At 44.1% G+C, this 72,089-nt stretch overlaps 2 protein-coding genes across 6 annotated transcripts in view; both read left to right on the forward strand.

Annotated features, from left to right (window-relative positions):
• The first annotated feature begins 2,582 nt into the window (after nucleotides 1–2,582).
• Nucleotides 2,583–31,022, forward strand: LOC119436570 (hydroxyacyl-coenzyme A dehydrogenase, mitochondrial-like). Its single transcript, XM_037703452.2, has 8 exons — nucleotides 2,583–2,797; nucleotides 2,938–3,066; nucleotides 13,067–13,224; nucleotides 14,044–14,170; nucleotides 18,771–18,860; nucleotides 20,880–20,952; nucleotides 27,527–27,643; nucleotides 30,704–31,022. Exons 1-8 carry the CDS (start codon nucleotides 2,684–2,686, stop codon nucleotides 30,826–30,828), a joined length of 933 nt encoding a protein of 310 aa, XP_037559380.1. The 5' UTR covers nucleotides 2,583–2,683; the 3' UTR covers nucleotides 30,829–31,022.
• A 2,761-nt stretch (nucleotides 31,023–33,783) lies between these two features.
• LOC119436572 (casein kinase II subunit beta) overlaps nucleotides 33,784–72,089 on the forward strand; it is a 76,845-nt gene continuing 38,539 nt past the window's right edge. The window contains exons 1-7 of one of the 5 annotated variants that reach the window (XR_007464302.1): nucleotides 33,784–33,921; nucleotides 34,268–34,356; nucleotides 44,403–44,505; nucleotides 45,714–45,829; nucleotides 56,014–56,089; nucleotides 60,946–61,135; nucleotides 68,703–70,441. Coding sequence is in view for 2 of the 5 variants with exons in the window: in XM_037703453.2 (XP_037559381.1) it covers nucleotides 34,285–34,356; nucleotides 44,403–44,505; nucleotides 45,714–45,829; nucleotides 56,014–56,089; nucleotides 60,946–61,135; nucleotides 68,703–68,811 (666 nt within the window). In the remaining 3 variants the exon portion in view is untranslated. Of the gene's footprint in view, nucleotides 33,922–34,267; nucleotides 34,357–44,402; nucleotides 44,506–45,713; nucleotides 45,830–56,013; nucleotides 56,090–60,945; nucleotides 61,136–68,702; nucleotides 71,082–72,089 lie in introns of those variants that run through there. The other 4 variants (XR_007464303.1, XR_007464304.1, XM_037703453.2 and 1 more) reach the window with 4 other exon arrangements.

The raw sequence follows: 72,089 nt of genomic DNA on the forward strand, positions 1-72,089 counted from the left end.
TGAGAATGCTGCAGTAAGGTAACATTCGTGAAACGAATTTTCAGAAATACATAACTGATATCCGAGGCTGATTGTAAGCTCAAACAAACGCACGCACCTCGCGCTGGGTGCTACGCGTCCGCCCTAACACCAGCAGTTACTTCAACTGCTCAATTACTTCACACTTAAATTCCTTCACTACGCCTCACAGGACCGTTCCCCACGTAGAAGACGCCATTTCATGCTAAATAGACCGCACGAGTGCGAAAAAATCCACGAGAAACTGCCGCCGAGCCTATACCACAGCATATAACACGGGCGTTCGCCCAAGCCAGCATGCCAACTGCCCATAGATGGCGCTACTGCCTAGGCAATGGGTTCAGCCTCATCCATCCATCCATCCATCCATGGCGGCGCCCATGAAAAAACGGTCTATAGACCAAGCGCGTGAAGCATGGGCATGAAGTGGCGGCGGCACAGACGGCGTCGTGGTCTCGAACCGGAAGTTGTAGCAGAATACGCCGTACACCACAATCCCTTGCGAGAGGTATTGGTGAGGCGTAAACTCGTAAAGGCTCATGGGAAACGTTGTCTGCTCTGCGCTTTCGGTTCAACCGCTGACGGTTCCGGCGCGCAATTTCCCGTTCGCGGGGCCGGTCGCGCTTGTTCTCTGTGCACTTTCATCACAAGGTATCGCCCACGCTGCAAATATCTAGAGCCCGTGACGGTCGCATCGATGACTGACCATTATATCTGAGCATATATAGGCAGTCATTTAAAATTTTTTTCTAGCCGAATCGACCAACACGTGAATTAGGTATGCGTGCTGTCACAGTCGCGGGCTTACTTGAATGACGAGTCGCACTTTCTTGTTCTCAAGTGAATTCTGTTCGGATCAACGATGTGAGCGATCTTGTAACATTTACATCGTGAATATCAGATTTGTGCTAGAGCCCGTCGTATACACTAACGTGTTTGCCTTTCGTAGTCCTTGATAAATCGCGTTGAGCAAGCGCCGCACAGCTACGAACCTTGACTTTCCTTTAAAAAAAAATACATTCCACACGTTTAGCTTTTCGAACTTTTATACCACTGATAACGTAGATGCTCGGACAAGTTTGTATGACATACTAGGAATTTTATATAATTTTACAGTGAACCTTTATAGGTTTTGCGACGTTTATCATGCTTGTGTTGTTTTCTAAAATAACTTGCTGTCCACGTTACTGATAAAATTTCATGGAACATGCTTAATAACCAAGCGTTAGCCATGCTGTCGGCATGGTTTAACGATGTTTAACCTTAGTATCTCTTTCTGCAACTTCACCAAAACATTTGTTATAAAACCCTAGATAAATTTATAACACATTTTAACGCGATCAAAGCTGCAGTATACCCCTTGTGTTTGGGACACTTTGTGATAGTTATGTAAGATATGGGACGTGAGGTATGCTTGAAGCGTTCGTCGACTGCAGATCACTTCCGCGCACGTTTGAGTCTGTCTTAATATGCTTTCGACGTCTCTTTATAAGTAATATTGCAGCTTTGTGATCGTTAGGATAGTGTTTCTCGTCTTGTGCACCTTTCACAAAATATACGAGAAAAATTACGGTCTACGCCTTTTAAATCCTCCAACTACACCTTGCTCATCTTGCATCGAGCACTAAATTAAGGTCGCTTTACTATGCAAGGTATTCGCTTAAATGTTGTTCCAAGACATTCGTGCCAAGAAAAAGTTATGGATTGGAACCGACTGCCTGCCTCTAACGCCTCCACTACTAAACCATGCATGGTTGATCAAATCAGACTAGTGAAACTTGGACCTAATAAGTAAAGAAAAATCAGACCCCTATTCCACTGCTGTGCAGATGGAAGCTAGCGAAGCTGTGGTGAGTTCTGTCGTTGGCACGAACAGAATTTACTTGAGAACATGAAAGTGCGATTCGTCATTCAAGATAAACCCGCGACTGCGACAGCACGCATACCTAATTCACGTGTTCGGTCGATTCGGCTAGAAAAAATATTTTAAATACTGGCTATGCTCAGATATAATGGTCAGTCATCGACGCGACCGTCACGGGCTCTAGATATTTGCAGCGTGGGCGATACCTTGTGATGAAAGTGCACAGAGAGCAAGCGCGACCGGCCCCGCGAAGTTCGAACGGAGAATCGTGTGCAGGAACCGTCAGCGGTTGAACCGGAAGCGCCGAGCAGACGACGTTTCCCATGAGCCTTTTCGAGTTTACGCCTCAGGCTGATGATGCGCGTCGCATTTTTGCACAGCCAAGAGAGATTTCCAGATACTGTAGCTACTGCTGCACCTAAAGGCTAGACAGTGGTTGTTCGACGACCTGGTAAGAACTGACAACCCGTAAATTGCGCTCAGAACACCTCCAAATCGTTCCGCAGCGCGCGACCGGCAACACATTCAAGCAGCGCCGCCAAGCTACACCTGAGCTGACGCGACTGGCATTGGATAGAGAAGTAGAGGAGAATGCTCTGACCATGGAGCATCCTTCCTCCATGGCTCCGACACGGCCGCTGGCTCGCTGTGGCTCTGTGCGTGTGTCTATGCATGGAGGTAGAAACCTTCCTCCATGTGTCTATGCGCTGTATTCAGTCCATGAGCGCGTGCGCCAATTTTTATCAGTGTTGTTTGCTGGCTCGGCCTGTTGCGACCGGTTTGGGAAGGTTGCCATAGATCATGCTTGCGACCTACCTTTCTTCTCGTGCCTTTTCTTCGTCTTCCATCGCGCGGACAGCAATTAAGCATGTTGTTGTCGTCGGAGGCGGGTCCATGGGAGCCGGGATCGCGCAGGTACATACATTCGTTGCTTGTTCTTACATTAACCCAACGAAGGTCATTGCACCGTCTTCGCAATGGCAATCACAAGTAAACCTTGTGCGCACTTTGCGAACAGTATAGTGTGCAACAATTTGCGTCTTGTATTGCCCTAGGTCGCCTCCCAAACGGGCCACCAGGTTGTCCTTGTTGACGTATCGAAGGAAGTCCTCGACAAGTCCAAGGTCCGCATCGAGGAAAGTGTGAAGCGGGTTGCGAAGAAGAAGTTCGCTGATGATAAGAAGGTGTGTGTTCGTTGAGAGAAGTGTGCTCTAAAGTTTTGGTGTGGTTCTTGCCAGTTCGGCAGTTCGATCGAGCAGTGCGAGTCACAAAAGCTTTTTACTTTCTGAAGAGCTATTTGATAAAAAAATGTCGGCAACTTCTGGCCTTGATTTTTGTAAAAATTGACGAGCAGGATACTCAGTGCTGCATACGTGTGTGTGAAAAAGACCTGAATGCTAACTGCATGAGTGAAACTACTGTCCACATTTTAACCCTTTACCACAGGGTGTATTATATAGATACACATTGAACAACTTCTAATTTTATAGAATCGACGTAAAAGAAATCAACAACTCTATACCCGGAATCGGTGGCAACACTACCAATCAGTCATAGTGGCCGTAACTCTTGAAAACATTTTTGTTATCTTTTTCTTGAAATATGTATGCTGACAGCTCGCCGCAGAACGTTCATAAAGTTCATAACAAACACATAATTTTCATAAATCTAACATCTGGTATCAGCATGCATAAAAAGAGCGGATTTGTTTGCTCTTATATATCAACCTACTGGGACGTTTTGAAAGGGAATGACATTCTGGTGGTTCTGTGAGACAAATATTAATGGCTGTATCATACTGGGTGTTTTATTTAAAAGTTAACAAAAATTTTTAAAATTGCCTGTGGAATTTAGCACAAATCTACTACTTGAGCTGGAATACTTGAATAGGTAAACATTAATTACACTGAAATCAATATGCATAGTTAAGTAATTAAGAAAATCTCACTAATGAACTTTTTAACTAATTACTTTAGTGCTCATATTTCAATCCATGAATATTGTAATCCACTTGGATTGAATTTTTAAACGCAGCAGTTTTTTGATAAGTGCAGTCAAACGTGCCATAAACATGCATTCTTGTGCCACTTACTTTTTTAATAAGACGCCTTTTCATGCACCGAAGTTCAAAAGTTACTGGAACACCAATGCATTTCGTTGCAAACTTTAAGAACGCTTATCTCAAAACTGGTGCCATCCTCAGAGTTCATTCAAAGTGGACATGACTGTTAAAGTCACTGGCTGCAGTTCGTCAGTTGCAATATGTGGCCACGTAAAGTAATTAGATGAAAATTTAATTAGCAAAAGCTTTAATTAGTGAAACAATCACTTTCATTTCTTTTGCAAATAATGTCTGCCTCTGAGAATGCTCTAGCTGAAAAGGTAGAATTGTGCTACATGTCACAGGTGATTTTTAAAAATGCTCTTAACGACATTCTGTTTGTGAATAATTCTGTTTAACCCTACAAAACACTGTGTACACAATTGTGTATGCCAAGAAAGTGCATCAACAGCAACAGCTTTCATGAAAGTAATGGTACTTAAAATGTGTCGCATACATCTTGAAACTGTTCTGATTAAAATCGTGTTGCAAGTTTGAATAATGGGTTCAAAATGTTTTCGTAAAAAGGGTGGGAAGGTAGACGGTTGTGTGTACTTGCTCGGTACGAGTATGTTGTATGTAGTGGGTGGTACTCATTTCATTGTTTTTCACAGTGTGTTGCATCAGGCATAATTTTCAAGTGCCTGGATGGGTGCTTTTCAAGCCTGCTAGACATGAAATAGTTGAGGTTCTCATATATAATGTTCCTGTAGTGAGTTTTCACATGGAGTCCATGTTATGTAAACTTGACAAAACCCACTAAAGAATTGAAAATTCTTAATCTATTCTGCAGCTGGGGGTTATGCTTTTTATGACTTCGAATATGCAAGAAATGCGATGAAAGTAAGTTTTCAGTCAACAGAATTTATTGGTGTCTGAAAGGTTTAATAAAACACCCCATACATGACATGACATGCAGTAATGCACTGTTTTGTAGACGATAGTGGGCATTTGTTTTGATGCGAGAAAACAAATTTTGTGGCAAAATATAATTTTTTTACAAGCTATAGTGTTGATTAGCACCATTACGGTGATGAATTTTAAGTAAACGAAAATTTTTAAGTTTTTACAATAGACATGCTCACACTAGAATTGTGACAGCTGTTTTTCAAAAGCTAAAGACAGACGCTGCTACAGAAAACTCGGAGGAAGATAATAAAGCATTCTTTCTGCTTGCACGAAGGTCCTAAAGCACATATAAAGCAAGCCCCCCCCCCCTCCCCCCCTCCCCCCCTCCACCACTTATGTAATGTCCTTTCAAGGGCCTTTAGGGGTATTTTTACATACATAAATTTAAAAAAGGAAGCATACTAAGCCATCAGGCTTAGATATTGAAGCTATAGTAAATCAAGGATGAAATCATTGCACTTTTATGAAACTTGTATGTACACCCGTGAGCAAAAGTATACGGACCAGGGGTTGCGCAAAAAAGCTAATTTTTTCCTCTGCCTATGAACGCAACTTGAAATTGAGGACTGCAGTCTAAACTTGGCATTGCGAGCTTTTCCGTGTACTCATCAATTCCAGTTTATGATTGTTAATTATGAAGAAAGTCACTTGTTTTGCCGACCCTATGGTCCTTATACTTTTGCTCACAGGTGTACACTTCATTTATTACAGCAAAGTTTGCAGCTTTCTCAATAGTTTAGATATTTGTTGCAAATTTTGTACATTTTTGCGTAAAATGTTCTTATCTTAAATATGAGAAGTCACGTGACAAAAGGCTTGCAAAATTAGATGTTTTTGATGCCGAAAGTGACAAAAAAAAAAAAAAAAACGCCTCCATTACTTCTCACTGGAAGTGACACATGGCTCAGAATGCGCAGCTTCCCAGCATGACCTCCAAGATAACTTGTCGTTCGCGGCTGCCCCTGGCATGCTGAAAAATCTCAGAGGCAATGTTTAGGCTTAGTTCAGAGGAGAATTGCAATCCCTCCGGATGAACTCATGGCGTGGTGGAGAGCCGCACTGACTAGCTCAGATCTCCAGGACCAACTTTGGGCCATCCAGCAAGCCCAGGAAGCTACCAAGAGATAGGGTCTCTCTGCTGCCCCTGGCGCGGCCTAGACCCAGGCCATCAATTTGCAGGATATTCAATAAAGTTGTCTCACTCACAATGTTGGGGCTTATATTTTCTCACCACTAGGTGCACATGTCATCCGCTTAGATACTGTTTAAAGGCTGCTAATAAGAAACTTAGACGTTTATCACTCCTGCAGCTTTACCAAGATTGCTTCAATAGTATATGCTACTCATTTATTACTAATTTAGCCGAAGTGAAATTTTGTTGCCTCTAAGTGGTGTCCATTGCTATCAGTAGTTGCCTGACATCACTATTATTGTACACAAATCTTGCTGAGGTGCTCCACAAAGCACATAGTTCTGCTTATGATATATAACAGTACATCTGATAGACTGTGAAAGATTTTCTGCCATGTGTTTGCCAGGAACATGACCGCTTGCAATTATGATAACAGTGATAATGGTGGCACAGCTTTGTCAGAGCCAATGACGAAGGGTGAAAGGAATGAAAAATTGAATAGATTATTATAAAATGTGGTCCTTTGGCTGCACATGTGCAGCGAAATATTGCGGTTTTAATGAGGCATGTACCTTCGTACCATAAGTGCCTTCGACCATGGAACCATATTGTTTCCTAATTTTTGTAGGAAACTTTATGCACAGCACAGTGTCCTGCGGGCACCAGTGCCCTGAGGAAAGAAAGCAGATGATCAGAGTGTAGGTGCTGGTGGTCTTGGCAGAGTGCAGTGCAGCAAGGGCAGAGTGCGTGTGTAACTGCAGACTCTGCAGCTCAACTGTTGTGGTGCGTTGTCATGTAGTGCTTGTAAATCAATAGTTCTGAACAACTGATTCAGATGCGTGTCACTCTTTGTAATGAATCTGAATCGGCAACTGCCTAATCAGACGTGCTGCAAGGAGCATCACACGCTGCCAGATTTTGGCATAATAGGCGCAAAATGATAAGTAAATCTACATTGCAAACTAAAAAAAGTTTGTCATATTTGTTTAAAGTAATATTTTGCATCATTAAAACACTATTTTAAATGCATGAGTTTCTGTGGAAATTTTAAGGGGACTTACGATTACATTATTATAATTCATTTCATTATAAGCAGGTTTGACGGTAGCTTGAATAACCACGGAGTGATTTCAATTACACCCTCTGGAAGGATGTCCTTCGCAAGCTGACATAGTGTTACCAATGTGCAAAAGCACTTCCTGTGGTGCTGGGCTGAAACTATCACTGCACCTTGTAGTTTTCACTGCACTGTATGGTATTCTGTAAGGTCACCCTGAAACACGTGTGGCTCGTGCACCTTTGAAAGCTGTTCATTTACGCTGGTTGTTGCATGTTCAGTGACGACCATTTTGGAGTCACGTGTGATACTAGCTACAGTGAGTTGGTCACTCTGCCATGAACACATTTGTTTGAGCCCCTGTTATTGCATGAAAAAAAATACATATCAGCAGAATAATTATTGCTTGTGGAAGTGATCACAGCAAAGTTTTGTACCTAAAACTGATTAGTGCTAGCCCTGGTATGCAGGGAAAAAAAAAGTGAAAACATTGTGTAGCAAGTGGGATTGTAACGTCTGGTCGAGTGCCATAACCTCTTGATAGTGCTAGGAATAATCAAAAAGAGAGGGAAAGCTTCAAAGGTAGAGGAGAGCAGCCTTTGGTTTCTTGTAATTCCACTGATTGAAAATGCCTTCAGAAAGAGATTCACAAGGAAGTGCCTTACCATGCACAATACATCTTGAAACCTCTTTAAATTCATCGTGGGGCTCATGTAGTTAATGTGCTTCTCCCTGTTTCTGAGTTTACATTTTGCACATTGGCAATATGCGGAGACAAAACACTAACAGACTAAGATGGAGAAAAAAGCAGACACGCACAGTTGCTCACAGCCAACAAGCATTAAATAACACGAATATAAATTTGTTAAAAGTACATACAGAACCGTACTCCTACAAGCCCTAAAAAAATAACACACACACACACATGCACGCACACACAAAAGACCCTGAAATCAAACAAATGGTATAATCCTAATCATGCCACCTCATGTGTCTTCAAGGAAGTTGTCTTGTTTGATGATAAACTGATGTACATTTAACACATATTTGTATGTTTGCATTATCAAATATTTGTCATCATCATCACCATATATCCACTATAGTCCACTGAAGGACTAAGGCCTTTCCCTGTGATTTCCAATTACCCCTGCCTTGCGCTACCTGATTCCAACTTGCGCCTCCAAAATTTCCTGATTTCATCACCCCACCTAGTTTTCTGCTGTCCTCGACTGCACTTCGCTTCCTTTGGCACCCATTCTGTCACTCTAATGGTCCATCAATTATCTACACTACGCATTACATGGCCTGCCCGATCCATTTTTTTTTTTTCTATTAATGACAACTAGGATATCGCTATCCCCGTTTGCTCTCTGATCCACACCACTCTCTTCCTGTCTCTTAACGTTAGGCCTTACATTTTTTCGTTCCATCGCTCTTTGAGCGGTCCTTAACTTATTCTCGAGCTTCTTTGTTAACCTCCTAGTTTCTGCCCCATATGTTAGCGCCGGTAGAATGCAATGATTGTACACTTTTCTTTTCAACGACATTGGTAAGCTCCCACTCAGGATTTGGTAATGCCTGCCATATGCATCCAACCAATTTTATTCTTCTGTAAATTTCCTTCTCATGATCAGGCTCCCCTGTGAGTAATTCACCTAGATAAACATACTCCTGTACAGACTCTATAAGCTGGCTGGCGATCCTGAGTTCTTAGTTCCTTGCCAGGCTATTGAACATTGTCTTCTGCATATTAATATTCACCCCCACTCTTACACTTTCTCGCTTAAGGTCCTCAACCATTTGTTGTAATTTGTCCCCAGTGTTGCTTAACAGGATAATGTCATCTGCAAACTGAAGGTTGCTGAGATATTTGCCGTTGATCCTCACTCCTATAAGCCTTCCCAGTCTAATAGCGTGAATACTTCTAAGCATGCAGTGAATAGCATTAGAAAGATTGTGTCTGCTTGCCTGACCCCTTCCTTGATTGGCAACTTTCTACTTTTCTTGTGGAGAACCAAGGTAGCTGTGGAATCTTTGTAGATATTTCGTAGATATTCGCATATGCCTCCTGTACTCCTTGACTATGCACTGCCTCTGTGACTGCTGGTATCTCTACTGAATCAAATGCCTTTTCTATGAAGGCATTATGAAGGCACTATGAAGCTAGCCATATAGAGAGGTTGATTGTACTCTGCAAATTTCTCAATTAGCTGGATGTGATCCATTGTAGAATATCCCTTCTTGAAGCCAGCCTGTTCTCTTGGTTGATTGAAGTCGAGTGTTGCCCTGATTTTATTGGAAGTTAATTTGGTGAATATTTTATACAATACTGAAAGCAATTTAATGGGCCTATAATTCTTCAATTCTTTAACGTCTCCCTTCTTATGGATTAGTAGAAATATTTGTAGGAGTGTGCAAATAGTAATTTTTGAAATCGAATCGAATACTCGGTACATTAGCAAGTTTGTCATTGCACTGCACATGTACACTTTGTCAAAGTATAAACAAATAATCAAATGCAAAACAAAAATGCATTTTTAGAACAGGAAGATAACGACAACATAGAGGTAATGAATGAAACCCTAACTAGGCTGATCTCAGAAGCAGCAATTGAAGTGGCAGGTAAGGCACCAAGGCAACCAGTAGGTAAGCTCTCCCAAGTAACAAAGGACCTAATAAAGAAACGGCAAAGCATAAAGTGTCAAACTCGAGAGATCAGATAGAATTTGTTGAACTATCGAAAACTGATCAATAAGAAGAAAGTAAGGGATATCCGAAATTTAACGTGGAAAATATTGAGGAAGCAGTAAAATACGGACGCAGCATGAAATCAGTGAGAAGAAAACTTGGCATAGGACAAGGCAAAATGTATGCCCTGAAAGATAAGCAGGGTAATATCATCAGCAATTTCGATGACATAGTAAAAGGAGCGGAGGAATTCTATACTGACCTGTACAGTACCCAGAGCAGCCAAGCTACTCTCATTCGAAGTAGTGATCAACAGGATGCAGAGGCTCCTTCTATAACTAGCGATGAACTTAGAAGGGTCTTGAAAGACATGACCAGGGGAAAAGCTGCTGGAGAAGATGGAATAACAGCCGATTTAATCAAAGATTTAATCAAAGCTTGCGGCCCTTTATACGCAATGCCTTACGACTCCAAGTGTACAGAAAGTTGGAAGAACGCCAACATTATACTCATTCATAAGAAGGGAGACATTAAAAAATTCAAGAATTATAGACCCATTAGCTTGCTTTCAGTATTGTATAATATATTCACCAAGATAATTTCCAATAGAGTTAGTACAACACTTGACTTCAGCCAACCAAGAGAACAGGCTGGCTTCAGGAAGGGATATTCTACGATGGATCATATCCATGTCACCAATCAGGTAATAGAGAAATCTGCGGAGTACAATCAACCTCTCTATATGGCTTTCATAGATTATGAAAAAGCATTTGATTCAGTAGAGATACAGCAGTCATAGAGGCATTGCGTAATCAAGGAGTACAGGAGGCATACATGAATGTCTTGGCAAATATCTACAAGGATTGCACAGCAACTTTGATTCTCCACAAGAAAAGTAGAAAGATACCTATCAAGAGAGGGGTCAGGCAAGGAGACACAATCTCTCCAATGCTATTCACTGCATGCTTAGAAGTATTCAAGCTCTTATACTGGGAAGGCTTAGGAGTGAGGATCAACGGCGAATACCTCAGCAACCTTCGGTTTGCAGATGACATTGTCCTATTCAGCAATAACGGGGACGAATTACAGCAAATGATTGAGGACCTTAACCGAGAGAGTGTAAGAGTGGGGTTGAAGATTAATATGCAGAAGACAAAAATAATGTTCAATAGCCTAGCTGGCAAGGGAACAAGAATTCAGCATCGCCAGTCAGCCTCTAGAGTCTGCAAAGGAGTGCGCTTATCTAGGTCAATTGCTCACAGGGGACCCTGATCATGAGAAAGAAATTTACAGAATAAAATTGGGTTGGAGTGCATACGGCAGGCATGGCCAAATCCTGACTGGGAGCTTACCACTGTCGTTGAAACGAAAAGTGTATAATCTTTGCATTCTACCGGTGCTAATGTATGGGGCGGAAACTTGGAGGTTAACAAGGAAGTTTGAGAACAAGTTAAAGACCGCACAAAGAGCGATGAAACGAAAAATGTTAGGCATAATGTTAAGAGACAGGAAGAGAGCGGTGTGGATCGGAGAAAAAACGGAGATAGCCGATATTCTAGTTGACATTAAGCGGAAGAAATGGAGCTTGGCAGGCCATGTAATGCGTAGGATGGATAACCGGTGGGCCATTAGAGTTACAGAATGGTTAGCAAGAGAAGGGAAGCGCAGTTCGAGGATGGTAGAAAACTAGGTGGGGTGATGAAGTTATGAAATTTGCAGGTGCAAGTTGCAATCAGCTAGCGCAAGACAGGGGTAATTGGAGGTAGCAGGGACAGGCCTTCGTCCTGCAGTGGACATAAATATAGGCTGATGATGATAATAAAACAAATAATCAGGCTTCGAGTTTCTTCGGAGCATGTGGGGTCGTGCAGTATCAGAATGAAGTCTTACAAGGCAGCTTTATTATATGCCCGTCAGCATCTGTATACCTTCAAGACTTGAACAGAAATTCACATTCACTGCAGTGATGGCAGAGTAAAAACAGCACTTATTCTTTGACTTGATTAAAGAGTGCAAAAAAAGCAGACACGGCACGAAAGAAAGGGGTAGGCACGGGACAAGTACTACTCAAAGTAGTTTCAAGTTTCTTCTTCTTTAACATTGTCGCTGCAAATTGTGCCACTATTATATCAAACAATGTTGCAATTAAAGCATATTGATTGTTTATCGCAAAAGAAGACACAGTTGCAGTATTGATAAATGTAGTACCGAGCAATACTCATTGCCGAATGTCATGTTTTAGTGAAATTCGAGTGCGAATGATTGCAGTTTGGCTGTAAAGTTCTGGCTCCCAGAGCGACACAGCATGCTCATGTAACTTCCCATTCTCTATATCTGCTATGGCAGGATTGAAATTTGCTTCATTCTTGCTTCTGTTTCATAGTTGATTGTGTACAGATGGCAATGCGAAGTATTCATAAAAGATGTGACATAAAATAGTGACTTCGATTAGAGGACCAAATTGAGCAGGACAAAATTCCATTCATTATTTGGAAGTTTTAAATATTCACACATCCCTAATGCTTTTTAATTGTAACATCTGCATGTGTCTGCTTTTTTGGTCTGCTGGAGCTTTGTTTGCAAGATGAATTTCTGTAAAGTTGCCCAGGTTTCAGTTTTTTTACAAACATCCAACAGATAGATGCTTGGGTCCACAGTAATTTTGTGGAGTTCACTGCCTTTCAGTGCTAACGTAATCTCACTGCCAGTCATGCAGCTTGGTCAACTATACTAGTGGACATCTTTCTGCAGCAATGAAAGGAGAGTTACAGGGCTGGAGCTTCCGCACATGTGTTACTGCACCAAGTAGTTTGGCATAGCTTGACAGCACTCTTGGTTTCTTGAAACAGATGCTGAATCAGCGTAGCTGCCACGAGCAATGGTTGCGCATTTGCCCGAGCGCAGAAAAGCAGAAAAATAAATCAAGTTTAGCACTCAGTGGTGTGTTTTGTCTTATTTTGCTGTTGTAAATGTGATGGTTGCTTTCTCTCCTCAGGCCTAATCTAATACGGATGAGAATATAGGACTATTTTCAGGAGCTCTCTTAGTTGTGCACGCTTTTCCTCCCTAGCTTTCCCTTCATGCCAATGAAAGTTGTCCACACGTATAACTCATTGGCTGCTAATGGCTAATGAAGGCCACAAACTCCTTGTGGCCTGCATTATTTTTTATTTGAAGGCACCTGCAAGTACAATGTTTTTGTCAAAGAAGAAAAAAATGTACCTTCTTCAATGCTGTCCCCAAGTTGACTGCTTATTTGTAATGTATGTTGTTTTACATTATTTTCTGTAATTTCAGGCAATGGAAGAGTTTGTGCAGATGACACTATCTAATATAGCATTGAGCACCTCTGCAGATGAAGCTGTCAAGAACACTGACCTGGTTGTGGAGGCCATAATTGAAAACATTGATGTCAAAAAGAAGCTCTTTGCAGCACTTGACAAGGCAGCAGGCCCGTAAGTGCTACTCTGACAAAATACAAATATACTCAAATGTACCACTCAATTGAGCACCACTTAAACAAACTTGTCACTTGAATGAGCAACTACAAAGTCATTGTGCTTATAGCAAGCCTGTGCATTTAGGTTTCACTAAAATGAAGTCACTTGTGAAAACAGTGTTTTTAAGGTCCATTGAGGTTAATTACAAGGAATGCTTTACCGTGCTAAATCATAGGCTTCCATCATGAAATAACCCGCACGGTACCTTTATCAACACTTGCCTAATAATTATAGACAACAGTAGCGCACCCAGTATCTCTGCCTGGCGGGGGGGGGGTTGACAGTTTGCCAATACCATCTAAACAGCACTAATTTCGATTTCTTCTTGGGAAATTGTCAAAAAATGCGCTTTTTGCGAGTGTGCAGACGATTGCGCGTCTTACATCTTAGTTGCAGTACTCCAATGCGTAAGGAAAGAAAAGGGGTTAAACAAAAGGTGGGGTTAAGTCGGCCTCAGGGGGGGGGGGGTTACAACCCCCGAATCCCCCCCCCCCCCCCGTCGGTGCGCCACTGATAGACAATTTGCACAGTATGTGCCAGTCTTCAAGCTGCATTTGCCTAGCAAGATTGAAAAGCATTTAGGTTCTGTAAAAATAACTTACGGCACCATTTGGTAGTTAATTTTTCTGTGAATATTATGTGACCATGATACTCTAATCCACTCGGGATATTTTGAAAATGTTACTGATGCTATTGTATCTCTCAACAGAGATTACATACTGAATAAACATCTGGCAAACCACTTTTGTTTTTGCTTCTTCTCGCCCCCTTAAGGTCTACCATATTTGCAAGCAACACCTCATCCCTGCCCATAGCAGACATTGCTAGTGGCACATCAAGAAAAGATCGTTTCGGTGGCCTTCATTTCTTCAATCCTGTGCCAGTGATGAAACTTCTAGAGGTTGGTTGCGCATGCTTCAGCTCAGCATGTGGCTGTTACCCTTTCCCTGATTATTTGCAACTGTTTTAGCATTTCTCAGCAGCATAAAAAACAAAAAACATTGACTCGCCATCCCAGCCCTGTGAAAGTGGATGCCCAGCAAAGCTGTTGAAAACCACCATTACAACTGCTGAGGGGGGTATTCAATGCTTTATTGCTTTAGAGTAATGGGAGTAATGGTAATTTTGGCTGCACACTGCTGTTTCTTTTCCCTTTGCCGCTCCTCGTATTCATGCTGCTCCTTGGGAGTTCTAACTATGCGTTGCCTACCCATAGCGATGCTGCAACAACAAAATCAATTGCTAGGCTCGTTCTTTTATATATGAAAGGCTAGTGACGTCACTCCCCACGGCGCAAGCTGCCGTCGCCGTGGCAGCTTGTGCAACAGTAATCTTTACCGGGAAACGTATGCGGGGAGCGCTATGTGCTTAGCATTGTTATCAGGAGCGCCTTATCATCAATGATGTAGTTGGGATGCTTGTTTTGTGCTTGTTCTTTATTGAAACGAATGCTGTGCTGTGTGTTGTATGCGTGACACCAAAGAATGTATGCACTTTTCGCTTCAATCGCTGAGGTTTTTTTTTTCTTTTTTTGTAATCGCCCAAGGTATTTTTTTTCCGTGAAGACGCGTCGCAAAAAATCTCAATGAACTAGAGGCTAACAGCTTCGCTGTAATATCTAGATGAAGTGTTGTGGTCGTTATCCATGTCGCTAAAACAAGAACACAGTTGTAGGTTTGTAGTGTACGGTACTTATTTTTCTGCTAATATTTTACTTGTTATTCTGAAAGGTGATAAAATGAATAGTGTAGTGCCTCGAGCGATCTGAGCATTGGAAGATATTGCAGGTTGTCAGAAGCAAGCAAGGGTATGGTAGCTTTACCAAATGTTGCTTTGCCGAATGACAAAAAAAATCCAGGTGGATAAGTTGCATATTGCAGTGATTTTTTTTTTTTCTTTCCCGTGTTCCCATGAAGCGTTTTCAAAACACAAGAGGAAGGAAAAAATGCATCATTCTGTAGAAGGCTTAGGTACATCACTTGGCTATTTTTTCGCATAATTGGTAGAGCGATTGAGCCATTTTTGATACCTTAGCACTACTTTCTGCATGCTCTCCTGAAAGGATGCAGATGCCTGCTCCCGGACAACTACTATTTCACCTAATGGAAATGTGAAAGGCTCACAGCTTTCATCTTTCCAAGCTGTAGGAAGGGAAGTTAAAGAACCACAGACGGGACAATTTCGGCTTGTCATTTTCTTGCGTTACAAGGGGCGCACTCATAAAATTCTTATTATTGATACAATAAATTTGGAGCAGGCATATATGACAAACATCAAAATGAACGCATATCTCTCTAGCTTTAGTGGAATAAAAATATTGTCCTGTATTGTACCACAGAACACCCCAGAACAAAAATGGCACTGTCCATCGGGAAAGTTGGTTGAAGCACGAGCAATGAACTGCTTTCTGCATTTGAAGTGACCCAATGCCAAGCAGATTCATGCCTAGTTGGTGGCGCTGTACGGTGTCAATGCCCCAACATGTGACACTGTTGTGAAATGGCGTGGGTGATTACAATGAGTTCAAAATAGCTACAAAGACGAATGGATCGAGTGGCCGACCATTGCTTTATAGTGAACCAGAAATTGATGCGCAATTGAAGGCTTAGTGCTTTCTGACTGGTAGATTACTGCTGAATAGATAGTGCAGCAGGTTAACGTGAGAGGGGGCTAAGATTAAGCTTCCACCTAAGTTTCATTGCTCAACTCTTTCCTTACCGATAAAAATCTGCTCATTTTCGATGCTTTTATGGTTGAATATTATATTTCAGGACGTAGTAGTCGCAACATATACCGTGATACATAAAATTGCAGCCTAATCACTGGTGTATTGAATGGAAGTCAAGCAGAAATAATTGCCCGAAGAGTTTTCGAGAATTGTTATGTGAAACTCAAATAAGCACCTCAAGAAACATGAGCGAAAGTAATAATTTCCTATTTTTAGTATAAGGATCACAACACGGGCACTTGTGTTGTGATCCTCTTCGCCGTCGTCTAGCTAGCGCTGCTGCTTGTCAAATATGAACTTCCACCAACTCTCCCAAGTTTCCCTGCTATAGTTTTTCTGTGCTAGCAGGCTGGTCTAGTCGTGCATTGTACAGTACCTGCACAGTAATGCATACCTGCCAAGTCTCCCGGTCCCGGATTTGGACCATTTCTTGCGGTTGTACAGTTGACAGGAAAATCTCCCGGAAATTGCTGTTGTGTCCCGTTCCCGAGTCCAGTGCTTTGTCAGGCCACATTGGCAAAGCAAAAAAATGCAACCCAATCTAATCCAGTTAGAAGTTCATCTCGCAAAACATTGTTAAGAAAGTAGTAGGGGAACCCTATACATGCTCTATTTTGTTAACCACAGAGCCGCTGCTTACGCTGACGAGGTTGTTGGGTACCATAGTGGCCCTAGTCCCGTTAAGCGAGCCAGCAAATGCCGCCTTCCGCAACTAACAACACTATAGACTCTCCATCGTTCTTCTCGGCATCAGCCGCTCTGGCATTGCGTAGGCCTATGGTCAGTCATGGCTTTAATAGCAAGGAGCACTAGCGCAAAAAGTATCTTCAAGTATTTTTAATGTAGTGCTCAGCCAAAGTGACGCTGGGTATTTTGTTGATACCACAGAGCAATGCAGAGTGGCGAGTGGCAATTTAACATCGTGAAAAATACAAGGACGCAGTGCCGCTCGTCCATGTGTCACTCGTTCAAGACACCGGGAAACACCAACCTTGCAAAATGTGAAAGAAATGGAATTTCTTGCAATCAAACATCAGCTGAAGAATTTTTTAACACCCGCCGTGCTTGCTTAGTGGCATTGGCATTGTGCTGCCAAGCACAAGTTCGAGGGATCAAATCTAGGCAGCAGCAGCCACATTTCGTTGGCGGCGAAATGCAAAAACGCATGTGTGCCGTCCATTGGGTGCAGGTTAAAAAACCCCAGGTGGTCAAAATTAATCCGGAGTTCCCCACTACGGCGTGCCTCATAATCAGATGGTGGTTGTGGGACGTAAGACCCGAGAATTTAATTAAATTTTAAATAATTTTTAAGGCAAAATTAGCAACAACAAAATGCTTGCAAAAGTGAGACCTTGATGTTCATGTGGTCATTTGCATATCTGTAAATGACATTGTAATGAAGTTCGCCTGGCAGTACTTGAAAATATCAACGTTGGGGGAGAGGGGGTTGTGTAACCGACTGACCTCCCCCCCTCCGGTCGGAAGGTTGGAAGATCTCCCGGGATTTAGTTTCTCCGAACTCGGCAGATATGGTAATGTGCGGTGTTGCTCAATATTGTACAGTAATGACTAAGGGCATTTGAACAGGTAGTATTCAAAAAGCAAGTGATTAGACTGCTCGTCAAGCTTAGGTTGAAAGTCAGCCTGAAATCGGTGCTCTTGTGTGAGTGAAAACCTCATACGCCGGGAATAATTGCTCGTAATCTGCACATGTGCCTCCTAGACATTGATGGATAAAAGCAACCCAAAGGTGCACTTGATATCAATTGAGCTTAATTATGAAAATAACACACACTCATGAGCATCTACCGGTGTTTGAGACATTATTGAAACAGCCTAGATATCAGATCAGAAAATTAGACAACCCGACAGAGCCTTCTTTGTCTTCACTGCTGCTGTCATTCAAAGATTATGTGGCCGAGTCGACCAAGGCGCATATTTTGCATAGTTTGATTGAGGAAGTGCTAATTAGGAGTACTGGAGGCTAGTCTCGATGATACCTCCAGTTGAAGTAAGTTTTCCAGACTCCCTTTTCCAGACTCGCCAACCTGTCAAGAAATGTCAAATCTCACCAATAGTTTTAAAGTTCAGCTGTCATTTCATATGGTGCATGACGTTGCTAGTGGAAGAATTCTAACTGAAATGTTTAACAATGTGTTGGGAAACTGTAGAGTCAACTTGATCGATTTCTTTGGGCCTGGTAAGGAAAGAGTTATTAATCTCTGTCTCTTCATGGCAATAATACGAACTTCTGAGCGCCCCTCATGAATGAAGGTCCAAACCCTTTATTCCTTGAAAAAAAAAAAAAATGCTGACGAGTGACAGAGCGGCCTAAATAATTTGTTGAATAATATTTGAAGGGAAGGTTAGAAAATTTTTGCGACAGGAAAGCTCCCATATTTTCCACTCGTCCATTCTCTTACATTTATGTGTATTTTTGTTTACTTTTTGCGTACTTGTTTAATCATAGGGAGTGATAAGGTATTGCTGCTACATTCCATGGTTGTGCTAATAATGGAAACTGATATTCTTATCTTCCCTTTTCTTTTGTTCTTTATTTTAAATGAAAGAGCTTCTGACGTAGCCTGCTTGTCAGCCTGCTTTTGACACAGGTCATTATTTTAGGGAGCACAAAATTAGAAAATGCTTGTATTACAGCATAGTAGTGTTTGTGAAGAGATTGGAAGGACCTTCTTACGGAACAGCTTGATTATATCCATGTGTGCAGGGCTTGTAAAAGTTTTTTTCTTTGACTGTGGGTTTAACTATGCAGGTTGTGCGAATCTCTGAGACAAGTGAAGACACATTCCAGAAAATGCAAGCGTGGGGCAAGGCTCTTGGCAAGACAACTGTTGTGTGCAAGGTGAAAACAAGCTTCTGTAGTTCGATAAAGCTTAGCATTTCTGTGCTACATTCAAAAGCAGCAAGGGAAACAAAGATTTCCGGACAATGTAGTATCCAGGGGAATAATATGTAATCGTTAGCAGGTCTCTTTTTAAGGTTCTTATAGCAGCATATGGTAGCTGTAGCCCTTGTCTTTGGCTGATTGTGCACTCTTTATACCTGTGTAGTCCAAAATGGGTTGTAAGTTGTCAGCAGATAAAAGGTGTACTCTCTGGTATTATGTCATTCATGCAGCAAATAAGGGAAACTTCTAATCAATTGGAGCAAGCTTACCAAGAGTGTAGGCTTTGAGCTTATTTGTGCCATGGACTAAAATGCTTGAGCAGGTTAATCATGCGAGCCTTTGAGTAAGGAAATCAATTAATTGGTTTTGGCCTTTTTTTTATATAATTCAGGAACTGGCACTGTTGCAGCTCTAACTACAGCTATTGTTCTATATTGCATATGCATATAAAAGCAATTTCTTCGCAGTGCAGGTAGTGAGAAATTCAGTATGTGTAGGATATACATGCAACTTCTGAACCACCATTATGCGTCCAATTATATTAAATAGGTGTAACAGTTGCAAGCAACTTGTTCATCTTTCTTGGTGGCTGCAAAAGGTTATTTTTTAGCATTCAACAACTTGGCCATGGAGGTGGCAGTATTTAACAATCATAACGCCTGAGTGCAAATCAGTTTGTGTAGTCATTTATACTGAATTCTTTTGCGATCAAAGTGAATGTGAATGCCTATGGAAAGTCTCATAATGAATGAGCATCAACTCGAACAATAATTAGCTAAGATGGACTTTAGTGTAAAATTTACTTTAAGCCCTGCTGTCTCTTACCTATAAGAATGCTCACATTGAAAAATGATTAATCAAGGACTGTGTTAATTTCACATCTATCTGTGTTAGACAATCTGACAGGGAGCATCAATAACACTTTTACCCTACAAAAGGCATATTACATAAAAATCTTTTTTCAGTGCATCCATGTGCACTATGCATACAGCAGAAAAATTTGAGATATTTTGAGCATTTGTACTGAATTGCATATTCATCAGTCAATCAGTCTTTTATGGTGAAGTGGTTCAATACAAATAAGCCCACATGATTAATAAAACACCATATGCCGCTTTGAATAGCAGCTTTTCCTGCTACAAATCCGCTACAAAAAGTCATATTCCACTTCCACCACTGTTAAATCATTAATGAATTAGTAATCAGAACATTTATTGGTTAATCTCCCCGCCCTACACACTTGTGGTGGCAATGTGACACATCAATCATTTCAAAATTATACAGGAGGGTTCACGAGTGTTTTACAAAAGCTTGGGAGAGGCTTAGCATAACAAAATGCTCTATCGCTTTGTCTTTTGTTATACTATACAGTAAAACGAGGTCAATTCGGCCCTCGTTAATTTGCAAAATCGGATAATTCGGACTTGTCCTCTAGTCCCGGCAGGCATAACGAGAGTTTAGGCGAAAGCCTAGCGAACTTCGGCCGCGTGTCTTCAAAACTGCCTAGTCACCGTCTCTTATCGTGTCGATAGCGGCCGCGATTGCGGCAAACAGTTGTTTCGTTTTGACTCGGTGCATAGCTGTCAAGGATGAAGAGCACCGGCCACATCAGGATGGGTGGACGATCTGTTGGCAACACTGTAGAAAAAAAGGGGGGTGGGGGGGGGGATGTACATGCAGTAGTAAAAAGCTTGTCTCGGATAAAGGCACGCCGCGGCCGCACTGCGAAGGAAGTCGCGAGACCTTTGCGGCTGTGAGAGCCAATCAATCACGCGATGAAGAGAATTGCAGCTTCCGTACTCCTTTTGTGCAAAACAGAAACAGGATTTGCTCATGCACGCTTGTTGACACTGTAAACATTTGTTTAGTGTTTTCTTGATACCCTCGATAATTCGACATTCGGTTAATGTGCAAATTTTTTTTGGCCCTGTGAAATCCGAATATAATGACGTTTTACTGTATTAACTTTTACAGGACACTCCGGGATTTATTGTTAATAGGCTACTGGTTCCAAGTCTTATGGAGGCAATACGAATGCTGGAGCGAGGTATGCAAACTGCATCTTGCACTTCACGTTATCTGAAAGATAACTGTTTCCATTCCCCATGCTTTATGTATAAGTACTGCATATATGTGTTGCTGGCAAGCATGAATACTAGTTGTGTTCAGATAAGAACAGTCACAGGGTGTCCCAACAATTTTTTATTTTCACCAAAATATTTGTATAACAGAAAAAATCACTCTATACACTGGAACCAAGCTTGTTTTTCCAGTTCGTGGTCTTTGCTCCAATATGAAAACAAGGTGCAAACAAAATGGAAAGCTCAGCTTATGATATTGTATGGTGTCCAAACTTTAGAAATAATTTTTAAAAGGAAGACTCTTTCTGTGTTTACAGATTTTATACTGTGAATAAAAATGTCTGTTTACTGTACACAATGACAACTCAAGGAAAAAATTTGAAATTAGCATTTTTATGGAAAGCCTATGAATGGGTCATCTTTGGTAATTTTTAATGTACTATCGCACTGATTTTTATTTGTGATTCTTTCTGTGCATACCTTACTGCCATTCATAAACAGTCAATCTTAGAAATGTTTTTCAAAATGTCTGATACATATGACAGGTTTCTGCAAGAGCTTGTAATCTAAAATATAGCTTTTTTTTTTCTTCCTTGTCCTGCATTTCATTGCATCCTGGCACTCTTATCCTCCTCAGACCTGAAGAGCGGTCAGGGATATAATTGCTTTTTAAGTCAGTTCTTATTGCTGACTGGTATGCTGCGAACATGAAAAACCCATTTTTTGTTTAAATACTCCAGTTAGGTGCTGAAGGCAGCATCTCCGTGTAAGTGGAGAAAGTAACTGTCTTCTCATGATAAAACCTTTTATTGCGATAGCAATTATTATGGACATTCCAGGCGCATTTCTCTCCTCCTCGTCGCTGTCATTGTTGCCGTGAGGTTCCGTATGACGGGCACTAGCTCAGGCCACCCACGGAATTAAACAACTTGCCTATAAAACGTATGTGATACCAGTACTAGAGTATGCGTCGGCTGTCTGAGACCTCCGCACACAATTCAACATAGATAAACTACAATCAGTACAGAGGAAAGCTGTAAGATTTATATTTAATGCCAACCGACACGACACATCTCCAACAGCTCACTTGGAAAGTGCAGAATTGGAAATTTTAGAATTGAGATGGTATCTAACCAAACTTGCACCACAAAATGTGCTCATCTCACCCTAAAAAAGTTACTGAACACCTCTGCCATACCAATATATACAAGTATTCTTTCTTCCCTCGTATGATTAACGACTGCAATATTTTGCCACCCGAGGTTCTCGAAAGCGCCGATCTGAAATCGTTCGTTCGTGTGTTGCGTGCAATGTCTTACTGACAATTCTATTTGATTTATTTTTACAGTGTTCTTTGTTCTGACCCTCCATGCACTCAGAGTGACTACATTTATTGCTATTTAACTTCTTTATGCATATGTAATTAAACATGCTCGCATGTACTTATACTATTGCTTTCGACATTATTTTCATTCTAGGTGGCATCTGGCGTCGCTTTTGTTTGTGACCATAAGTTGCGAAGTTGTTTACTTCTTATTAGACATTATGTTTTTGTGCGGCGTGTGTATCTGTTTCGGTCATTTTTATTATGTTATATAAGTGGTAATTGCTACTACTGTGGTGCTTACGTGGTGGTACTTCATATTGCTGTAGTATTATATGACTGTTTTGATTTGTGTATCATTCGGGCTTTCATTCTATAGGATTAATACTTTTTTTTTTTTTTTTACTGCAGTAAGATCAGCTCTACATTTCACTTTGTTTCTTTTCACTTCTGTATTATCTGTGTCGTGTTATTTCCAATGTATAGCTCACCCCTGCCTAAAGTCTGGCATTTAGACTGGCAGTATTTTCGTAGAAATAAATAAATAAATAAATAAATAAATAAAGTCCACAGGCGATAAAATTGTCGCCGCGCGCCGTACACTGTATATGCGAGTGAAAGTGTGAGACGGTGAGCCAACAATCGCGGCTCGCGCATGCAAGGGCAGGAAGCGGGAAGGAATCGCACAGGATTCCAGTCATGCACAACGCTCTGGAGGGAGGGTAGGGAGGTGGAGGGGCCTCACGTTACTGCGGCTGCGCAGTCCCGCCAGGCTGGAAGGCTCCGGGAGAAGAGTAGGGAGGGGAGAGGTCACATACTACGACGCGCGCTTCCACCCGGGCGGCTGTATCTTGAATGGCATCTGCGGTGGGGGTAGAGGCTGCCCTCCCTGTGTTTTCACGGCTAAGATCGCGTTGATGCAAGTACCGGCATGAAGCTTAATTCGCTTGCTTCTGCTGCCGTGCTGAATCACTCCGGCGTTTTGACAGAGTTTCCGCAGTCATTGAGTGAGATGCATTCATGCATCGGCCGTAGAACGGTAGCTTGTGCGCGCGTGACGCCATGCTTGTTAATTTAGTTAGTGTGCCTATGTTTACACGTTCTTACGGCCGATAAAACTACTATCCTTACTTTCTATAGCTGTCCACTAATTTGCTATTGCAATAGATGCTTTGCCTTTCGGGCGAAACCAACTTTTTTTATTGGCCTACACACAAAGATGAAAATGTAACACCATGTGGTAGGCTGGCATATTAATGCTGCATCCTGGATTTTTGTGTCGACTTGCGGTATTCAAAGCACACTTCAAAGGTGCTTTTCGTTGTCTGTGTTGACACAACCATCCAAACCAAATTGGTGGGCATATCCACTAAAACTGATGACAATAATGTGCTTCAATACAGTGCCACATGCATCTGCCTTTATGTCTGGGGTGAATAAGTTACGTAATTGCTTCTGAGTTATTTTTGAAAAGTGTTAAAATCAATGTACCTTTTAAAGTGCCCAAGGACTGAGGAGTGTAACAAATGCGTTCGTGTAATATTTTAACAACCCAGGTGTTGCCTTGGTCAGAAATAAGCAAAGCCAGCTGCAAATTAACAAACACCAAAACTACACTTTATATTAACAAACATCAAACAATCCTCAGATGAAACCTCGACATCAGTTCACTACAGGGGTAATAGAATTCAAGTGGAAACAAAGAGCATGCAACAAACTATACAGGCTTGAATCATTTGGGCTCACCGCCATTACGATTAATTCAAAATGCCAATTAAAAGATCAGAATCGTTTTCAACGAAACATTGTAAGAAAAGGGTTCACCGTGTGTAAGCTTCTTCTGAAAAAGATCCAGACGACGAAGACAGAGCAGCGGCATTTACAAATGCTCAAGGATGGTTGAGTCCTGCAGCTACCTGCTTGTCGAAACACTGTCCACTTCTCTTCACGTGAAGTGGAAGAGATGCCACAGGTTGTGGTCGTCAGGCGTCCACCTACTGGGTGGAGGTCTCTGTGAGCCTGGGTCCAGGCACCCGTCAAGCCTGTGCCTACACTCCCCAGCCACCTTTCTTTCACGCTTGCTGCCACGTCATTGTCAGGAAACGACAGGCCATTGAGAAGAGCAGAGCCAGCTAGCTAGAGGCCTCATGAGCTTGAGTCCATGCACCCGACAAGCTCCCACCTCTGCATCCTTAGCCGTCTTCCCTTCCTACAACCGTCGACATGTCCCCTCTTCTCCTTCTCCTCTTCTTTTCTCTTTTCTAGTCACCTGTGGACTTCTTTGAGTGGAAATTTGTTTTGCTTTCATCGTGAGGCTCAGCACGTGCTCTTGTGCCAAGCCCGCGCAGCACATTGTTGTCTTCTTCTTGGTGCACAAAGATCATGTGGCATTCCGGTCTCAAAATTGTCCTTTACGACGCCGCTGCGATGATTGTACCTGGCAACCTCATGCACATCATCACAATAAGCCCACTTTTCAAAGTTTTTGGGACGGAAGAAACACAGTGACTGTGCGCGTTACATGTATAAGGGGGCTACAAGTCCATAACACAAAGTGATCAGCGCAGATTTTATCCTCACAGCAGTTCCTGCAGTCTTCTCAGGATTAACAAGCACACACCTTCATACAGCAGCATAAAACCAAGCTTTTAGACCAAAGCTTTCCATAAAACACACACACACATGAAATATTGCACGTAAACCCAATTTCCGTGCCTGAAGACCGTGATGGCGGCCTAGTCAATATCAAATGGGATGTGCAGTCCATACAATCTTTTCATCCTTGGGTGGAAGAGATGTAATCTCATTAAAGGGCTCTTGTCTCAGTACACAGTACGTACCCCCCGGCAATCCTTTCGTCTGGCACTTCTGACCAAGAAACGATTGTTACAGTACAATAAACCTCTCTATATGTCTTTCATGGGTTATGAAAAGGCATTTGATTCAGTAGAGATACCAGCAGTCATAGAGGCATTGCGTAATCAAGGAGTACAGGAGGCATACGTGAATATCTTGAGAAATATCTACGAAGACTCCACAGCAACATTGGTTCTCTACAAGAAAAGTAGAAAGTTACCTATCAAGAAAGGGGCCAGGCAAGGAGACACAATCTCTCCAATTCTATTCACTGCATGTTTAGAAGATGTATTCAAGCTCTTACACACTGGGAAGGCTTAGGAGTGAGGATCAGTGGCGAATATCTCGGCAACCTACCGTTTGCAGATAACATTGTCCTATTCAGCAACAATGGGGACGAATTACAACAAATGATTGAGGACCTTAACCAAGAAAGTGTGCATGCACGCGGTCTCCTCCTCCTCTGGGTAAGAGTGGGGTTGAAATTTAATATGCCGAAGACAAAGGTAATGTTCAATAGCCTGGCAAGGGAACAAGAATTCAGGATCGCCACTCAGCCTCTACAGTCTGTAAAGGAGTATGTTTATCTGGGTCAATTACTCACAGGGGACCCTGATCATGAGAAGGAAATTTACAGAAAAATAAAATTGTGTTTGAGTGCATACGGCAGGCATTACCAAATCATGACTCGGAGCTTACCACTGTCGTTGAAAAGAAAAGTGTACAATCATTGCCTTCTACCGGTGCTTAACATATGGGGCAGAAACTTGGAGGTTAACAAAGAATCTTGAGAACAAGTTAAGGACCGCACAAAGAGCGATGGAACGAAAACTGCTAGGCAATTAAAGTTAAAGAGACAGGAAGAGAGTGGTATGGATTAGAGAGCAAACGGGGATAGCCGATATTCTAGTTGACATTAAGAGGAAAAGATGGAGCTGGGCAGGCCATGTAATGCATAGGATGGATAACCGGGGGGCCATTAGAGTTACAGAATGAATACCAAGAGAAGGGAAGCGCAGTAGAGGACGGCAGCAAACAAGGTGGCATGATGAAGTTAGCAAATTTTCAGGTGCAAGTTGGAATCAGATAGCACAAGACGGGTAATTGGAGATCGCAGGAAGAGGCCTTCGTCCTGCAGTGGACATAAATATAGGCTGATGATGATTATGTTACGCGCAACCAACACCAACGCCACTTTTAGGCAACAACTCTGTGCATGATTCACACACAAAATTAAATGCACAAAAGCCGAAATGCTTGCAAAGATATCAATTTTGATGAAAATAATAATGTACTATATGGCACCAACTGAGGCATATGTGTTTGAGCAGTGATGGGTCGGCACGTAAATCTCTTCCATTACAATATTTCACCACAATGTGCCAGCTCATGGAATGTTTTTGTGATTTTCGGTACAGATTTAAAAAGATTTCTTCTTTGTGGGATGAAATTATGCATGTTTCTATCATTTTGAGTCGTGATCTTTCAATCATCCAAATAATCTCAGATTATGTTCTGTTTGTTAGATGTGGGTGTTATTATAGGGCGAACTTCAAATGTGCTGACCACCCTCATTTGCAGCCTAAACTGAGCAAGGCTGCACCATATACAAAATTGTTCAAAAGACAAGTGCACGTTTAGGCAAAAATGTCATAAATAGGCATATTCTGATCCCGACATCAGAAATCTATATTTAGAGTCCTTTTAGAAACAATGCTAGACTACTTATGAAACTCCTAATTTGTATTTGTACAGGAAAGAGGCATGGCACAGATGCAAGGAAAAAAAATATCACATTATGTAAAATTGATTCTGTAGTGATTGTAGCTTAAAGCCGCAGCTTCTTCAATATGCTAGGAATGGTAAAAAAATAGCTTGGGCCTGAAAGGTGGCTAAGGGTAACATTTGGTTGTTCTAAACTACTTATACTAATTACTTCAGAAAAATTATTGTTGGGAAGAGATGTGTGACAAAGTGTCATTTGGTACTTAAGATATTTCGAGCTTTGTTAAAAGGTGTTGCTATGCTTCTTTTAAAGATGTGATTGCTTGCCAAAGTGGTCAATAACTAGCCTTTAACCGCAAATATGGTTCATGCACGTAATGTTGATCATTTATGCCTACAACACTTTTATAGTATTGCAAGAATACAGAAAATTATGATTTATTGCTTTTCATGAAGGTCTAAGTAAACTGCTAACTGGTAATTATGTTCGGGCTAGTTACACTGAACCCAAGAAACAAGCTCTACATGTGGGTACTTCTGTAACTTTGCTAATGCTGTGACAGGATTCCCAGTGTTGCCAATGTTTATGCCTGCCTGGTTGCATATTTGCACTGTTTTTCTTCACCATTCCATAGGTGATGCCAGTGCCCAGGATATAGACACTGCCTTGAAGCTGGGTGCTGGGCACCCAATGGGTCCTTTCGAATTGAGTGACTACGTTGGTCTTGATGTTACCAAGTTCATTATTGATGGTAAGAACCTGAACTAGAAGCCACTGTTGGCTTGTACGTTATGGTAATTCTGTTTTAAAAAAATTACCCTTCCCCATAAAAGAACTAAGGTAAAGAGTAGCGACTTTTTTTAAGACCACAGGCCTTCGCTTGTATTTTACATTTTATGATAGTGCCCACCTCTGTCACCTGCAACTTGTCCAGAATAGTTAATCCCTAATAAATATGCAAATTAAGAACTTTTCAAGCAAACTGGTGAGTTTTCAGGTGCCATTCTAGGGATATCTCAGCAGAGGAGATTGCCAAATGAATGGGTAATTTTGAGTAGATTCAAACATCAAGCTCATTAGCAGGTTGACATGTGAGCAACAGCAAAGGCAAGTAAAATGTAAAAATTTGAGGTTCAGCTAATCTCTGTTTGACGAGTTGGTGAAGGTACCAGTGTATGAAATACATATTACTAAAGTTAAGCTCACAATATACACATTTTTAGCAATTGACCGCACGGACGTGCCACTAACAGCATACGATGCTGTATGTTATTTCGTGCCTTGTAATTAGTTGCCGGGTTTCATAATGGCATTAGTAAATGTGAGCTTTGTGTCCATTGCCCTACCACATTGTCACCATCGTGTGCATGAGGCACGTGCACTTGTAATGCTCGCATGTGACATATGTACAACTGTTCTAATGTAGATAGGGAAATCATAAAGTTGTGGTTGAGGCAGGAGCAATAAGCACATGGCTGACAATCTGTTGATACACAATTGCTGCTTTGTAAGTTATCAGCAAGCCTATTTCATGAAAGTGCTGCTGCATACCTTTTAGTGCTGCTGCATACTTTTTTTTTTTTTTCACCTTTTAGCAAAAAGGGTCTTTGTGAACAAAGTGCCTTTGTGAAGGCGCACTTATTGGTGTTTTACTCCACAGAGCAAAGGAAAAAGAAAATTGAGTTGCATAACAGTGCAGACCACTTTAGTAGTGTTCATTGAAACTGTCTAACCAGTAAAAGTTCAATATACCTCCGCACCACTTATGTTTGTAAAGAAAGACGCGTAGTGCAGGCAAACAGAGCAGACAAATAGGTTGACACTTAGTTGCTGTTACCCGCCGTGGTTGCTCAGTGGCTATGATGTTGGGCTGCTGAGCACGAGGTCGCGGGATCGAATCCCGGCCACGGCGGCCGCATTTTGATGAGGGCAAAATGCGAAAACACCCATGTACTTAGATTTAGGTGGATGTTAAAGAACCCCAGGTGGTCCAAATTGCCGGAGTCCCCCACTATGGCATGCCTCATAATCAGATCATGGTTTTTTCACGTAAAAGCCCATAATTTAATTTTTTTAATCGCTGTTCACTGCTCCGAACAGCAATTTTTCGCTAATTAACTTCTGAAAACTTGGCCATGTCTATTAATCTCGCTTTTTAAAGGACCCCTCACCAGGCAACATAGCAAATTTTGGTTATACACTGGAAATTGTTACGTGCCCTCTAGGGAGCATGCTACCACAAGAATTTTTTTCAAATTGGTTCATTAATAGCCAAGATAGAAATATTTCAGTGCCGCGAACCCATGAATTCAGGAGGCGAGCGTCACCGCCAACATAGACACTGTCCACTTGACCCTGTATAGCCTCCACAAGCGAAATTCCTTTTCTACATTCTCCTATACGAAGCTGCAGGATCGCATGACGCATACATCACGCGCCTCGCCTTTTTAGAGTGCAGTTCTCAGGCGCTCGTTCCTGCATTGAGCGTTGGTGTCCCTCGGTGTAACTGAGTGAACGAGCACAGCGAAAGATGAAAGAGCAAACATGGAGCAAGGGATGAAAGACTGTAAAAGTGAAGGGAGCGCGAGGAGGAAAGCGGAAGTCTGTCTGTGGCGGCTGCTGTGATTCGCACCCACGCATCACCCATGCGCTGCCTATCGCGATCGCTCAATTAGCGTGGCAGTTGCGCCACACTTTGCTGCGTTTTCAATGTGCTGCATGAGATGCATTGTCCACGCAAGAAAATATATCATGAAATGAAAACACGTATAGAGCTGCACTCAAATTTCACATCAGAGAATATCGTAATCGTCGGTGAATTTTTATTTTTCTCGCTTTCTTGCAGCACGTCGTACTTCCGCTGACATTTTCGCGCATGAGCTGCTGCGTTTGTCTTATGTCACACAGCGCATGATTTTGCGCACTGTGCACGAGAACACCTGACTAGCGGTATAAGTCAGTGCTACACGAACACTGAGACGGACGCAAGCGGATCACAGAGCATGATCGCACGCTGGAACACGGTAGAAAATGACATATACTGTAAAAGCTGGAATATTGGTAAAACTTCTGTATTAACAAAAAACACCGCGGCAGAAAGTCGACCCCCGTCTTATATACTGCCCATTTTTTTACTGGTTTGTACCGTTGGTTTTTTTTTTTTTTTTAGTTAAAGTTTGGGGGGTTATCATATCTTCCAATTTTTTTTACGGTAGTTTCGCTCTCTGCGGGCGTGACTGCACGATGGTGGAACAAGCAGATGAAACGGAAGTGCATTTCTCTTGCTATGGTATGCAGTTAACAAAGATATGTAGACAGTCGGTTTGTAGAATTTATTATTTCTCTAAACTTTAATTAGTCTTTAAAGCAGCAGATAAAACAAATGACTGCTGTTGCCTTGAATCATTATCAAAAGACACACGCCACTGTGAGCAATGTCACAGCACCACCGTGTACGTTACGTAGGCACACTTGGGCGATTTACGTCGTCTCTCCAGCTGGGAGCATGGCGAGCGCGATAAGGGCAAACGGTGTTTGGTTTGAACTTAAGCTCTTTTCGCAGCACGTAGCAGTGTAATACTTTGCAGGCACGGTTGTTAGCCCACATTGTATACGCTGCGCTTTTCAGTTCGAAATGGCCAGACCTGGTGAGGGGCCCTAAGAAAAATTATGCCAGTAGAGGTGGTCATTTCTTTCTTTTTTTGCATGAAAATGACAACAAGCTGTCGCATCTATGTCACATCATGCTTTGCAGCTTGTCTATGTGGGGACACTATTAGGTTTTAGTGATTTTTTTTTTTTCTTTGTCCAGGCTGGCACAAGCGATTTCCAGACAACCCTCTCTTCAAGCCATCACCACTCTTGGACAAGTTGGTACAAGAAGGAAAGCTTGGAGTCAAAAGTGGGGAGGGTTTTTACAAGCACAGCAAGAAGTAAAATGGAAAGGGAAGGAAAGGAAAACATATTTTTATTGCAAGGGAAAAGGGAAAAAGATAGATGAATATATATTTTTATATAGACGGTTCTGTTGGTTTAGGTTTGTAAATGTGTCCACTGCACGTTACATACTTACTATATGTGCACTCATGATCACGGAATTTAAGTGAAATAAAAATTCTTCCATTTTGGCACCCTGTGTTGGAAATGATTTGCTGATAAGGACTGCCTATTTATTGTATTAAGCTCTGTTGAACAAGCAGTGTGCAGTACAAAGGTGCTAGCAACGATGTGTGCAAGCACATGGCCTAAATTAATGTGAAATGAGCCTCAGAGGTGTGATGCCAGTTTCATAGAAAGTCCCACAGAATGGTTAAAGTTTGTGTGGTTACCTGGTCCCGACTCAGCAGAATCATCAAACAAAAGAAGTCTACCTTAATTCTACTGCTATGTAAATGAATTACATGCTACAGTGCAAGTTACTTGAAAACTGTGTTGAGTTTGTCTGCCTCGCATTTACTCCAATACATTGTCAGTCAGGAGCACAGAACCAGATACCACTTCATCCACCTGCACTGCATGGCCCCGAACATTGCATTGTTTACGCATCATGTTGGGCGCTAAGCACTTGCAACATAATATTAATGGCCACTGGCGTATCTAGGTCTGACGACGCCAATGGCAAATATTTTTTTGCGCCCCTTATGATGATGATATTGATTATTATATATTATTATTATACCTGTTAACAATTGTGCTGTACATATTTCGTTACAATAACTTATTATCATTATTTTACTGAATTACTAAATTAGTGAAAATTATTTCTTACATAGCTTTACTCGACATAATCGACCCAGGACTTCGACCAGGACCTAATCGACCCAGGCACAACTGTGGCTGCTGTTAAGGGATCAATGGTATTCCTAAATAAACGCATCACTGTTTCGATGATCCAGATATAATCTGACTTAGAAGGGTTTGGGTGCGAGCTAGTTGGTACTGATCAGACATATTTAAAACAGCGCCAAAAACACGGACAAGAAAGAACACAGGACGAGCGCTGTGCCAACACCTTTATTGAAGCCTGTGCAAATATATACAATTCGCAACAGGCAGAAAGAGAACAAAAAGGGTGAAAGGGGAGGCGAGTCATCGTCAGTCAACTCCTGCTGTGCATGCGTCAAAAACACTAAAAAAAATACAAATTTAACAATACACATGGTGGGCACAGGCCAAAGTGATTAACTGCTGAGGAACTTAAGTTCCTTATCGCAGAGAGCTATAGATGGGGCACTCACACAGGTGGCTCCTAACTGACACATAGAAAAGGCCTCAAAAATTTCCCTGGCCATCTCATTGCTGTACCTTTTTAACACACGTGTGTTATCTAGGAGTGGTGAACACCCACACTTTGCACAATCAACAGCAAGATTACTGCCAGTCTTTTAATCTTGACACAGTACGCATGCTCACGCAAACGATCATTAATACGTCCCGTTTGCCCTATGTAAGTGCAGCCACAAGAGGTGGGAATTGAATACACTGCATTGGTATTGCATTCTACAGTGCTCGTCCTGTGTTCTTTCTTGTCCGTGTTTTTGGCGCTGTTTTAAATATGTCTGATCAGATATAATCTTACTATCGGGGAGGGAGCAGTCTACCTGACTGGAGCAGTATTTTTTATTTGGGGTGTTGCCGCGGTGCCGGTGCACAACCGACCGCGCCTCCAAAAGAGAGGAAAAAAGAACCCCCCCCCCCCCCCCCCCCTTTGGTGCCCCACTGGTTTCTGCTAGAGTAGCAGAAAAAAGAAAAAAAAAAAAAAAACATCCCTTTTCTCGGTGCCTGATGATGATGCGGCACTTAAAGCGTGGCAGCGGGACAGAACCAAGATAATGTTGCTTGCCGTCGCTTGGATGATACTGAGATAATTTTATGCATTCTGCCTAATGAAATAATTAGTCATAATTAATTAATTAACTTTTCAAATATTATAATTAGATGAAAAGTGTCAATGAGAAAATTGTAGAGCAACATGAAAAACTCCCGATACAGCTTTCTGTTGCTCAGCACCTGCTACATAAAAGCGTTTTTCCGAGCGGGAAAGAAGCCCTTAAATACTCGCAAGGTGCCTCGAGCGGCAGGTCACGCGGCAATTTTGCGTGTATTTGCGGGCTTCTTTCACGCTCGGAAAAACGCTTTTATGTAGCAATTTGACGAACAGGATGCAGTGCGTCGCAGTAATATGACCTAAGGAGCTCTTGACCATCTGCACTGCGAGCCTAGAAATCGGTGCAGCTTTCTTTACGCACACCACTAGCATAACATTCTTCGCATCTTTAACACTTAAACACTCATCATAGGATAGCTGCTAGTCATTTATTGTCTTCTCTACTAACAAGGTGTAATATGAATTAGCTTAACGCTAGTTATGTCAAATAAGCGATCGCTAATTGCGAACAAAAACGCCCGCTTCGAAACCCGCGGCACCAACCGCTGTGCCTGCGCGCCCATAGGCGCGCCCGGCATAGAATAAAGACCCGCCCGGGAGCGAACTTGCTGGCGACTGCAGCGCCGCCGCTGCTTCCACTCCGCCGCTGCGCCGCCGCCGTTGCTCTGCTCTCATTAGTACACTGTACCCATAGAGTTAATATAGCTGACTCAGTCAGTACATTAACTCTATGCTCTCACCTCCCCCTTCTAGCCACCGCATAGAGTTTCTCCATAGAACAAAGAACCAATTTTCCGTAACATTGTTGCCAGCGTTGGCAGCACAAGTAACGGATTCCGGACAAAGTCAATGGTGTCTTATTGTTCATGCTTTATAAATTTATTTAACAAATATTTTGTACTTATATAGCACTAAAATAGGATTTATATAAATAAATAAGATGTAGAACAATTTATGAGAACGTAAGTTTTGTAATAACGACATATCACTTGCGCCACCTTTAAGAAAAATTTGACCTTAGGAAATTGGAGTAATGTGCTGTCCTCGTCAATTCGTAGTCCGCGGTGCTCAGCAGTCACAGCGGTCGCAGTAGTGTTCCGCGTTTGGGCAATATATCTCTGCCAAGCTTTTCTCTGAAAAAGGTGAGCTACCGGCTGCTCTAAATAATAACGAAATTAGTCGGTTCACTTTAGCCGTTTATTCTAATTACTATACCGTACGATAGTTTTCCATGGTGTCTTTAACTGATACGTGAGCATACCGTCTCGATTGTTAAGAATATCTGCATATTCAATTTTAATATACCTGTTGCCACTATTCCTCGACGTACCTAATGATTCGTATTAGCGTACAATATTTGCATTTGGTTGACCACATTGCTGCGGTTAACGAATGCCTGCTTGCGATTTTTTGTGAACGTTCCTGGCAGAATTTGAGGCGAATAAGCAGTTTATTTTGGCATTGTTGTTCCACCGCGATTTGGTCTAGGTAAGCTGTCTGAGACAATGAGTTCTTCGGAGGAAGTATCATGGATATCGTGGTTCTGCGGACTACGAGGGAACGAGTTTTTTTGCGAGGTAAGTTTGCGACCAGCTACCTTGTTACTTTTGTCGGCAGGCCGACCGTACGGTTCTTCTGGAGTTGTCAGACACTCTTACGACCGTTTTAACATTCCTACTTTTAATTTGTTTGAAAATTATGAACTTCCGATTCCTTGACGCATTATACTGGCGAATCAGCAGCACATTAATCTTAACAGGCTCGATAACAGGCTCGATTGAGTCATTCACAGCCGTTATGTTACTCGCAAATGGGCAGTATTCTCCAGGAATACAGAAAGGCTGGCAAGCTTTTAATGAATAGAATATAAAATGTATACAGAGTGATAATATTGAAGTTTTATGGAATTTTTAAAAGTTGCCTGACGGAAATAACATAATCCTAGTCCTTGAGCTAGATTATTCAGAGACGGACATTATTTGCAAGAGAAATCCAAACGCATGTTCAACTAATTAACTTCTTAATTAATTACTTTATGGCGCATTTTGCAATTTACCAATTTTAGCCGGTGAGTTTGCAAGGTGTATTCACTTGGAATGAATTTTCAGAATGACACCACTTTGGAGATATGCGTCATCAAACTCGCCGAAAAAATGCACTGTTGCCCCACTTACTTTTTTAACAAAACATTCTTTTCTGCATTGAAGCACAAAAGCAACTGGATTGCCCATGTATTTCGTCCCAGACCTAGGGAAAAATCTTGAAACTGGTGTCCTGGAAATTCATTTCAAGTGGATACGTCATGCAAGCTCACCAGCTACAATTCGGAAATTGCAATGTGTGCCATAAAGTAAATAATTAAGAAGTTAATTAGTTGAATATCTGCTTCAATTTGGCGTGCTAGTAATGTCCGTCTCTTCGAATAATACAGCTCAAGGACAAGAATTATGCTATGTGCCATCGGTGATGCTTAAAAATTCCGTAAAACTTAAAAGTGATCACCTTGTATAATATATCTATTGCACCGACTGCTGCAGTGGCCCAGCGACCTATAGAACTCTTCCGCAGAGCAGAATATTGCGAGTTAGATTCTTGGTTGCAGCGACTGCATTTTGATGGGACGAAACACAGAAACACCAGTGTAATTGGATTTAGGTGCATGTTTCAGATTGACTAAATTCACCTGGAACACTCCATTACATTGTGCCCAGTGTATTTGGGCGAAGAAACAGTGCTTTTGAACGGGCAAGAGACGACGGACATGAGCGCTGCTCCTGCTCCACTCAAAAGCTGTTTCCTTGCCCACGTATGTACCAACTGGTCCAAATGAGCACACTGTTGAGCCTAGTGAATCTTTTGAATGTGAAACCTCGTGACAATTTTAAAAACTCACAGAGTACGAGGTTCGTCATCGTGGCTGAAGGTGGTTTTCACTGAATGATCATTAATTTTGTTACTATGAACAGCAGGTCTAAGATAAGAAAAAAGCTGATATGTTAATTTTTCATCAGGCAAGGCCATCATGTCAGATAAAGGTAAAAACATCCTGAGTATTTACTCCTTCGATTGAACCAAAAATCATTCGTTGACAAACTGAGCTTTCCTATCACTATGCCATGACCACTTTCCTCCAGGTTGGCAGGTAATAGTTGCATTGTTAGTTTTCCCACGTCATAACGCTCATTCACACCGGCGACTTGAGGTTGCGCGACTACTTGCAACTGTTGACCAAAAGGCGACTAAAGGCAGCCGATGCTAACAATTGCGCCTCCACGTAAAACAACTATCAGTGTAGACAAACGTCCTGTTCCTACGCATCTGATTGGTTCAGCAGTTTTGCGACTGTGGTCGTGCGACTGTAAGTGACTGGTCCAAAATGGTCGCTTTTCCCCCCCAGGGGTGTCTGCGTCAGCAGGCGTTTGGTGTTTTGCGACACCACGGGCCCAAGCACATAGGGGTCGGACCCTCTTGCGTCTAGCCATGGACGGTTGAGCCGGTGCCGAGTGTTAGGACCTTTATGGCTCCTCGGCAGAGGCAACCCACCTCTTTGGCCTCGCTTCACGTAGACAGCACCCCCGGGCTGACCCACCCGGGGAAATAGGTAGTTGGCCTTTTCCTGTTCTTCTGATCTTCGTCTTTCTTTTTCATTTTCTATCACTCCTGTCTTCTCTTTACTTCGTCTTCCAATTTTCCAGGCAGCATGGGTTAACTAGGTGTAGTTTATCCAACCTTGGGTCTGTTAGGTTATAGTGGCTATGTACAGCTGCAGCTACGTTTCACTTGGGTCTCGTAAAGTCTGCTTGTTGGGCTAGGTAGTGGGTGGCTGCCATAGCCGCTGAAATTAAGTAAATCTTTATAGACTTATTGCCCTTTCTCTGTTGGCCTGATCACCCTCTTGCCAAAAAAGGGGGCACTAAAGAGATGTTGCAGTTTTTTACATGATTTGAATTGCTCCTTTGGATGTGTTCATCGATCGGTGTGGGGTCATTGCAATTCGTACATCACCGAATGCTATGAGACTGGAGAGTTTTCTATGCAAATGCTGGTCGCGAACCTGAAGGAGGAGGTAGCCGCTGGCCATTTTTGTCACTTTGTGGCCTGGACCTAGTGTATCAGTTATACATTTGGCAACAGTGAAGGGTGAAATCATTCCTATCGTCTGATTTCACCCTTCACTGTTGCCAAATGTATAACTGATACACTAGGTCCAGGCCACAAAGTGACAAAAATGGCCAGCGGCTACCTCCTCCTTCAGGTTCGCGACCAGCATTTGCATAGAAAACTCTCCAGTCTCATAGCATTCGGTGATGTACGAATCGCAATGACCCCACACCGATCGATGAACACATCCAAAGGAGCAATTTCTGATGGAGACCTCTTGAACTTGACCAAAGAGCGCGTAGTGGACTGAAAAGAACAAAAACGTGACACAAGTACAACGAATAAAGATTAAACAAGGCAAAATCGAAATTCCTACGAAGCATCTAATCCTTACATTTGGCTCCGGTACTCTCTCCCAGAGACCCTCAAAACAGGACATACTAAAATCCGAGTACGACCATATATCCCAAACCCGCGTAGATGTTTCAAATGGCAAAGATTCGGCCATGGTTCACGAAGCAGCTGAGGCCGACTGAGATGCCAAATTGTGCTGACCATGAACACGCTTCTGACAACTGTACTGGCGTGCTCCACTGTCCAAACTGTGATGGTGACCATGCAGCATATTCTTGATCCTGCCCTACATGGAAAAAAAGAGAAAGAGATCATCACATTTAAAGTAAAACAGATTTTTCCAAGAAGCACGGAAGCGTGTTTCATTTTTTCATACCGCAGGGCATGCTGGTGCGGAGCGCAAGCTGGCAATGCTGCAGCTGACTCCAACATGGGCCCGGCCCACAAAGAGTGTGGCTGTGGCAGTGCCACCAGCCCCCCAGGGGACAGCAGCCAGCGCTCCTGTGCTCTCTCTAAAGGGGGGCTTATCGACCTCTAGGTTGGTGGCCTCCCAAGGCCCTGCTTTTTGAGGCAAGGTCTATTTTGAAAACACCCCGCTCGAGTGAGCGGAAGTCTAGCGGGTCCCAGGAGTCGATGGACCCAGTAGCGAGCGCCTCGGGAGCGGCGCAATTCTCGTGATCGCTCCAAGAAAGACGGACCCTGGATTATGGGGCCTGGAAAGGCTCCATAAGCCAATTTGACTCCTCTTGACGACACACAGCACAAAAACACTAACAATATGGATACACAAGTATTACACTGGAATGTGAGAGGTCTTATCCACAACCTCGATGACATTAGAGAACTTATACTTAAATACAATTTAAAGGTGCTGTATGTTCAAGAGACACACCTTAAATGTACAGACACAAACTTTCTTCGGCAATATGCCATTTTCCGGAGAGACTGAGAAGACGCTGTCGCATCGTCTGGCGATGTAGCTATAATAGTCCACAGAGGCGCTGCCTGTCAGCAACAACTCCAAACCCTCCTTGAGGCAGTTGCTATCGAAGCAGTGCTATTCGATAAACTAGTCATCATCACATCTATACACATCCCCCCAAGTCATCAACTCTCTAGAGCAACATTTCAAAGCTTCATTGAGGATCTTCATCATCCTTACGTAGTCGTCGGAGATACTAATTGTGCATTATACACTGTGGGGTGACTCTTGCTGTGATGCAAGAGGGCGGCTAATAGAAACTCCCTATTCTCAAGTGCCTGCTTGCTTAACAAGAAAGAACCAACATTCTACAGCCCTACACACAAAACATTTCTTCCTTAGACTTAAGCATAGTGTCCAGTACAATTGTGCCGTATCTGAAGAGGGACGTGATTAATAACCCTCATGGAAGTGACCATTTACCCATCGTTTTAAACCTTACAAAACAGGCTGAGTGTTTTACACACGTTCCTCAAAGTTAAGTCGATTCAGCCAACTGGACGGGGTTTCGCGAACTGACATATTTACCCTGGGATGATGTCCGTGCATTTAGTATTTACGATGCAGTAGCATATTTAACAGCGTTTATTATTGATGTTGCAGCAGTATGTATTCCCCAAACAAATGCGTCACCTTCTAAACAACATATTCCATGGTGGAATGAGGAGTGTAAGGAAGCCCAGAAGAATCAAAACAAGGCTTGGAATCTCCTTCATAACTCCCCAACAACAGATAACCTAAATAATTTCAAGGCGATTAAGTCACAAGGTAGAAGAACGTGCCGCCGTGCTAAACGGGAAAGTTGGCAAAAATACATCAGTAGCATCAGTACGTATACAGATGAACGAAAAGCCTGCAACAGGGTGAACAGAATAAAAGGCTGGCAAACCTATCCTCTACCATTGGTAAATCATCCTTGAGGACCAGGATGATTGTCTTGGTGCACACTTCGAGCATATTTCCAGTTCATCCCATTGTACAGATACATTTTTAAGATACCAGCAAAAAGCAGAGCGACTGCCTCTGGGTTGGAAAGGCATATCCAATGAAGTATAATATCATTCATTTAACATAGCGGAGTTTCAGGCTTCACATAGAATTGTTGTAACAAGTCCGCTCCAGGAAGTGACAGAATACGGTACGAAATTATCACTTGTACCCTGAAACCCACAAAACACTACTGTCACTCTTTAACTCCATGTTCTCTGCCAGCTACATTTCGTCCTCCTGGAAAGAAGCAGTCATAATTCCTATTCTCAAAGAGGGCAAGGACCCGTCTTCGACCAGTAGTTAATAGAACCTATACCTTTGTCAAGTTGTCTATGCAAACTTTTTGAGAAAATTATTAACGGATGGCTGCTCCATTTTTGAAACGAACAATATAGTAGACCCCTTGCAGTGCGGTTTCAGAGAAATTAGATCCACAACAGATCACCTTGTCCGCACAGAGGCTAATATCCGTGATGTCTTTGTGCATAAACAATTTTTCTTATCAGTATTTTTAGATATGGAGAAGGCATACAACACAACTTGATGTTTTGGAATTCTCCGTGATCTGGCTGTAATGGGGAGTTCGAGGCAACTCACTGAATTCAGAGTTACCTTTCTTATTGCACTTTTCGTGTTAGTTTCTAATCTCCTGTCTCGTCCATTTATGCTGGAGGCTGGTGTACCACAAGGTGGTGTGCTGAGTTGCACCGTATTTATTGTCAAAGTGAACTCGCTGCATACTGTCATACCACGTAGAGTGTTTTATTCTGTATATGTAGATGGACATCCTCAGAACTGGGTTTGGCACATAAAACCACAGAAAGAAATATGTAGATGACATCCAAATAGTTTACAAATCATGTAATTTTAGTATCTGCGAGCGACAAGTACATCTTGGCTTACGTAAATTTTCTAAGTGGGCGGACAAGACTGGCTTTAAACTAAACCCTCTTAAAAGTATGTGCATCCTCCTCTCGAACAGGAGAGGTGTGCTACTGGGGTGCTACTACCAATAGATCTTCACGGACGACAATCTGTGAGCTCCCAACATAAATTCTTAGGTATTACCTTAGACACTAAACTAACCTTTATCTCCCACCTGAAGTATATTAAAGCAAAGTGCCTCCATTCTATGAATCTGCTAAAGCTCTTGTCACGCAGATCCTGAGGAAGTGACAGAAGATGCCTCATCAGCTTGTACAGAAGTCTAATACGGTCACGCCTTGACTACGGAGCCATAGTTTATAACTCTGTAACACCTTGTGTTTCAAAGATGCTAGACCCCGTTCACCGTCTCGATATCCAGCTTGCTACAGGCACCTTCAGGGACCGTAGAGCGCCTGTATGTTTAGTCGGATGAATGGTCCCTGCATCTCCAAAGAACGTACTTATCTTGCTCCCTGAAGGTAAAAGCAGATGTAGAACACCCATGCCATTCCACTATAAGCGACATATCTGCTGCCAGGCTTTATTGAAACTGCCCGTCTGTGAGGACTCCTTTGTCCCTGCATTTAGAAGCATCGGCTGAAGAAACAGGCATACTACTTCAAGAGAATGTCCTAATGGCTCCCAGTCAGCTTCCGCTGCCTTGGGAGTGGCAGAGTATAGAGTGTGATGTCTCTTTTATACAGATTTCCAAACGCGCACTTGACGCTCATATACGTTTGTACTTCCTCGAATTTCAGGTGAACTACTCGTGCAGAATTTTACATGGACACTTTCAAATCTCTTACTCGTGTTGCTTATGTGGCTCTGGGACCGTCTTTAATGTCAGATGCATTAAATCTGCATAACAAGTATTTTTACAGCAGAAGCATACGCAATCCTCTTGGCAGTTAAACACATAAAAGCAAATTAATGTTACGAAAGCAATTGTTTTCACAGACTCATTGAGCGTCGTTAGAGCTCTAATGAGTCTACGAAAACACAAGAATTCAGTTTTAACGAACTGTACAGCTTGTTATGCTCAGCTTGCATGAGCAACCAAGTCATAGTATGCTGGGTACCTGGCCATAGAGGCATAAAAGGCAACGTAGCTGCAGACGAAAGTGCCGCGTCAGTAGTTTTTGAATATACAGACAAACACAGCTATCCCTCTCACAGACCTGAAGCCTTTCGTTCGCCGTGAGTTGCAGAAATCTTGGCCAAGGTAGTGGGATACTGCAGTGTCAAATAAGCTACATATGATCAAACCAACAATAGGGAAATGGATATCCGAAGAAACAAGACTCAAGGAAGTGCTTCTTTGTAGGTTAAGAATATTATATACCTATGGAACACACACTTACCTCCCTGCTGGAAGTGATCATCCGACATGCAATAGGTGTGGTGACATTCTTAGAGTACTCCATGTTTCTTGTCAGGTGCCCTGAAACAGAAGCCCAGCGCAAAAAGTACTTTTATCCCGCATATCGTGAACACATCCCACTGCACCCAATACGCCGCTTTTTGATTTTAGAACAGTCTTAGTTTTTAGTTTTTAGCAGACGTAAACACTGTACAAATAATCTGGCCAGGCTATCTGTAGCGCAGCCTCGCCGTGCAGGCTGCAGCTGCAGTGCAAGAAGTTTTCACAGTACATGCCTCTCAGCCCTTGACTTCAGGACCCTCTTGAGGCACTAGTACTATTGCATACGTTTTATTATATCTCTTTGTAACAGAACTTTTATGCTCATAGCTCACATCATTAGTACATTGCCATTATTTTAATACTCATATATTTTACACAATTTACAGTGACTTGTTTTTATGCCTTTATACAGCCGCGTTACATCTACCATTTGCAACTCATTTAATAATTCATATGTAATCATTACCATATGTCATGGCGCTCTTTGGCATAGCTGGCCCTTGTTCCATTAAACACCACACATCACCATCAAAAGGGTTGCTTTTCAAGAAAAGCGACCATTTGCGACCAACTTGGACACACGACCGCTGTCAGTCGCTGGTGTGAATGAGTCTAGAATGAATAAAATTAATAGTGTGTGAAGTCCAGAGCAGAGTCTTCTATAGAAAGAAGGTTCTGTCATCAATGAATTCCCAATGTGATTGTGATCCCTCCCAGACAACGAACAATTCTGATGTCATATTCAGGCAAATAGATAAAATAAAAACTACACCTAGCAACCCGCTTATCAGCAGCAGAACATCATGTCAGGACCTTCTGCACTGTCCAGTATGTGTCAATATATGCATGTCAAGAAGTCGAACGGCCACTGCAATTTGTATGGGACACTGCACGCTTTTCTTTCTTGTAGGGCTCTTGCTGCCATAGTGCACGGCTGCGCCGGAATGAAACTCACATTCTAACCCAGCTGTGCAGTGCTCGGTGCCACAAGAGCTGCTCTCATCTGTTTTAAGCCAAGGCAGAGAACTCTTGGCCATGATCATGTCTCCGCGTCTCCTTTCACTATCTTCTTTCCAAACAGCTGTGGACTTGTGCATATAAATCGCAGATCTGTCATTTTCAGTGATGTATCATAGCTATACATTGCAGCAGGCAAAATGCTCTGGTGCTATCTGATGACGTTTTGGTTTGAAGTGTCCCGTCATGTGCTCTTGCCTCTTGCAAATGATCGAACCCTGTAAAGTAAGCTCTGGTCTGGAGCATATATTTGTTTCGCCTAACCAAGGGCTTCCTTACTGAGCTTGTCTTGCACATCCTGCTGGTCAATAGATGGGGCTGCAGATGGCACACATGTGCCGCTGCATGCAAACCGTATGGTTGCTGTTGCAAGTTGCAGGGCAGGTGCAACCAGGACCAACATTGGCAGCGGTGCCTGTCTTAACAACGCATGCAAAAGCATCCACGTTTGGCAGATGCAATCCGGTGTCTACATTTCGTGCATGCGTGCACAGCTACTCAAATGAAACTGCACTTTCCATATTAACATCATTGTTATTCAAGAGTTCTTCAGGGCCGCGATTTTGTAGCGATGCCTTATGACTTATTTTAGAATAGTCTTATCATCCACCGCTCACGGCCGGCTGATCCCGTTGATAACGCGAGCGGGCTGTCGCTCTGACCACTGACAAAGCGCGATAAGCGCGAAAAGGCATTATTACTTTAAAGTCATCGCTACAAAATACCGGCCCAGGTGACACTGGAGTTCTCAAGTTTCCAGAAGTGCTAAAGGGGTGCATTCAAGATTGGTACGAGTATCAGGAGTCGAGGCCGCACAACTGCCGATTTAAAGGAATCAGTATTGCTGGAGTTTTTCTTGCTTTGCTTGCCAATGTATTCTTGTTTTACTGCAAAGGAGTAGGCATGAGTATTTTACTATTTGTCATCATTTCAAAAGAGATTTAATCCTTGGTGCTGTAGATATGCTTTTATTGTTGGATAATATTTTTGAGGATGGAATGTAGTGGGGTAGTGCAGTGTATCGATGTAGTGGATAAATTCAGTGTGTCGTTAGTGCCTGCAATTCCCACTTTTTAAATGATTTTATAGTAGTTTGTTATATAAGAGGAAAAGTCACATCAACCCTTTTGTCAATTTTCAATAAGGGTAGACTTTATTTTGCTTATTCAAAGTTGGCTGGTACAAACTGCGGGATAGTAAATCTGGTTATTCCAGGTTGACACCTCTTAAAGGGCCCCTCACCAGGCCCTGTTCAAAATTTTGGTTTTACATGAAGTGTTATAAAGAACATCCCTTTATGCATGGAGCCTTTACAGCAGTACAGGTTGAAATGTCCACAGCCATGCAATGAGGGACACTGTTGGGAGGCCACTGCTTCACCATTCCATTCATTGCAGCGACATGCTTGCTTTACATCATAATATTAATTGAAAAATGTGCAAATGCGAATAAAAGATAAGTAAAGCATTTTTAAACAAAAAGCAGGGTGCACTTACTGACAGCTAACTTGCGTACACCAATTTGGGATCATGCGGGAAGCTCCAACGTTAGTACCAAAGCTCACAGTAGAGTGTCACGCATGCAGTTTATGTAGCTTTCTTCTGTGCTGATTTAGAATTATAGTGCCTCATGCGACCGTTAACATCACGTTTCATTCTATTCAGAAAAAGTACATTCTCTTCATTTCATAATCTCGTTACTCTTTTTGGTCAGTTACAAGTCCTTTTAAAATTGGTTTTTATTCTGAACTGCTGCTGTATAGACTAGCAATCTTTGACTGACGCAAGAAAAATCTTATGTAATTTGTGTGCGTATGTTGTCACTCGCAGGTTGATGAAGATTACATTCAGGACAAGTTTAACTTGACTGGGCTCAGTGAGCAGGTTCCTCACTACAGACAAGCGCTGGACATGATTCTGGACCTTGAGCCAGGTATGTCATTGGACTTGGTGCTTGTGCTGTTCTGTTCCTGCAGGACATCCTTTTTCTGGCTGCACATGAACCATATTCGAGTACTCAGTTCTTTTAGTTGAAGGAGCACTAAAACAGTAAGAAAATGTTCTCGATCTGTAGACAGAGACAGTGCTGCCCTGGACATGCGAGCCAGACATTATTCCACTGCATGCAGCATTGGAATCTTGCATAATAGATTGCTTGCTGTGACAGAGCATTGGATTCGCCGCTGCAGCTGCTTTCGGTCAAGTGGTGTGTGCCATTAGGGCATCGCACAACATCACATGGGTGTGGAATTCTCTGCTACTTGCAGCTTGTGTAAATTTCCCGAGCCAGCAAACCCAGCAAAGCACTATGCAATAACAAAACTACTGAAAAGCGAAAGCACGAGCGGCGCAGAGTCAAGCGAAAACGTGACTTCCCGCATCGTTGTCAGGGGCAACGTCAATGAGTTCTTTTTTCTAAACATCGAAGAGAACTGGACAAGTAGTATTTGCTTCCGTCTTATAATGCAATAGAATGAACTTTTTATCAGGAGATGTTGTATATAGTAGTGACAGAATTATAATGAGGAGTGCCTTTGTCATTGGGCTAGTACTTGAATGTCCCGGGTGAGTTGCAAATTGTGTCCTGCATTTACCTCAATTTCTCGATTGCTAAAACTTTGTTTGCGATAATATTGATGCCTTAGACGTTCTTGAGCATCAATCTATTAATTTAGCTTGACTTTGTATTTGCCTTTAGTGTCCCTTTAATATGACTGTCACTATTTTTGCAGCCAACTACTGCACAGGTCTTCCCTCTACTGTTCCACATTTTCCAGCATGAATGGAGCACAGTGCATTAACAATTACCCAGTTGCATTTCTGACACAGTAGCAGGGTAGAAGCAATAATTGTTTTGCATTCGTGCGCTTTTACACGCTTTCACCTGAGGCAACCCGTGTTGCAGCGCTGGTAGCACAATTTCGTTCCTCTGGAGCACAAACTACTCAGCGAAAAGGATCCATAGTTGATGCATTGACATTTCTTCCAGGGCCAAGGGGTGGATTTCTGGTGCCAACCACTGTAATAAAGGAAATATCTAGAGCAATTAGTTCAATAGTTAAACAGTAGTGCACAAACTTATTGATGCTATGGTAACTCGGGACAGTGTGTGACATGCTGTTTCCTACTCATTTGCTCTAGATGATGAGCTGGATGACAACCCCAATCAGAGTGATCTGATAGAGCAGGCTGCAGAGATGCTTTATGGCCTTATCCATGCCCGTTACATTCTCACGAACCGAGGCATTGCTCTCATGGTGAGTGCATCAGTTTCACTTATAATTGTGTGATGGCTACATATGAAATGCATGCTTGCACGTTTGCATATTAAATATTGGTTCATGCACAATTTAATATACGAGATCTGTTTGGAAAGTAATGGAACTGGGTCTGCTGTGTAGGCTATGGTCAAAATAGGTGTTTGTAGTCAGGAGGGAAGAGTGAGACGGCCAGACGAGGAGTCACATACGCACACGTTTAATGGTCTCTCAGATGCGTTCTATCTCAAGAAGAAGAGCACGTGCTGCCAGATCACCGACCACGCGCAGTCACGGCGAACTATGTCTCCCCGCTTTCACTAGATGGCATCATGTACATCTCCCCAACAAAGCAAACGAAGTTCACTGCAGCAGGCGGCTTCACACACCTCCCACTTCTAGTATGCATGTGGGAAGTATCTTGGCAACATGATGGGCGTCTGCGTTGGTTTTAGCAGGGGAATAGCAAACTAGCTGGGTCCTGTTCCTGCGTACAGCGCCAGTGTCGGTGTTGACCCAGTAGGACCGAGGCTTATCGGCTGGGGCTTGTACCGTTGCTTTACGCTTGTCTGTTAACCAGACGTCGTCTCCGCAGAATAGCTCTGCAGGTCGCGGACTCGGTGACATTATGGTCTGTCGAAGTGTTTCCTTTGACGTTTCCAGTACTGTTCTTCGAGCTTTTGAACACCAAGTCTAAAGGACGATGCATCTGCAGTGACAATCGTTTCTCTTGATAAATCGTAAACTCCAAGGACAGGGCGAGACGAGAGCACTGACTTCCATCTGTTGAACGCCTACTGTTGTGAAGCATCCCAAGCAAATTCTTGCTTCTTTGACAGCAAAAGAGTAAGTGGTTGCAGGACTTCAGAGAGATTGGGAGCGAATCTGGCGAGGTATGTTGCAATTCCGAGAATTCTCTGCAGCTCGGTCCTGTTTCTTGGGCTCTCCATTTTCATAATGGCTTCAACTTTCTTTTCGTCGGGTCGTATTCCGTCTTGGTCTAGCCAGTGTCCAAGGAATGGGAGGCGCTGGACATTAAAACAAGCATTTGGTTTCATTCAATGTCACTCTAGCCTTGACGAGTAACTGCAGCACATTTCTGAGTGTCTCATTGTGCTCATGCTCATTCGTACCTCAGATAAGGATGTCGTCCATGTGACAGACAACCCTACTGACGCCTTGTAAAATGCATGACATCTGTTTCTGAAAGTGTTCAGGAGCAGACGCAATTCCAAATGGTAACCGGTTGAAATAGAAGCGTCCAAAAGGCCGAGATGAACGTGGTGAGTTTTTTAGAACCTTCACAAAGTGGAATTTGCCAAAATCCAGAGTTAGCATCCAGTTTGGAGAACACTTTAGCTCCATGAAGAAGTCCGTGAGTGTGCTCCGCGGAAAGGATAGGATGCCATTCTCTCAGAACGTGGCGGTTCAGTTCTGTGAAGTTCACGCAGATTCTCGCGTCTCCGGAGGGCTTTGGGACGATTACCCTTGGTGCACACCACTCAGTCGGCTCATCAACAGGGGATATGAACCCGCCGTGGTTGCTCAGTGGCTATGGTGTTGGGCTGCTGAGCACGAGGTCGCGGGATCGAATCCCGGCCACGGCGGCCGCATTTCGACGGGGGCGAAATGCGAAAACACCCGTGTACTTAGATTTAGGTGCGCGTTAAAGAACCCCAGGTGGTCCAAATTTCCGGAGTCCCCCACTACGGCGTGCCTCATAACCAGGTCGTGGTTTTGGCAAGTAAAACCCCATAATTTAATTTTTTTTGACAGGGAATATGACGCTGAGTGTATGCATTCTTTGGAGTTCCAACTTTGTCCTTTCATATAAAGGAATTCGGATGCGCCTCTGAGATCTGAGCGCGAAAGGTTTCTCTCCTGCTTGCAGCTGAATTCGGTGTTCCTTGTGCAGCTTGCCGAGTCCCTGGAACAATGCTGGGAATTCTTCTTTCGGGTTCACTTTCTCAGCAATGGCGTTTACAAATGTCAACATCCGGAGTTCTTTGATCGCTGGCTTGCCTAGCAACGGAGTGCGGACCTCATCTAAGACGTAGACATCCTGAGTAGTCGTACGGTCGCGGTAGATGAGCTCAAGTTGTGCCATTCCTGCAGCTGGAAGAAGCTTTCCGTCTGGACCATGTAGCTGGCAAGGAGGAGCTAAAAGAAAAGGTCTGTCCTGGAGCGTCTGAAATGCTTGCTTCGGGAGGACTGTTTCGTCAGCGCCAGTGTCAATTTTGAAATCTACTGGCTGACCTTGAATCAAGACTGTTGCCTCCCACCTTCCAGCATCCGACGTCTTCATTACTCTGAGGGATCCGGCTTCTAAATTGACTTGTTGCGTTTCGACATAATCGAGGCGCCATGACATGCATACGGAAGCGTAATGACCCTTCTTTCGGCAATTCTTGCAAACTTTCGAGCGTGCTGGGCACAGAGTATGAAGGTGACGCTCTTGACTGCACCAACGGCGTGGTTTCTGCATGCTGTTTTTACCGGAGGATGAAGATAGCTTGTTTGCCCCACGTGAATAGCTGCCGCTTTTTCCCTGTTACGAAGTATGCCAAGTGGATTGGGGAGCGGACACAACTTTGTTCACACATGGCACTTCCTTGTGGAGCTCGGCTTGTTGCTGACAAACGCTCTCAATCTGGTGGACGGACTCAAGAGCCTTCTGAAGGGTGAGGTCCGCGTCGAGCTGTAGCCTGGCGGATAGCTGCTTATCTTTTATCCCAACTACGAGGTGGTCGCGCATGAACTCTTTTTTGAAGAGCACCGAACTCGCAGTCTTTCGAAAGTGTTTGAAGCGTAATAACGAAATCTTTGGCCGACTCACCGTCTTGTTGCACTCTGGTGTTAAATCTGGCTCGTTCAAAGATTACGTTGCGTCGCGGTGTAAAGTATTTGTCAAACTGCTTCACGACTCTTCAGAGAAAGCAAAAGTGGCATAGATTTCCTCAGCTTGCTCGCCCATGATGTAGAGTAGCGCGTCTACTTGATGCTTTTCGGGCTTAACCCACAACGCTGACGAAGTTCGGAAACATTCAAATCTTTGTTTCCACTTCGACCACTCGTTCGGCGACGAAAAGTTGAAGGTGTCCGGCAGTTGAACTACGAATGAAGCCACGGCCTAAAATGTTAAGGGGTCACATTGCTTGAGTACTGAGATGTGCGTATAGGGAGCAGCTCACTGGCGTTTCCTTGCTGGCATTGTCCTTTGCACGGAGGAGGACTAGTAGCCGATGTCCATTGGTAGAACCTGTTCTTCTGACACCATGTTGTAGTCAGGAGGGAAGAGCGAGACGGCCAGACGAGGAGTCACATATGCACATGTTTAAGGGTCTCTCAGACACATTCTATCTCAAGAAGGAAGAGCACGCGCTGCCAGATCACCGACCACGTGCAGTCGCGGGGAACTATGTCTCCCCGCTTTCACTAGATGGCATCATGTACAACAATAGGGATAAGCTAATTATTTAGTGAAGTCATGGTACATAGTGTATTACTGTAACCTCGGCTTTCTGCAGCCGTTGACTTTTCTAAAATATGTTTTTTTACATCATTGTCTGAGCAGGCCATTCAGCTGTGAGAAATGAGAAATGAACCATGAGCATGAATCAACAAATCAACCTGAAATTTCTGGTTCGGCTAAGAAAACCTCCATCAGAAGCACTCCAAATGCTTCAGCAAGTGTATTTCAATAACACCATGTCACGTACACGTGTGTTTGAGTGGCACTAGAAGTTCAAGGAGGGGTGCGCAGAAAAGGAAGATGACTCAAGAAGCGGGAGGCCTTCAACAAGCAGGAATGACGGAACATCGAGAGTGTAAGGCAGGTGTTGTGTACTAATTGTGTGTTGACTGTTCGAATGTTCACCAGCCAGATGGACATGTGAAAGGACAATGTTTGGAAGATAATCACTTAAGTTTTGGGCATGCAAAAAGTGTGTAGAGACCATGCCACGACTGCTGAATTCTGATAAGGAGCATGAGCATGTGTCTGGATATCATACGTCTACCGAACCAGATTTGCTTTGTCCGGTGATTACTAGTGACGGGACGTGGATTTTTTAGTATTACCAAGTGCCAGAGCTGTCAGTGGAAGTCTCTGCTGTCGCCGAGGCCAAAGAAAAAGCAAGGCAGTCCAAGTAAAAAAAAAAGTGATGCAGTTCATGTTTTTCGATGTCAGAGGCATCGTCCATAGCGAGTTCTTGCCACAGAGCCAGATGATAAATCTGTAAGTTTACAAAGAGGTTTTGTGGCGTTTGCTTTGCTCAGTACGTGAAAAGAAATTAGTTGTGGCAGGACAAATCGTAGCTGCTGCACCAAGACAACACACCAAGTCACAATGGCCTCAGCATCCGGCAGTTTCTGGGCAAGAGGAACATCGCGATCATAGAACAATCTCCCTATTTTTTTTATCATGCTCCCTGCGATTTCTTTTATTCCCCAAGCTTGAGGAAATTATCAAGGGAACGCATTTTGAAGGCATGGAGGCCATCAAGAGGGCTGCAATGACGGAGCTGCACAACATATCAGAAGAATCTTTCCAGCAGAGCATGGAGGCCTGGCAGAGAAGGATGGAAAAGTGGGTTGCACTGAAGGGGGTTACATTGAAGGGGACATGGACGGAAGTCGACTGTATTTTATTCGATTTGCATGACACTTTTACTGTCTAAAATATTTTAACCACTAAAAATTGCTGTTGTCGGTTCTTTAAGTCAGCTTCGCCACAGTACAGTTGTGTTATGCGGCGAAGCATACAGAATGTATTGCGCTAAAGCATATTTGTCGTGCAGTGAAGCTTATCAAAAGTAAGGAGGAGGCACTGTCACAGGGATACTGCTGGTGATTATGGCTACCCGACATTATCAGCTTAAGTTCCCACATTGTGCTGCTGCTTCATGCATCTGGACAACACCAGCCGCCAGGTGGAAACATTTGTGTGTGCTACTAATCTGCCTAAGTTTCTAAAAACACCATTTCCAAACTACAAATTTGAGGGAGTAGCAAGCCCACCGGCCGGCAATGTCTTTAGACCTTCGTTCTTAAGTAGTTGAGTACCACCATGATGCTTCAATGGCAAACTGGATTAAAAATGCTGCAGATTCAATGAGCTGGAATCTATATACAGCAAGGCTTTGTGGGAATGCAAAAAGAGTCAAAACATGAGTTTGTGTTTATTGAATGTCCACACAAAGTGACACGGAAGGCTTTCTTCAGGCACTAGAGAGAGGCTGATGCATTCCGCTGCCACTGCTGCGGATGCACGATAAGTTTTCTGGTTCCTTTTTTGTCTTTCCCCCGCACGGCTGACGCCGCGGAGGCAAATGCCATCTGGTGGTGGTCAAGGAATTCAGCGATTCACGTCCTCCGCTGTGATTGGTTGGCCTATTCAGCTAGAGAACAGCCACTCAGCACCCATGGTCACGTCCGGCGAGGTTCACAAAGAAAAGCTTTGCTTTTAAAACCTGGCTCTAAAAGCTAGGAAAATTTAAACGCCAAGGAACCCGGATATGTCCAACAATGAAACCTTCTGAAGAGGCTCTTTCAATGTCAGCACTGAGGAAATACTTCAATGAGCTCATCAACCAGCAGCAATTTTCACTTTTTTGTAACGGCAATTTTCACTGCCACGAGCACGGTTGAAAGATACGTGGATGATGAAAATTTGGGCCCAAAAGAAGATCCATGCGAGTAGTGTAAGCATGGTGCCCACTGTTGGCTCGGCTGGCAGAGATGCTCGCCAATACCAGACACTAGTGTGTCTAGTGAGCAGCTCTTTTTGGTGTCTGAAAGAGTTCTGACGTGCAGGAGGGCGGTCGCTGCTCCCTGAACATGTCCGGAAGCTATCCTTCCTTCATGACAACATTAAATAACTGCAGTTATGATACTGTCAAGCAAAAGTGTAATGCATAATTTTCCTATACATTATTTGCTGTGCAATAAACTTGCTTTTTTTTTTTTGTAGCTCTGGTTGGTGAAAAAATATTGAATTTTTGCTAAAGCAGTAGTATTCCAAAATATTAGAAAATTATTCAATTCGATGGTTGTCATTATTCAAATTTGCTTTGAAATTGAAATTTTGATATTTGCACACCCCTAGTATTTAGTTTGGGGTGTGTGAACATTCTAACTAAATATAACACTGAACTTTTGCATAAGAAATCGCATATAAACTATTTGAAAATATACAAATATTTTTTTAGTACTTTACGTCGACACCTGTACATGATCGAACATGAAATTGAAGCAAAAATGCAATATTTTCCATCCCATCCTTTATGGACATAACGTACTAGAGTATGCCGCATTGCTCAGACAGCCAGATTTTTCTGAATAAATATCACTTGCAAAGAAAATATAGTTCAGACATCGCATTCGATAGTGGGTATTGTTTGGTACTATTTATAGATGCAACACCTGTGTCCCTTTAGCGGATTAAATCAAGAATACATTTCATTGCAACACAACCTTTCGAACTAGAAAAAAGGCAGTTTTTTTTTCTGTATTGCCTCGTCCGGTGGCGTGGCAATTATTGTCAAGTCTGTTGCTTGTCAACCCATAGCACTTCAACACCCCTTGAAGCAGTTTTATACTAGATAGTTCGACAAGTTGGTAACCGTCTGTTCTATTTAGGTACCATTGAACTACTAGCTCCCAGAGCCTTGCATCATCACCAGTGACTTTAATGTACATACTCTCTGGGGAGACTCCAGTTGCGATGCGAAAGGTCAACTTATAGAAAACTTCCTTGTAACCTCAAATACATGCCTGTTTAAAAAGGAGCCAACCTATTACAATATCTCGCACAATTCATACTCTTCTATAGACCTAGTGATTGGCTTGGCAGCTCTTCTTTCTTACTTAGAGTGCAGTGTAATAAAAAAAACCTTACAGAAGTGACCACTTCCCTGTAATGTTAAACTTTATACAGCAACACGAATGTCCTCCACATGCTCCTCTGTGGAAACTAGCCTCTGATGATTGGAATCATTTTAAAGAATCAACTCACTTATGATGAGATTTTATTACTGATTTTTGTGTAGAAGACGCTGTAGCATATTTTACCATTTTTACCATCGATGCAGCAAACATATCCATTACACAGTCAAGCCGTAGCTCATGCAAAAGGAGAGTCCCTTAGTGGAATGACTGCTGCAAGAAGGCACGAAAGAAACAAAATAATCATGGGGCATTCTCTGTTGATCTCTTACATGCTGAAAATTTGAATTCAAACACATTGAATCACCGGGGAGGTGCACGCAACAGCAAACTAGAAGCGCAAGCTGGGAAAGATTCCTCTCGGGCATTAATTCGTACACACAGGAGGCAAAAGTATGGAACAGGCTATGGAGGCTTAAGGGGCAGCAAATCCACCCATTGCCCCTGGTGGATGAAGAAACAAAGTGAAATACCAGGCTGGTGCTCTTGGTGAACACTTAGAATGCATGTTTAGCTTAATCCACTATTGGGAGTTGTTTAGGAAATACAAGGAAATGGAAGAATGTAAGCATAAGTGTAGTCCAGATGAACCTTATAATCATCTTGTTAGCATTGCTGAGCTTAGAGCTTCCTTGACCGCATGTCAAAGCTCTGCACCGAGACCTGATAGGATCATGTACGACATTAATAAACACCTTCACTTCGACACACAAATCATGCTACTCACACTTTTTAAAGGGACCCTGAAACGATTTTGACGATTTTGTACAAATGTACAGAGTCGTTAGGGTAGGTCCTTCTGATCATTAATTGGCGCATTTGAATGCTCCGCCTGAAGCGTGTAATTTATTACAAGGTTCTGAAAAAACGCTTAACTTTGCACTTGGCCGCGCAACGCTTGAAACAGCGAAGCTGCACGATCGTAGCCCAGCATTTTCCGAAAGTGTGCGCGTATTGTATGACTCATGATGATGATAATGTCTTCTCGCGCGTCTCGGACTTACGGTCGTCACTGCGCGTTGCTTAGCGCAGCTTGCAATGCCAACACCACGTTCCATCGTGTTGCAATGCTGACAACGCGGTCCAGCAGACCCACTCCGTGAATGCACGTCTCTCTCTCTCTCTCGGACTTACGACCGTCACTGCGCGTTGCATAGCGCAGCTTGCAAAGCCGACACCGCTTTCCACCGTGTTGCAATGCCGGCAACGCGTTGTCAGCATTGCATCTCCGTCTCTCTCAATGCAATGCGTCTCTCGTTCTCTTTTTGTTTATCTCTCTCTCCTGAGCGTAGCGCGCAAAACCTCTTCACCTCGCAGAGCATTGGCACGAGCACGTGCGAACGTGCCAGCTCTGGACTGAGACGACGACGCTCGAACGCAATCATATGGTTCGCGTAAATGCATGTTCTGCAAGCGTGGCTGTATTCGCTACTCCAGCAATTCATGCGACACCTAGTGGCGAGTGCCGGAAACCTTGTACGGAGGTCGGAGCAGACGCTCCGTCCGTAGCCTTCGCACTGCAATCGGGAGCGCTTCTGGTACGATGGAGCCACCATCTACGAAACTCCGCACGGCCTAGGCAGACTGAGAATGTGGATTTTCAATGGGAGATTGGACGTGTGTTCAATACATTCAATGGTCCCCTAAGCTTCGCCGAGACAGATGCTGCCATTCGAGTCACCGTAGGGGTCAGGCACGTGCATGCAAACTGGTCAAGTTCAAATTATCTGGTGAAGGCCAATTTTAGGATCAAATTGAGTTTTGGCCCATAGAAATGCATGGGCATAGGCCGAAACCTTTGGCCGGGATCGAATTAACGGTAATCTACTGTACTTCTTGTCATTTACCGCACCATTGACTACATCATACCGATTCATGGTGCATTTTAGCCCTTGCGCCACAAAACCAAATACATCATCTTCAAGGCACTACTGGCTGTGGCCTAATCTATTCAGGAGTCGCGAATTGTGCCCGAACCATGGGACAAGCCAATCTACTCAATTATGAATGCAGGATTTACATCTTTTTCGCGTGCATCCCGTCTTGTTTGTGTTAAACACTATCTCAGGTGACTTCATTGTCTGCTGTTAACATATTTTTGTAGCTCCAAATCATTAAGGCAGCTTCAATTGGCACCAACTCCACCATTAATATCTTTCCTGGCCGCTTATGGAATGAAGTCACTCCTCCTTTGGTCAATCTGTTTTTCAGAACTCCCGATTTTTCAACTCTAGGCGGTCCCCACAGAGTCTGAATTGGTATTGCTTAGCAACTATTCAGCGAACACGTGTCTCGTACCACATCATACAAATCGTACTTGCAAAAAAATTGGGAGCAAAATGCCATGTCCACTTCGAATGTTAGCATGCACATAAGAGTTAAGGCACAGAGGCAACATGTATGAACCCTTCGGCTGGACAAACCCAAATGCTTTCATATGTAATCTATACAGAATGTTGGGTAAAGAGGAGTGCCAGGTATGCATGGTGTTTCTGGCTAAACCACTGCTTTGTTTGTACTGAAATTTTGCACAGTATTGGAATTTTGCTTAACATGTTTGGGCATTATTTGCGTGTTTCTCCAGAATAAACCAGAAGTATGTGTTGTCTACAGCAATGCTACAAAAAAAGAAAACTGCTCGGAAACATTGGCACTGCCTGTCATTAGGAAGAAGCATGGCGCTGGCTGTGTTTGTTACAGTGAAAGATGGTGCCTCTTTTCTAGTGAACATGTTTCTTCAAGCATACTAGTATAGGCCGTTGTCTTGAAATCTGCAGTTTTGCTGTGTAATACCTTTGAGCTTTCTGAATTTTATGGCACCTTTGGCGCTTGTAACGACGCTGCACTTGAGTACATCCACCAGCTTGACCAAGTGATACATGAGAAAGTAATTGCAGATATGCGACACAGGTATTATTTCTTAATGCAAAAACACAGGATAAAAATGGCAGCCGCTTGCACAAGCCTCCGTTCGTGAGCCTGCTCCTTTCAACTTATTTCACTACAGCCACAAGGTTCCTGCCACAGTCTAATCTCGTGCATGGCAGCAGGTATGTTTTTTGGGAAAAAGTGTATAGGCGTAATGCTTTTTCATTTTCCTGGCACGTAGCAGCACTGCAGAAAGGTGATTTTGTACACAAGGCAGTTTTGAGACGCCTGTTTTAATTAATTTTTTCTTCTTGTAAACACTCTGAATTTAGTACCTTACTGTTATGCTGCTCCTGCCTTTTTATGTGCAGATTGAGAAGTACCAGAATGGAGACTTCGGTTACTGTCCCCGGGTGTACTGTGAGAGTCAGCAGATGCTCCCAATTGGTGAGTTAGACCTATTGTTTTGGATGTTTTGTAAGTGGGGTTATGCAAATATTCATTACCTTTAAATAACTAAATCAAATACTGTCTTAACCCATTTGCGCCCAGTGTACTTTTGAACGTGCAAGACCATTTTGGTTTGTAAATAATCAAAGAAGCATAGTGTTTTACGTAGTCTAATTTCAGGGGTGGAAGTGCTGCGCCATTTGCACCACACTGCGCCAATCCGCTTTTCCTGCGCCATCCTGCTCCAAAACGCATTATTGCGCCGAAACTGCTCCCAAGCGGTGCTTCCATGTCTGACATGCCCAATAATTCGGACCACTTCGCAACACCATGTATCCCATAGAGTCAATGTAAAAGAAAGTCTCAAATTTCGGACGCAAGAACCCTTCGCCATCTGATTTTCCCGACTTTTTGCCGGTACCGCAGGTCTGGTAGGCCAAGCTGCTTCGACGTTCGCTATTAAGCTTCTTGCCGTTCGGTGCCATGTTTTTCATTGAAATAATTCGCCGCTGTCAGCAATGGCAGCGACTCCGCCGTTGTAATTCTCGTAATTGGCTTCGAAGCTCGGAAAGCACGGCGCGTTGCATAATGCCGGTTTCCGAAAGTCAGCTTTTCCTCAGTACAGCCGTGTTACGTGGTGAAGCATATGCGAAGTATTTTGGTGAAGCATAACAAAAGTGGGAAGGGGCAATTGTCATGGGACACAGTATGTATTCCTTAATTACATGCGCTTGCACCTGCCGTCTCCTGTCACAGTACGAGCACCAATATGCCTCATAAGTGTACTGGCAGGTCTTCGAAGCTTTTTCGGAAGTGCCTGTGGCGATTTAAGCCCTTAGCGGCAGTAAAATGCATGCATTCATTGTTTCGGACTGCCCAATTTTTTTGGATGGTTTCCCGGGCTCTAAGGAGTCTGGAAAATCGGACATTGACTGTATTGCTTTCTGCCTTTTTGTTGTGATGTTGTGTTGTGAGCTGCGATGTTTTAAATGTGGATGCAGTCTTGTGCCACAATGATTTTGGGACTTAGTAGCCAGCTGTGCTTGCTCATATCTTATGTTTGCATTTTAATTTATTGGCTACTTATAGTGCCTTGTACCTGAAAGTACAATTTTCAACTTGCAATATTTCTGTAGGTAATCAGATGCGTTATATTTCACTCGGAGACATATGTCTTGTTTTGAGAATACATTTTAAGTAACACTTGTTCTTTAGACTGACACATAGCTGGCATATAAAGTATGACAAAGCACTGTAGACACAGTGCTAGTGTTGTGTGGCAGTGTTCTTTTTCTCCCAGTTATTTGTTGATAATGTACAAACTAGCTTTACGTTCCATGTAATTTACTTGTGCTACCTTTAGAGCTGCTTTGTACTTGTTTATTTATGCTCAAGTGCAAGTACTGGTTCTTGCTATGTATTTCATGCCTCTTATGCTCATGCTTAGTTGCACCTAGGCACCCAGGCGCGTCGCTCGCTGAACATTTGCAAGTGTCTCTCGATACTTTCAACATGCTTTCTTGTTGCGCACATCAATTGAGCTGTTGCAAAAATGCTGACATGTTACGTGGCCGTTGGGGGCTCAAACACATACTCGAACACCAGCAATGGCTGTGCAGTACACACTTTCAACATGCTTTCTTGTTGCACACATCAATTGAGCTGTTGCAAAAATGCTGACATGTTACGTGGCCGTTGGGGGCTCAAACACATACTCGAACACCAGCAATGGTTGTGCAGTACACAATGCTGTGTAGAGAAAGGCCGAACGCATCTTTCCTGTCCCAGCTTTCAGAGCACAAGCGTGCACTGCACCACAGCAGTCAAGTGTGACGCAGACCAGCCAACGTGCACAAAGCATGTAAACTGCACTTGGCGAAGCTGCACAAGCTACATATCACAAGCACAGTAACTTAACCCATGCAAGATCTGCTTGCCAAACACTTGGGATGACTAGAAGTACTATAAGCCGCAATGTCACTCAAAATGCAAAGGCAAGTTCTATTCGGGGGCAAATATTCTCGAGTGTTAATTTCCGGTAGTGTATCATCTTCGAGCCATTGCGCGCATCTCTACACTGCGCCAGAAACGCTGTCATCAGGAACTGCGTGCTGCATTTGTCACGAAGGATAATGCGGCGCAGTGGCCATGGTGTAGATGCGGGTGGCAAAGCCATGCAGGAATGTGATGCAGCCAGAGCACAATGGGAAAAGCTTTACCACGGCCGAAGTCTGGGCTGTCTGGCCGTGAGTTTATGCACACTTTGCACCGAGCCCACGGGTAGACTGGGCCAGGCTAGAGGGTAAACTCTAAAGACCTCTCCAGCCCAGCCATGCCGATCCTCAGCTACTTATCATCCTTTACTACAGATGGAAGTAGTTGTCTGATCAGTCGACAAATCTGGCTTTTCCAGCGTGCCAGGCAGCGGCTGGTGAAGCCGGATACGTCATGCCGGAGACGCTAAGATTGCTAAAGTTTTACCCTGCACTTTAAGTGTGACCCACAGCAGCGTAACACGCTGATATAAGTGTATCTGAGCTGCATAAAGACCAGCATGCGGCTGGTCAGACAAGTGTTAACAGGATCCAAGTAGACTTTCATGCAACTGCACTGATCAGAAAGAGTGGCCATGCAGACTACATGACTGCTTCCTGGCAGAATGAAATGGATGGCTTTCCAATGCGTTATCATTCTTAAAATACTTCACATACTTTCCGGGGGCTATCTATGTATATTGTGGAGATACATACAACCCTGCCGTAGCGCCTTTATGCGCGCTACGGCAGGGTTCGTCGACTCTCCGACACGGCGCAGAGGAAGCTCCGGAGTCAGATCACCAACAAACACTGGTTTATTCACCCAAGATACAGCACAGTGGGACAGTCACGGCGCTTACGGGCCAAGGCTCACCGCAAGACCGATCGAGTACGTGCGCCCGCTATGCTAGGGCTGACCGGGTAGCGGTCCGCCAGCGCGAGAACAAAGGTCTCATGTAGCCACCTCGTCACGAGCCTATGAGCATCTGCCGCAGCAAGGAAGCGCTCAGCGGACGGAGAGCTCGGGTGGAAAGGGGGCCAGGGGGCCGCCGCTCGGGGTGCCAATAAGGGCGTGTCCCGGTAACGTGGTCTCACGGGGCAAGTCCAATTCCAGGGTGGAGAAGCACGGTTTGCATGGGAAAGTAGCTCCGGCACGGTAGCCGTGTCTGCCATGTTGCCGTTACGGCAGCAGTTCCCGGAGAACTGGGGCACGAGGCACGTTAAGGCACCTCGATCCCCACAATATATGTGTGTGTGTGTGTGTGTGTGTGTGTGTGTGTGTGTGTGTGTGTGTGTGTGTGTGTGTGTCTTTGTATCTAACTGTTTCATCGCCTACTACTTGGGTCTCTGGGTAGTCCATGTTCGAATGGTTAACACATCGGGCTGCTGTGCTGAGGTAACAGATTTCGAAACCAACCATTGGACCAATTTGGGTCACTGAGCATGTGCCAATGTGCCAACGTACCTCTTTCCCTCAAGATGCGGGTCAACATGTGGATGCGGGACTGGGTAGGCACTGGCGTTTGGAGAAACTCTTTCACGCCGACTTAGAGCACTGGGTATGTGCCACTCTGTCCGTGCTGGTCTCCAATGGACCTCTCTAATGCCAACTTAGGTCACTGGGTATGTGCCAGTAGGTATGTGCTGCTCTTCAATGAATGTCTTTGATGCCAACTTGGCTAACTAGGTATGTGCCACTGGGAATTTGCCGTTCTCAAATGACGAAAAATATCCCCTGAATTTCTTTGATGCTGAGTGAAAACTAGCCCACGTCACAAGGGTTCCTCAAGGACAGCAAACCGATGCATCGGCAAGCAGCGCCACAAATGCACTGCTTTTCAGGCCAACGCTTTAGCAAGCTGCCCAATGAATGCACTGGGTATGTGCCACTTTTCAATGAACTGAAATGGAATAGTGCCAGAAGTGAATACAATACTTTTCTAATAGTTTTGGAATAATGAAAAGCCTCGGCAGTGCTACTAGATGGCGCGGCATGTCCAGAAAGCTTGAGAGAGGAGCCTGGTTGCCACATACCGTACGTGTTTCTCAGCGCTCGCACGCACCGGCACGCCATGCATTTCAGAGGCCACGTGCAGGCTTTGCGGCAGCGGTGCCTGATAGCGTCAAGTGTTCTTAGTGAAGTTCGAAAGATTAGTCCCACGGTGGCAATACTTTGTGTCGGTACATTGATTTAATGCCAAGGCATTACTGTCGACAGTCATCATGAGATAGGTTCTGCTGCTGCTTTCTTTTTTTAATTACCCTCGAGGTGTGCTTGCCCGTTCTGTGGTGCTCGCAAGCGCTCCCAATTCGGGCTTCTGAGCCAAGTAGCAGGCGTTAGTAGCGGTTGCTGAAGTTGATCATAACCGAAAAGTGGTACAGGTCAAGTTTTTGCATTGGGTCTATATTAAAACAACCAAATGTTCACACCTTGTTTCCCATGTCCTAAATTTCAGCTTATCTTGGTTTGTTTTAACAGGAGTCTGCTCTACAGTAATACACAATACGGGTTCTCTCAGTGAAAAATTTATAATTTGTTACTGTGCTTGCATACTCTAATTTGTTAATGACTGCAGTGCTGAAGGCAGTTGTGTTGGAAATTCATTTTACTTCTCTTGCACAAATTTCTTGCATTTCATTGTCAGGAAGTTGAGAAAGTCACTCCACTGGTATGTGAAAGCCATCAATAACTTCATAGCTGCTAAAGTAAATATTACGATGGACGTTATGTTTTATGGCTAGTGTGAACTTAGCCTGTGAGAACGTTGCTAATTGAGTTCAATGAGTAAGTTGTGCCTTCATTGTTATGGATCACAGGGTTGTCGGATGTGCCTGGAGAAGCAATGGTAAAGTCTTACTGCCCCAAGTGCATGGATGTGTATGGACCCAAGTCATCTCGGCACCACCACACAGATGGCGCCTACTTTGGCACAGGCTTCCCTCACATGCTGTTCATGGTGCACCCAGAGTACCGCCCCAAGAGGCCCACCAGTCAGTTTGTGCCCCGGTAAGCTCGCACTCGAGGCCTTTGCACAATGCTAATGATACCTGCATCAGGATATAACTGCATCCCTCTGCATTTACACAGAGCCTGAGTAATTTGTTCCCATCCTGAATTAAGAATTCACTTTTACTCATGTTGCTTTTACCCTCCCTCATCTAGCCGTGCAGTGCTGATACTGTGAGGCCCAGATGGCGCACGGAGTAGTTGGCAGCATTGAGAACGAAAGCCGCTGACAGGCCTGTTTCACACCAAATTTTGATAATGCTATCCTCTCCGACTGCAGTACTAGAGGTCGCCGCATAGTCGCGTGCAGGCTTACATGTGAAACAAGAGGCCCACACAGCACAACACACTATACAGGCTATACATGCACTACAGTACATTGTACATGCACCAAGCTTGTGCCACAGCACAACGTAGTCGGACAACGCAATGCCAGCCCGCTAAAATGCTCACAGCTCAACAGAATGTGTAGAAATAATTTGTAAACACATCTATAAAACCTTTTTTTTTTTTTCAGTTGCTTAGCTATTAACCAAAGATAATAAACGAAAACTGTTTTTAGCATTTTTTTTTGTTTTAGAAAGACTTTTATCGAGTCTGGCAACACCAACAGCATGGCGGCCAATGCGCAGCAGCGCTTGCCTCTTTTTTTACTCCATGTAACCAAGCCAGCGAACAATCAGTGTCGTGCCGCCACATCTATTTCTGCCGTGCGAACTTCGCCGTAAAAGTTCTCTATGTAGCCCAGCCTTGACCGAGTCGGGTCGCCAGCAGGCGTCAAATTTATGGACACCGTGCGTCGAGTGTTCACTGCCGGGCGAATTTCGTCGCTTTGACGCCGGTTTTTCGCTCCATGTAGCCCGGCCTTTCTACAGTGTAGACCGCTTATAACGTAAGTCGCCGGAGTCGCGAATATCCGCACTATAAGCTGTACCGCACTATAACCAAAGCAACAATTTTCAAGGCCCGCACATATGCAAAACATGTGCACCGAGCCGCCACGCGTATGCGACAGTCGAGGAATGCAGCTAGAACGTTTGCATTCAATTTGTAATACAGTCGAGTCTTGTTAATTTGAACCATTACGTGTACATTGTTCATCAATTGTTCATCCTTTTTCCGAGGACTGCTTTTCAAGCACTAGTTATCTGCTCAGTGTGAGGCGCACCTGCATGAATCGGAACTTTCTCGAATGTTATAGTTGATTCTATCTGTTCCATATACTGTCACCGAACCTTGTGTAATTAGAATGTGAATAGTGTTGTGCTTTCCTGAACGCACGCGGGCACCAGCGATTATGCTGGAAGCTTCGATTGTGGGAATCGAGGTGGCCTTCTCGCACCTCATTCCCCAGATTGCGCGTGGTGCTTAGCTCAATCTCCGGCAACCACCACCTCAGTGGCAACATAGCGGACACGGCTAGCGCACTGGAGCCAATTTCCCGTGCAAACCATGCTTCACCTTCCTGGCGTTATGAAGACAGGCAGGGGTCGGGAAGGCAGGGAGCTGGCGAGGAGGAGACCGCGTGCGTATGCACATGTCACTGTGTGAGCACCCATTACTGGGATGCACCGTGAGTAGCCTGCCGAGTGCCTCCGGGTGCCCTCTCCATCCTAGCTCACTTCCGCTGAGCGCTTCATTCTTCTCGCACTTAGTGTTCTCGCTACCCGGTTAGCCCTAGCGCAGCGGGCGTGCATACTCTATCGGTCTAGTGATGAGCCTTTGCCCGTAAGCGCCGTGACTGTTGCACTGCTGTGCATCTTGGGTTTATTAACCCGTGCTTGTTGGGGGATCTGATTCTCGAGCCTTCTCTGCGCCATGTCAGAGAGTCGGCGAACCCTGCTGTAGTATCTTTGTGCATTTGGAGTGGATTAGCATTACTTGTTGGGTGAGCCTTGTGCAAACTCAAGGAAATAGCCGACGCGCTTATTTATGCAAATCTGGTTTTTGACGATGAACGAGTGTGCTCGCCGTTATCATTGTGCCGAGTGTTACTTGCTTTGCTGGGCACAGGTTTGCCCAGTAATGAGTTAAATTTGTAACTCAGTTTCGACACAGCGTCTTTCTTCACCGTCACTACAACATGAAGATGTAGCAAGCCCAGACAGAGAAGGAAGCACTTTTTACTTGAGCTCATGGTATATTTTTAGAACCTTTTCTGGTCATTTGAGCTTATTTCATGTACTATATTATAAGCATTCCCATGCCATGGACACCATATTTTTCTCTCCTAACTTTGAATGCAATGCTGTCTTAACTTATGACAGTTGATTATGTTAATGCAGTTGCAATGAATTGTTTTTTTAGCGCTAGAATTCATAGCAAATACTGTTCTCAGCTATAGCGTAATGTTGTTTTGGAAACATTGCCTGAAATACAAGACATATTGTCACCTGTAGTAGTGGGAATAGGATAAGCGCAGAGGCGCAAGAAGAAACAAGTGCGTGTGCTATCCGCCCCGCTCGATAGTTCTCTCTCGCCGCCGTTTTCTCCAGAGCCCAGCTGCTCTCAATAAACGTCGTCAGCCCCCCTTTGAAGGCGCATGGTAAAGGGGTGGAGGTGCGGGGTACTTCTCACTCATGCCGCAGACTCCTCCTGGGAGCAGAAGCACCAGCCCTGTGTTAGTCCATACTCCCGTCCATCGGACCAGTAGCAGGATTCGGGGACTGCCTCCTGAAGACATCGCAGCGCTTCAGACTGCCCCAACCTGTATGGAACGTGCAATGACAAATCGGTATACGCGTCAGAATCCACTGGTGCCAAAGTTGTTCCATGGCGACATCTTCAATGACGTCGAAGACTGGATGACTGACTTCGAGCACGTTGCCGAATACAATGAATGGGATGACGCGACTAAACGTAGGAATGTCTACTTTTGCTTAGAGGACGGCGCGCGTACATGGTTTCAAAACCGTGAGGAGCAACTGACGTCGTGGCGCGAATTCCGCCGTCATCTACTGAACACCTACGCCAGTCCTGATCGCCGCGAACGAGCCGAACGAGCAATTCAGGTCCGCGTCCAGCTTCCCAACGAAAGCGTTACCGCGTTCGTTGAAGATATGACGCGCTTCTTCAGACTAGCAGACCCTGGAATGACCGAGGACAAGAAGTTGCATCACCTGATGCGAGGAGTGAAGGAGCAGCTCTTCGCTGGTCTGCTGCGCAATCCTCCGAAGACTGTCGCCAAATTTCTATCAGAGGCTGTCACTATGGAGAAGATGCTTCAGCAGCGCTCTAACTTTTACGAGCGGCAAGTGAACGCGACTACGGCCATGTCGACGGCCATCGGAAGGCACAATGACAACCTCCGAGACCTCATCCGCACCGTTGTGCGCGAAGAGATACTGAAGGTTTACAGCACCCCACAAGCCACTGTGAGCTCCATTGCGAGTGTGATAAGAGATGAAGTGCACGAAGCGCTCCGGTCCACCGTTCCTTTTCCTAACACCATGCCTGCACCTTCTGTACACCACCGTGCGACCTACGCAGAAGTCTTGCGACAGCCTGCTTCGTCCCCGCCGCTGTTTGTTCAGGCCGCTCATCCGGTTGCACTCAAACCAGCCCAACCGGTGCCGTACATCGAGGAACGACGCATGCCTCCACCGTTTCCCCATGCCGCTTTTCCGGTTGTGCTTCCGCAAGAGCAACCGGTACATTACGCCGACGATCGACGCATGTCCCCTCAGAAGTCGACGTTTAGCGCACTCCGGATCGCCGTCCTCTGTTTTTCCACTGTGGTGAAACAGATCATATGTACCGCCAGTGCCCATACTGACACCTCGGGTTGCGGGGCTTTTCCGCCTACTCGCCGCCACCCCGACTCGGCCAACGACCTCGGGACATTGAGGATTATCTGGCTCAGCAATGCATGCCACCGCCTACCGGGTGGCAGTCGCGCTCGCCGTCGCCAAGGCGATTTTCATCATCGCCCCAGCGGTATTCGAGCGGACGGTTGCCAAGTCCCCACCGGGAAAACTAAATACAGCGACCTTTGGGGGCGAGGCTGCTGACAGTCGACGCGCTGAAGACCTCCGATCGACGCAAGTAAAGGGTACCGGTTCGACATCAACTGCAGCTGAACGGAATGACCAGCTTTCGCTCGACATACCGGTGGTGATCGACGGTTACGCGGTTAGCGCTTTAGTGGATACCGGAGCGGACTATTCTATATTAAGCGGGAAGATGGCGACGTTTCTGAAGAAAGTAATTACCCCTTGGGCATGGCTCGCAGATTTGTACGGCTGGCGGTCACGTCGTCACTCCACTGGGATCCTGCACGACAAGAGTTCGAATTCGAGGATCGACATTCGTGGCGAGTTGCCTTGTCCTATGCGAATGCTCCCGCGACGTCATTCTCGGAGTTGACTTCCTGCAGGAATACGGCGCTGTTATTGACTTACGGGGAGGTGTAGTCGCCTTCTCAGCTGACCAAGCAATTGACACAAACGACGACAAACGACGTGATGACACGCTTCGTGTTTCTGCAGAAAGTAACTTAGCGCATCTACTGACGCAAGGTGTTTGTGCGGCCAGGAGTGTGCTACAGCTTCGTGATGGCCGATCTAATACCCTCTTTACACGGGCACTCTCAACTGCCATTGAGCTGATGGCAGTTGATGTCAATGGCAGTTTACCGAATTTACACGGCAGCTCCGACTGTCATTTACATCTCAACGATCGTTGGCCTCAACGGAGGTCGAGGGTCTCAGTTGACAGTCCCTGAACGGAGACGAAAAGATGGCAGCCTGCGTGGATGAAAACGTGCCACCCGCAGCTGCCGATGCTGCGAAGCGTTTCCTGTGGACATGGTTCATGACGGACATGTTGCTACACGTGTCTCGCCAACTAAAAAATCTAACGGCTCCGACTGGATCGTCTTAGATTCACGTTAAAATTTTTTCCACTAGGTATGTTTTGCAGTCAAAGAAAGAGAAATGTTACCGCGCAATAATAAATAAAACAGATTTTAAAGATAACCATGCAAAAGTAGCGAGGAAATATGCAGCAATTTATCGCATATTACTCTCGATTCAGTGCACTCACGTGATAGCAAAATTTAACCCGAAAGTCCGTGTAAACGCAGTTAAGTCATTCACTTCAATGCCAGTTTGAAAGTTCAACTGTCGTTGACTTCGATGGTCGTTCAGGGTGACCGTGTAAAGAGGGTATAAGTTGCTGGTCACCAACTTTAGTAACGAGCATCAACACCTCTTCCGCGGTACTTCGATAGCGTTTGCCAAAGAAATAGAGCACGTTGCTGAATGTTTTGCCCCTGAACCAGTGAGGCTGGCTGACAAGTCACTGGGCAACGTCGACATTAATTCCGAGTTGTGTAACGACAAACAGGCAGCACTGCACAAGCTCTTGCTTGAATTTGGGGCATGCTTCGCAAGCTCGTCTAAGGTACGCCAGACTTCGGTTACAAGGCACAGGATCATCACATGCGACGACGCACGCCCTATACACCAGCAGCCCTACCGCGTGTCGGCAAAGGAACACGCAGCGATTCGTACGCAAGTACTGGAGATGCTTGAAGACGGTGTGATCGAACCTTCCAACAGCTCATGGTCGTCTCCAGTCGTTCTTGTCAAAAAGAAACACGGAACGCTACGCTTTTGCGTCGACTACCGGAAGCTCAACAACGTAACTAAAAAGGACGTGTACCCACTGCCACGTATCAACGACTCGTCAGATAGACTGCGGCATGCCCAGTACTTTTCGTCACTCGATTTGAAAAGTGGATACTGGCAGATCGAGGTAGATGAACAAGACCGCGAGAAAACTGCCTTTGTGACTACCGATGGCCTTTACGAATTTCGAGTGCTCCCTTTCGGTTTGTGTTCAGCCCCAGCAACTTTACAGCGAATGATGGATACTGTCCTTGCTGGATTGAAGTGGCAGACTTGCCTTGGGTGTATCTTGACGACGTAGTGGTCTTTTCTGAAACATTTGAGCAACATCTTCATCGCCTGCGGTATGTGCTAGAAGCGCTCCGATCGGCTGACCTCACGCTTAAACCAGAGAAGTGCCACTTCGGTTATGAAGAGCTCAAGTTTCTCGGACACGTCGTCAGCGCCAAAGGAGTTCGACCCGATCCCGACAAGCTTGCCGCTGTAGCAGCTTTTCCTCCTCCTGCCGACAAGAAGGCCGTCCGACGCTTCCTGGGCATGTGTGTGTATTATCACCGCTTCATCGACAACTTCTCGAAGATTGCGGAACCCCTGACTCGCCTTACCAGGGATGACACGCCATTTGCCTGGACGAATGCGCAACAGGCGGCCTTCGCTGAACTACGCCAACGCATGCAGTCAGCACCCGTCCTGGCACATTTCGACGAAGAGGCTGACACCGAGGTGCATACTGACGCCAGCAACATCGGCCTTGGCGCAGTACTCGTCCAACGTTAAGACGGCATTGAACGAGTAATAGCTTATGCTAGCCGCTCGCTGTCCCGTGCCGAGGCGACCTGCTCTACTACAGAAAAAGAGTGTCTCGCGGTCGTCTGGGCGATCGACGTCCAACACAAAACATGGGATCGTATCCTGCATTATGTGACCTTCGCATATAATACCGCCATACAAGAAACAATGCGCTTCACACCATTTCGCCTCGTCTACGGCCGCAAAGTACAGACGATGCTGGACACTATGCTTCCGTGCCACGACGCCGAGCACCTAACTACTGACACTGCTCGCCAGCTCGCGCGGCTGCACATCGGTGAGCAGCAACACGCAGATGCACGGCGCTATAACATCCATCACCAGCAAGTGCGCTACAGTCCCGGAGACCAAGTGTTGGTGTGGACCCCTGTTCGCCGCCGTGGGCATTGTGAAAAGTTTCTCAGCCGGTATTTTGGCCCATACAAAGTGCTGCGCCGCATTAGTGACGTGAACTATGAAGTCGTTCCAGACAGTGCGGCGCAAACACGGCGTCGACAACCACCTAGCCCCGACGTAGTTCACGTCGTACGCATGAAGCCCTACGTTGCGCGTTCATGATTTTTACGCTCCCATTTACACTTAATGCACTTACCTCTCCGTTTCTAGAGAGGTAGAGAATTGTTTCTAGCTACGCTGCTGTTGATCTCGCTGTGTTCTGTGCGCGAGCATCTTCATTGAGCGTGTTTTGTTTTTTATTGTTGTTGTTTTTTGTTTTGTTTTTTTTTTTTTTTTTTTTTCCTTTCCCACACCACTTCTTGAGCATCAAGCGGATGCTCTTTCCGAGGAAGGGGGAAATGTCACCTGTAGTAGTGGGAATAGGGAAAAGCGCAAGAAGAAAGAAGTGCGCGTGCTATCCGCCCCGCTCGATAGTTCGCTATCGCCGCTGTTTTCTCCACAGCCCAGCTGCTCTCAATAAACGTCGTCAGCCCCCCTTTGAAGGCGCGTGGCAATATTATTGTGCATTGACATTACTCTCACTTGCAAATGACTTTCCTTTATAACAGTGCCCCACCAAATTGGATGTTCAGTGCAGCAATGTGCATTACTCCAGGTGGCACTGAATTTGCCCTTGAAACAATGGTATTAACTTGTCTTCGCATTTTCTTTATTCTTTTTCCTATGTGCAGGTTGTATGGCTTCAAGATTCACCCTCTGGCCTACCAATTGCAGCAGCAAGTAGCAGCCAACTTTAAGGCACCAATTCGAGGCATGAACTATGGAAATGGCAAACGTTGAAGAAGTTTGACTCCACTGGCCTCCCTGCAACGCTCACCTCATGATGCTTTTGCCACTCCAGCATCACTGTTTACTTTGTCTTCTTGAAGCCCTCTTGTCTACAGTGCTTTCTCATTGTCCTCCCCAGTTCATTGGATGTTTTATTGTCTTGATACATCTGTGCATGTGGCTCTTTTGTTTTTCATTCAGACTTTTTAGTCTTAGCAAAGCATCCTTTGCTTTTCACGACAGGCGAAAGTGAAGCTGTTGTATGAGTGATGTTTTGCAGTCTTGACAGCCATACCATCAAGCTATCTCCTTTGTAACGCTCTTCACCTCAGTCAAGAATCTGATCGTGCTATGCTCATTGGTATTTTCAAGCTCTGTTGATTATCAGCAGCTGGCTCTGCATGTAACTGATCAGCTTCAAGTTGAATACTTCTGACCTCTTGATGGTTTATCACTCGGGTCCTGCAAAACAGCTACTCGTCAGTCGCACAGGTCTCATGTGAATTGTTTTGCTTTAGTGTCACTTTTTTTTTTTATGGATTTCGCCAAAATAGTTTTTGATTTGTTATAAGCCCAATTGCAGAAGTTTACTTTTAATTTTCTTTTTAAGCCTAGTGTAGTTTTTCTATTGGTGTGCTAGGTCTATTGTTTCAGCCTAGGTTCTTACAACTGTTAATTGTTACTTTCTTGGGCTCTACATGCCTTCTGTTCAATTTTATGTTTTCTACAAAGGTTACACCCAGTTGGCCAGAAATGTTTGGAAGAGACAGTATGCAGTGACTTCTAAATTTGCCAACATCTAATTTTGAGCCATGACTAGGCCACTAGCGCACATGTGCCTAAGTATTGTCCTGCAAACTGAAAGAACATTTCTGTCCAAAATACATAATGTATTGATATAAGTTGAATGTGTTTAAAACTGATATTTACGGGATATGATGTAAAAGCCTAGCCCACTTTCAATACCACAAACTTTTAAATTACAGGAAACGGCTGACCATGGGAGTTATGGGAGTTGTCTGTTAAGGGACCTCGTTTTCAGTTTTTTTTTTTTCCCCATTATTATTATTTGTTATTACTACTACTTCAAACACAGGTTTTTATTTCTGATGGTAGCATGACATCTGTCAGCTGTGAGCAGCTGTCTTGTCAGCAATGTGAGAAGTCTGCCGCGCTTGACATAGCTATACGAGGATGATTAGACATTCACTTGGAGGTTATGTCTGTTTTACCTTCTTGTGGACGTTGTTGGCACGTCTCCAGTGCTGTCTTTGTATCAAGGACCACATCAATACACAGCACTTGTAACTGTGGATGCTAAGGGCACTCCACAGCCGCTTCATCAAAGCGCACATGGTGCAGCCTGCTGCATGCTCTGAAAAGAGTAAGAAATACCTAGAATCCTAAAGGATTGTTCAGGCACTACTGGTCTGGCACAGTGGCCATGGATTTTTGAGCATGATAGTCTTGGTTCACCATTTATTTACATAGTGTTGGTACTGAAACGATGATGCAGGTACTTGAATATAGCTTGAAACGTGTCTTACTGAGGTGCTGTGCCAGTGGTTATTGCCCAGTTGTATTGGTCACGCTTGGTGAAGAGGAATGCCTCACTGTTCTTGAGGAGTGTCACCTAAGTGCAGTTTTTTTATGCAAGACTGGCTTGTTGCATGGTCATGGAGAATGTGAAAGGCCTGTGAGAAAGCAGTAGTTTAACTTGCCAATACATAATTTTCCTTGAGAGGGCCTTCTGAACCAGCTGCACAAACTTGGGACTTGGTCTTGACATACATGTTAAAGGGACACCAAAGAGTTTACTCTGTTCAGGCTGGTAAAGTAAGCGCTGTTTTATTGATTTTGTGTGAAAAGGTTGATCATCGCCAAACTCCCCTTTAACTCCTTGGCAAAACCTGGTACGTTAGTGTGACATTGTGCCTCTCAAAATATTTTCTGACGATAAGGCCATTTTGAAACTTCCTTTTTTTTTTAGAGAAAGAAATTTCTTCACATGTTTGCATCTTTTTTTACTTGCCAAGCCTCCCGTCATGGTAAGAGTGGTCATCTTGCTGCAGCTCCAACCTAACTGCTGCTTAGCTCTTTAGTGTCCCTTTTATTTACAAATATCTCTACCTTTGTCATGTTGACTTCAGCTGTACTTTGATGATTATATTGTTAATTTGGCCAATAGAGCTGCAGCTGAGCCTTGTGTGACTTGCTCTGCACCGGACTGGCAGAGTGAAATTTTTCAAATAAAGCGGATAAGGTTTGCTGGAATACAACTTGAAAAATGGGTCGGCTGTTTTATTTCTGTAAATGTACAGTCAACCACAAAATATTGCAGACCATGGAATCTGAGAAAAAGCTGAATATCTCCGCAACCTCACAACGCAGTCTGGTATTTGTATTTCGGGCCTCGACTAGAATATGCTAACGTTGTCGTACGGTAAAACCTCGTTAATGCGGATTTCACAGGACCGAGAAAAATGTTCGAATTGTTCAAGCTCTGTTGATTATCAGCAGCTGGCTCTGCATGTAACTGATCAGCTTCAAGTTGAATACTTCTGACCTCTTGATGGTTTATCAACGACTAGTCCGAGAAAAATGTTCGAATTAACCGAATGTCGCATTATCGAGGGTATCCAGAAAGCGATAAGCAAATGCTTGCTACGTCAACACGCTTTAAGTAAATGAATGAGCAAATCCTGTTAGTATTTGGCACAAAAGCAGTGCGGAATCAGCAGTTGTCATCTCTGCGACTCAGTGGCTCTCGCAGCGGCCATCGAGGCCTCGCGACTTCCTTCGCTGCGCGCGCCTTTATTTGCGACACGCTTTACACTACCGCGCGCGCACCCCGATTATTTTTTCGCCAGTGAGCTAGCTGATCGCCAACAGATCGTCCGTCCATCGCGATGTAGCCGGTGCTCTTCATCCTCGACAGCTTGGCACCGAGTCAGTGAGTGAGTACGAACTTTATTGAGGTCCTGAGGAGAAAATTAAAGCGGGGCCGGAGGCCCCGCCAATCGATCTGGTGGCTCCACCCAGGTCGGGGCCGGTAGACAGAGTCCTTCGGCGACGGCCCGGGCCCTCTGGACAGCCTTGAGCTGAGCGATGAGCTCTTACTTCTGAGCGCTGAGTCCCAGGAGGACTGGTCAGGAAAGTTCGTGCCCGCGTTGGCAGGGCACAGCCAGAGCATGTGTTCGAAGTTGTATTCGTGGCCGCAGTGTGGGCATGCAGTAGGAAAGTCAGGATTGATCCTGCTTAGTGTTGTTGGTGTGATGTATGTCCTAGTC

This window comes from Dermacentor silvarum, chromosome 1, assembly GCF_013339745.2.
Source record: "Dermacentor silvarum isolate Dsil-2018 chromosome 1, BIME_Dsil_1.4, whole genome shotgun sequence".
NCBI lineage: Eukaryota > Metazoa > Arthropoda > Arachnida > Ixodida > Ixodidae > Dermacentor > Dermacentor silvarum.

Excerpts from the sequence above, each read along its gene's own strand:
- LOC119436570 (XM_037703452.2), top strand. The coding sequence starts at position 2,684 with ATGCTTGCGACCTACCTTTCTTCTCGTGCCTTTTCTTCGTCTTCCATC. Across the intron at positions 2,798-2,937 it reads TGGGAGCCGGGATCGCGCAG|GTCGCCTCCCAAACGGGCCA; the intron begins GTACATACATTC and ends GTATTGCCCTAG. Across the intron at positions 13,225-14,043 it reads CTTGACAAGGCAGCAGGCCC|GTCTACCATATTTGCAAGCA; the intron begins GTAAGTGCTACT and ends CGCCCCCTTAAG.